A 72,089-nucleotide genomic window follows, 5' to 3' on the forward strand; every position below is an offset into this window, starting at 1 on the left:
ATTTCATGTAAGTTTGTTAAATCCTTATTGAAAGATCCCTGCCCCCTCCGCGCAACGAATTCTGGGGTGCTAGCAGCGGAAGTAGCACTTCTTGTGCAGGGCAGAACCTCTCACTCAGGGCCTCGCCCACGGATAGCCAAACAAGAGACTAATCCCTCAGTTCTTCCAAAACCAGGCCCCCTAGCCAGCGCCTCAAGCAAACTTCAAGATAGTAACACCACTTACACACCCAATATGAAATTGCCTATTTCATAGATTCAGCTCTCTTTAAAACAATCTTTTAATGAAACCATAGTATCACTGATCATAATCCTCCAAAATATCCAGCTTGAATTATAATTTCTAATCATTCCTTAACCAGTATACCTATGGCATCATTGGTACCCAGAACGCTCACCACCTATTCACTTAGGGGCCTTTTCAATAGTTCCTAGCTCATAGTACCCCCAGTAATGATCACATAAGAAAATCCAGATGGACTCTCCATTGAAGATTAGCAAGATCAACCAACAGATCCATATAAAAGAGCCATGGACTCATTCGTTGAGGACCAGCAAGGACAATAAACCAGATCCATGCCTAAGTTCAGAAAACAACTCTAACACCTTGTTCCATTTTCTTCCTCGATACACGCATGGGTATCTTCGGCAACAACCCAGAGCCCGAGCACTGTATGGTGAGCACCCTCTAGGCTCCTTCGCAGGTCACCTAGCACCTCACTCATAGGATGCTTCCATCTATCCACATCTATCCTCATCTATCCTCATCACATCTCATCCATTCACATCTACCCATATCCACATCACATCTCATCCATTCACATCTACCCCGATTCACATCGTATCTTATCCATTCACGTCTCATCACATCATATTCACATCCATTTACATCTCATCATATCATATTCACATCACATCACATCCATTCAGATATCATATTCACATCACATCACATCCATTCAGATATCGTATTCACATCATATCACATCCATTCAGATATCAACACATCACATTCACATCCATTCACATCTCATCGCATCCATTCAGATATCATCACATCACATTCACATCCATTCACATCTCATCGCATCCATTCACATCTCATCACATCCATTCATATCTTATCACACCCATTCACATCCATCACACCCATTCACATCCATCATATTCATTGCATCCACATCACATCATATACATTCCATCCACATCTATCCTTATCACATCACCTTCATTCCATCCATATCACATCACATTCATTCCATCCACATCACATCTCATTCATTCCATCCACATTACATCACATCCACATCTATCCACATCATATCTCATTCATTCCATCCACATTACATCACATCCACATCTATCCATATCTCATCACATCCATTCACATCTCATCACATTCATCCACATCTATACATTCATTCACATTCACATCTATCCACATCCATCCATCCATTCATTCACATGCACATCTATCCACATCCATCCATTCATTCACATGCACATCTATCCACATACATCCATTCATTCACATTCACATCTATCCACATCCATCCATTCATTCACATGCATATCTATCACATCACATCTCATTCTCATCCATTTACATCACATCACATCCTTTTACATATCATCACATCTTATTCACATCTCATCACATTCACATCCACATCTATTTACATCTCATCCACATCTCATCACATTCACATCCACATCAATTTACATCACATCACACTCATCCACATCTCATCACATTCCCATCCGCATTCATTTACATCACATCATATCACATTCCCATCCGCATTCATTTACATCACATCACATCCCATCCACATCTCATCACATCCACATCCCATCCACATCTCATCACATCCACATCCACATCCATTTACATCACATCACATCTCATCCAAATCTCATCACATTCACATCCACATCCATTTACATCACATCACATCTCATCACATCCACTCACATCTTATCACATCGCATTCACATCTTATCACATTGCATTCACATTTAGTACCGTTTTTCTACTTTCGATACCGATGGGACTTTTCTAAGTTTCTGCGAATTGCTTAGCCTAGTTAAAGGTACTTTTTCTCGATGGATATTTTCATATTCTTTCTCAAATTTCTCAAGTGAAATATATTCAATATTCTTCTTTTTTAGAGTAAATGATTCATGGGATTTACAAAAATTAAATCTACCCATATTTTTCAATAAAATTAATAATGCTCAAAATTCCACTTTTGATAAATACTCATAAGTTGAATTATGCCAAAAATTTCTCTTTTACCATTTAATTTCTTGGATCTCAATTATCATGGGGGAATTCCTCTTTTTGCATAAAATAAATTTACCAAAAATTTCTCTTTTACCATTTAATTACTTGGATCTCAAATATCACGGGAATTCCTCTCTTTGTATAAAAATAAATTTACCAAAATTTACTCTTTTCTCATAATCAATTAATTATGCATAATTACAAAAAAAATTATTTATCAGGAATATGATGAAAATCATTCTTTTTGCATACGATGTCCAATCCTAGAATATGGAAGGAAGTCCTCTTTTAGCATTATGCATAAAAATAAGATATGTATTATTTTCTAAAAATTTTACCATAGCTTTGTTGCTATTACTGATAATTCTTAATTTTTTTCTAAACAATAAAAGCTTGTAATGAAAATATGATAGTAGTTCCTCTTAATGCTTAAAATCAAACTATGAGTTTGCATGAATATCCATCTAGGGGGCCTGTGAACTCTTTTCCCTGGTACTCGGGACAAAACCTAACCAAATTCTTAATTGGATCCCATCACTACACTATAGAAGGATCTGGTGTACTAAGGGATGCCGAACTAACCAACTTTCTTGAAGAGGTAGTTCCCCTTGTGGTGCATAACCATAGGTATAGTGGTTTAATAAATAAAATGTTGCTTTGTGATGAAAATACATAATCATTTATATTGTGTGCCAATAATGTGTAGGTTTAGAAGGATTGTTCCTCAAGAAAGGAAGGCTAGGCTACATGTTGTGTTGAAGGTTTTGATGGACTACAGTGTTGTTGAAAAAAAGGTCCATGTATTCTTTCTTCCATGGTAGTCGTTTTCTAGGGCAAGGACTAAGATGTTTAATTTTTAAAATATCAACTAAGGGTCTAGCATCCGATGTGGATCTAGTAAATCATATGAGACAAGGTGGGAATGGAGATTTTTGTAACTCTTGGGTGAAATTTGATCACACCCATCGAGTCATAAATTGGAATACAATGGCATCACATTTATGATTCTAGGTAGATACACACACTTTGGTTAACCTTATCCATAAAGCACTAAAATAGTTCCTACAGTAATGTTGGAACTTTGGTAAGACAATCATAAACATGTTAATGAGCCACAAAAGGCTTCCTACCATTCCAAGCTTCATAAGGGGTAGTTGTCTACAAGGATTTTGCAAGGCATCTATTTACCATATAAGTGTCACACATCACTTTCTCCAACCAAAAAACATGAGGCAAATCTTGGCCTTTCAGCATGCGATAATGTGCCATCTCCATGAGAGATATGTTCTTCTTATCAACCACACCATTATGTTCAGGTGTGTAAGGCACTATGCATTGATGGTTTATGCCTCTTCCATCCATATATGCATGAAAATCCTTTGACATATTCTCCCCCCCGGCGATTTGTACGAAGGGTGCTAACTTTACATGCAAACACATTTTTAGCCATAGAAACAAAGTGTCTAAAGCATGTAAAAACCTCTAACTTGGCCTTCAACACATAGGCGTGTGTGGATTAGTCTCATCAATAGAGGTCACAAAGTAGAGATATTCCTCGATCGATGGTAAGACACATACATCACTATGTATAAGCTATAATTTTTGGATAGTCTTACGGATCCATCTTTTGAGAATGATGCCCATTACATCTTTGCCCAAAATGCACCCCTCACATACATGTAAATGATAGAAGCCTCTAGCTTTGGTAACTTTGACACCATCTCTTATCTTTTAAGGCACAACAAACTACCAAAATGCACCCCTCACATACATGTAAATGATAGTCTTACGGATCCATCTTTTGAGAATGATGCCCATTACATCTTTGCCCAAAATGCACCCCTCACATACATGTAAATGATAGAAGCCTCTAGCTTTGGTAACTTTGACACCATCTCTTATCTTTTAAGGCACAACAAACTACCAAAATTCAAGTGACCAAAGCAAGCATGCCATAGCTCCAAGTTACTCATAGCATGTGTGGCAATTAACTAAACAAGAATTACATGCCAATCTCTCATAATTTTCCAACCTATAAAGCCTATGGCTTAGAGTATCGAATACCACAATGATGTTTCCATCACTTCGATCATGAACTATACACTTGTCTCATCAACGAATCTATAACCACTAGGCTAGCCCGAGCAATGGTAGAGACCAACAACAAGTTCTTTTTAATGCTAGCGTAAACAAGACTTTTGAGGGAGTGATTGTCCCACCATTCGTAATAATGAGCACAACCTTACCAACTCTCACTGGATATGAGGAGTTTTTTGCACATGTGGTTGTGCCTCCTTGAGGAGTAGACTCAAGGGAGCAAAATAAATCACGCTGATGAGAAGTAATGTGCTAGTACCACTATCAAAGTACTAGACATGTTGATGTGTGACTGACGGTGTATACATCATGGGGACAGAAGGATCATAACTACGGTGCACACACTTTGAACCAAAGAATCCATTTGCCCACGATCAAATTAGCCCTTCAATTTCACAATAAGTGAGAGTGTGCCCATATTACAAAGATTCATAAGCATTACAACCACCACATTGTATTTTACATTGTGCTCCCTTATAGCTTTAAATGACGTTACGCGCATGAGGGGAAATATTTAAGGCACCCACATGAAAAAGAAGATGACCCACCACCCTATATTAGATAGTTGTTGGCCATAAGTTCCTCATAGGAACATTGTACATGCTTGAAAGGTACCTAAACTTTCATTTCGAACATTGTACATAACCAAATATTTGGATTTAATGGTTGTTGACACTAAGCATGAAGGTACCTAAACTTTCATTTGGAAGATTGTAAAGCCCATGAGGAGATTCAATGGCTGGGTTTGTGATACTGAACTCAAAGGTACTTAAACCTTAATTTGTTAAATTGTACGTAGCTACTAGCAGCCCATGGTGAGACTGAATGCTTGTTGACACTATCCTCAAAGATACCACAAATTTCATTTGGATGATGACCGTCCATAATCCTATACATATGAAACCCCCCACCAAAGAATGCACGTGCGCGCGTGCAAAGGGGAAACCTCAAAATTATCCCCGGGCTTCTGGTGATGGCAGCTGATTGCACTGTGATGGTCCTTCACTTGCGGCTGATTTCTTGATGAACTCGATGCAGTCAGCTATGAGGTCTGGGGAGCCAGAGCTAGGCCTTGTGGGAGCCACCGCTAGAAGGTGTTGTTGCTTGCTCGTTTCCGGACACGAGCTGCTGCTACTGAGCTTGTGACCGGCCCATGGGAACAGGCGCCCACACTTCCTTCTGATCAATTCTACCTGACGAGCAAGAGACCAAATGCGAGCACTGACTCGCACTCTGTGTCTCATCCGAAATCCGGCTTTCCTAGGCTCTTTCCTGGCGCCCGCCGTCTTCTCTTTGCAGTGCAGAGACAAGGGGCGCTGGTTTTGCATAGCAGACGGATGTTAATAGTCACATGAGCTCTCTAAGAGTTCAAAACGAGCATCAGCCTAGAACACGAAGAAGTGGCTGTGAGACAAGGTGGCATCACTTTACACCAAGCGCGACGGTGTTCTTTTTCAAAAAGTTGGTCGACGTTTTATTGGCCACCATAAAGAAAAGAACGGCCATGAGTCATGGGCTATGACCTCCGATTAGACGTGTCGGTTTAAACGTAGCTTTGAGATCAAAGAAAAAAATGCTTTATTGGCTCATGTATCCATTATACGCAAGGCTTATAAGTCAAGCTCAACACAAGAGGTCTATCAAGGGCAAGGTCCATCAAGGGCCAGCTCCATTGTCTTGAAGATGATTATAAAGCCCAAAGAATTGGGAGGAGTAGGGATTCCCGGTCTAGGCTCACACCCTTGCTATAAGATTCCTTCCCCGTCTGGACAAGAATGCGTGGTGGGCTTCCTATCTCAGGCAGTGGCTCATGAGAAATACATGTAACCTTCTCCCGAGGAGAGAGTGGAAGGCAGTGGTCTTCTCGAAAGAAGGTTCCTTGGTTAAAAGAACAAGGTTCTTCGGCTGGCCTAGTTAATTTATGGCAAAGGGGTATTGAGTGCTTAAGATGAAGCGACAGTCCTAGGAATTAGGGGGATGCTTCGCTTACGAAGTCGCTGTGGTTCAGTAGGGCTACAGCCGTGACTATCGAAGGCCAAAGAGAAAAGAGAGTGAGGAAGCAACGCGCAGCAAAGGGCTTTGTCAAATGGTCCGACCTATAGAACTGCAGTGCACAAAGCCCGTTGAGCAGGGCTGAATTGATTGAGAAGGGTATTGACCATAACTAGGCTAACTGGCTGATCAGCAAAATGGAGGAGTGTTGGGCAAACTGGCCCACTAACAGCTTCCCGAAATAGCAGGAGATGGTGGCACAGTTGGAGCTTGGATAAGCATGGAAGGCCCCTAGCTCTATTGACCTCCAAAAATTGGACTATGGTTCTCTCAAAGGAGAAAGACTCCCCCATTCAATGTAAATGGGATGTTAATTTGCAGAGGCAATGGGCTAAGTGGGTATAGAGGTCTTGGAAAGCAACTCACTCGTTCTCCTTAAATCTTATGCTTTGGAAGGTGTGTACACAAGCCTTACTGTCTAGGGAGAGCCTTGCAAAGTTCAGGATTTTTTCTGATAGATGCCCGAGGTGCAAGAGTGGCAAGGAAACAGTCCCTCATGCTTTATGGGAATGCCCTGCAGGTTAGAGTTTTTTGGGTGAAGGTTTTTTTTTCTTCAAGGACTTTTTGCCCTTAGGGCGGGCTGGAGAACAGCACTTATTGGGCTTTCAAGAAGTATACTTGAACCTATGAGGGGCCCGTGGAACATTGCTCAGGCGATGGTGCTGAAGCAAATATGGGCTACTAGATGCGTTGCAAGAATTGGTGCTTTAGGGATGGCCTTCACGGATTTTGGTATACTTTTTGATTTGGTGCTGCTAGCAATTAAATCCCAGAATTATAACCTAGCATTAGTTGTAATCCTGTCTAGAAACATTGTACGGGTGGTTTGATTCTCCCTTGCCTGTTGGGAGCTGATGTATTTTTCTTTCCTTCTTTTATTAATATATAACTCACATTATTAAAAAAATTTAAAAAACACAAGAGGTCTATCGATGTGTTCACTCTAAAGCTTGTGGTAGGGTAGAAGATGGTGCTCCCAAGAAAATAGAAGAGGACATGGTGGCCACTAAGAGGGTGCTCCGAAGAAAGTAGCCACTAAGAGGATATGATGACCATTAAGAGAGGATGCAGACACTAATTTTGATTTGGACTTGAACCTCTTCTTATCTAGGACCTGATAGAGTTTTACAAGTGTGGCAAACTAAGATTGGTTTGTTATGTGCCAAAACAATGGGTCTTGCATGCCCTTCCCCTCCTCCCCTTTCCCAAATGTTGCTTGAGAATTGCACATTACTTGTTTACTTGTATCAAAAAAAATATGGATTAGTGCTTATGTATATAATTCAAGATCCTCACACAGGTATGTCAATGTGTTGAATTATCTTCAAATCTTGTGGTAGGATATGGTGACCACTCTGCGAGACTGCTCTGAAGAAAGTAGCCACTTGTCACTAATATTTTTTGAAACTTTCACCTCTTATTTTTTAGTACCAGGCAGAGTTTTGCAAGTGTGGAAAATTAAGATTGCTTTGTTTTGGGCCAAAACAATTGATCTTGCATGTACACCTGCCCTCCCTTCCACCCTCCCTTCCACCCTCTCACCCCAACCGTAGGTTTGAGTTTGCATGTATGAAAGACTATTGTATGTATCGCAAATAGTATGAGAGAACTTTTAACTGAAAAAGGGGTACCCTAAAGGCTTTTTATCTATTTCTTAGATCAACTATATGTGCATAGCTACATGCTCACATATATTAAGAAGTTTGTGGTGTGGAAGCTCGTGTATATTAAAAAGGGCATGGTTAAAGAAAAAGTGCAAAAGAAAGTATAAAAATGGGGATCTTTTTTAAGAATCTTGAAGACCACATTTGGTGGGAAATATATGAATAGATCCACCTTTTTCTTTATTTTTCAAAAAGAAAGAATCTTAAAATTTATATTACGCATCCACTTCAACCAAGAACTAATATTCTACTTGAATTAACTCCCCATATCTATCGCATAAAATTTTCCCTTCTATTTCCATCATATATTTGAATTAACTCCCCATATTTACCCATATAGTTTTCCCTTCTATTTCCATCATATATGAGATGGATTTGAGCATTCTATGTCGTAAAGATATGATACCATTTAGAATTTTAAATTTTATTTAATCCATTACTTTGCTATACTCTAAGAGCGTTTTTGTACAGGTTTTTGATAAGGAGTATTTGTTATAAGGAGTTTAGTCATGAAATTTTATATTCCCATGTTCATTATTTATGAATTTCCCTAGACAAGTGAATCCAAGCAATTGAAACTTACTTCATGTGTGCATAGGTGATTCCGTACATGCATGAGAGGATTGTAACCAAGCGATTGTAACTTACTTTATGTGTGCATAGGTGATTCCGTACATGCATGAGAGGATGGGTTGCATTGTCTTGATGTTATGACTTTCATATGGTTATTTCTATTTTTAATCAATTAATTTATTAATTGATTGGCATAGTTGAGACCCTTGGGTTGGAAAACGGAGGCGAGATGGTGATGATCAAGATGATTTTGAGACACTTGCTTTTGGGTGTGTCAACAAAATACTATTTGATTTTGTGACAACATGCACCATTATTCCACTTTGGGCGACATCCACATTTATTATCGATGTTTATATTTATTGGGACATGTGAAATCTCCCTCATGCATATTTGATTTTTTAAGAGATGTACGCATTTATAAGATTCAAGTTTTCACCTATATTTTGCATGGTTTGGCTTGCATGTCTTGCACATCCACCAATAAAGCAAGCAATTTTTATAGAAGTCAACATATTTATAAAAGTGGACACTATTTTGAGCCTCACAAGTTATTTCAACAAATATGATTAACATACACCAAGAGAAAGTGTGGGCTCACTCTTGTGTGGGGGGAAATTAAACCCAATCTTATGTTATATGAATTTTTTATTCTATGCTTTGTGATTATTACTTTGTAGCAGTTATTGTATTGGGTCATTTTCCTCTAATAGTGGTATCAAAGTGAAGTTCAAAGGCCACCCTATATCGAACAATCTCGATCTATTTTGTAAAAGTCAACATATTTGTAAAAGTGGACACTATTTTGAGTCCCACGAGTTATTTCAAGAAATACAATTAAAATACACTAAGAGGAAGCATGGGCTCACTCTTGTGTGAGGGGAAAATTGGACCCAACCTTGTGTTATGTATAATTTCTATTCTATGCTTTGTGAATAATTGATGTGCAATTATTTTATTAGGTCGTTTTCCTCCAACAATATTTTTTCACTTTTGAGTTTCTCTCCTTTTTGGGGGGGAAGTTTGATTCCTATGTTTAGGCCTTTTGCATCTCATAATATCTTATTTCTTTACATTAGGGTTTCTTTTTCTTTCATGCTTTAGCTTATTTTTCTCATAATTTACATTAGGGTTTCTTTTTCTTTCATGCTTTAGCTTATATTTCTCTTTTCAGCATGCATTACAAGGGAATGTTGGGTTACCAGCACATATACCGACACCAGAACATGCCAAATGCCTCGAGCACCGATATGCGCAACGATATATGCACTGATTCATGTTCACCAATAAAGGCATCGGTATAGATACCACTATATGCACAAGTAAATTCATAGAACTAATGCTCATACCGGTGCTCATGTACCAACGCTCGCTCATATCGTTGCACTTTTTGCAAATTTGTTTTTTGGTAAAATGGTGTATCCAGCTGTAGATTGTAGCTAGATACACCATTCTACCTCTTGGTAAGAGTACTTGTCCAACTATCCTCATGGTTGAGAGAAAACTTGCATTTTATATTATGTAAAAGGATAATTACATATTTGCAAGATTACATCGAGCTGTTGATCCAAGGCATGGATAGCAACACTACATATATGCCAAAACATCATGTGTACAAGTCAAAATAACGCGTGGCAACAGAGGTGTGTAGCGATAGCAATGCACTACTAGTCATCGTTTGCCAAGTTAGGGCATATCATCCTACATGCTACTTATCACTATTGGCAACCATGGTCAGACATCATGGTGTAGGTGCCTACTTTGGAGCAAAACCATTTGTAGGGCCTCCTCCAATGGAGGGAATGGATGGTGGATTTTGGGATTAAGAGAATGGTGGATTTTGGGGTTTTTGGGACGAAATTTAAACCCTAATGAAGGTTTTAGTTTTATAATATATCTCATGTGCCTAAAAAATCTCACACTTTTGTAAAAGAGTAAAAACATCTTGCAATAATAAGGTCACAAAAAAATCAAACCCCTTTTGAGTTTATCTTATGGTTTAAGTGATTTGCTGGGTAAATAGGCTAAGTAGAATTTTTCTTTCTTTTGGGACAAGTTTTTTGGGCGTGAAAACTCAAGATACTCACATTCATGAGTTTCACTCTAGTTTGTTTCACCAAACGAACTATTTCATTCCCTACTCTTAAGGTGAATTTATGGTCCACCTAATCATTGTGAAAATCTAGGAATGATTCTTATTGTTATTGGAGCCACTTTTTTGGGTGTGAAAAACTTGACTTTTTTGCGGTAATGTGTCCCCCCTGGTTATTCATGGCCAAATGCTTTTCTAGGCATGAAAAACTCAAGATACTCACATTCATGAGTTTCCACTAGTTTTTCACACCAAATGAACTATTTCATTCCCTACTCTTGAGGTGAATTGATGGTCCACCTTATCATCATGAAGATCTAATCATTGTGGAAATATAGGAATGATTCTTGTTGCTATTGGAGCCACTTTTTGGGCAGCATGAAAAACTTGTTTTTTTGTGACAACATCCCCCCCAATTTTACATGCCAAATGAATTTTTAAATGTCATGCTTTTGAGTGGCCTTGAGTATTCTCTTGACTTTCGAGAACTGCTAAGCATGATTTATAGTTCTTTTTAAGTTACTTTTTTGGGCGTGCAAAACCTGATATAATGATAACATGATTATGAAATTGACACGTGACACATGATTTATAGTTCTTTTTAAGTTACTTTTTTGGGCATGAAAAACCTGATATAATGATAACATGATTATGAAATTGACACGTGACACATGTTTGAAAGCCGCAGGTCCAAGCTAAAAGCCAAAAGTCCTACAAAAGAACACTCTAAAACAAGGGTAGAGGAGAATGTATTAAAATAAGAGAACCAAAAAATAATAATCGCAACATGATTCACATGTGACACACATTTGCAAGCCAAGGTGTAAGACAAAAATCCTACAAAAGAACACTCTACACAAGGGGTAGAGGAGAATGTGTTAAAATAAGAACCAAAAAAATATTCACAACCTCCTAAATCCAAGAAAGCCAATGCTACACAAATAGAAGACATTAGAACTAAACCTTAAGAGAAGGAAAAGAGGCTTTAAAAACGTCTAAGCCCAAGGGAGTTAAAGGAAATAGAATGTATAAGCATTAACTGCAAGGACTCGATGTATGCGACGCTACTATAAGTACTCAAGAAAAAAATTTCCCTCATCACATGAGAAAGAACAATGGGAGCTGGCTAGTGGTCTAAGAAATATCAGATGAAGAAACAAGTTCTAGCACCTCATCTAGTTCCATTGAAAATAAAATCAAAGTACTAAGATTTGACCCACCACCCCAAGATGAGAATAAGTCTCTTGACAAGAGCCTTAGCAAACAAGACTTGGATCACTTGTTGAGGTGTTGTGAATGGGTCACCTGTTGTTGACATTAAACCACATCTTATTAAACCCAAAAGAATTCCCCAAACCCAACAAGAGGAGTACCAATTTCCTTTTCAAGAGGAAGATGCACTAACTACCAAAACTAATCCATCAAACCATGATGAAGATAAATCAAAAGAATAATCTAAAGATTATATTGTCAACTAAGAATGAGATTGAAAGATCTAGAAAGTTTGTGATCAGATATCTCATTTTAGATTTTCACTAGGAGACACAATCTTATCTTATCATGATGTAATCTCCATCTTTTCACCACTCCTATCTAATTATGAGCACATTTGGTGGAACCATGGATAAGTTTTGATTCTTCACACTTGAGATATTGAGTGTTGGGTATTGCGAGGTAGCTTGCACTATAGCATCTCTCGTCAGCCAGCACATTATTCACACATGGGTTATGTGGTGTCAAGAACTACAAATGCAATCCACATTCACTACAACAGAATGAGGGTATAGTAGCGAAAATAGTAGCGCTTTTATAACTAGAAGGGTACGAAGATATCACTCCTATTTTTCTACTAAAAACATTGTTATTTAAGCTGTAGTGGGATCACTACTTAGCAATAAAAAAACACTCCTAATATCGCTGCTGAGCAGCAAAATAATGCTTCTAATAACGCTATAGCATTGCTAAAAACAGCAAAAATAAACCTACAAAAAAAAGATGGGACAAACTAGGGAGTCTCACAGAACTCCCCACTCTACCCCAACTTTAAAAAAAGTTGTCTATCTAGCCTTCATGAGCTTCGTGAAGCTACCGGCATGCATTGGGTGCTCCCGGTGCATGTCAGTAGTTACCAGCATGTGTTAGAAACTACCAACATGCCTAGGTAGCATCCGATATGCATTGGGTGCTCCCGGTAGTTATCAGCATGCATTAGAAGCTACCAGTATGCCTAGGTAGCACCCACCTCTTACATTGGGCGCTCCCAGTGATGCCCGTAGCTACCGGCATACTTAGGTAGCACCCATCATGCATTGGGAGATCCCAGTGCATGTTGGTAGTTAGCGGCATGCCTAGGTAGCACCCGGCATACATTGGACACTCCAGGTACATATCAGTAGCTCCCAAGGCATGTCAATAGTTATTGGGCGCTCCCACCTCTTGCATTGGGCGCTCCCAGTGATGCCCGTTAGCTACCAGCATACTTAGGTAGCACCCATCATGCATTGGGAGATCCCAGTGCATGTTGGTAGTTAGCGGCATGCCTAGGTAGCACCCGGCCTACATTGGACACTCCAGGTACATATCGGTAGCTCCCAAGGCATGTCAATAGTTATTGGCATGCATTGGAAGCTACCAGCATGCCTAGGTAGCAGGCGATATGCATTGGGTTACCAATACATAACTTGTAAGCACATGCGAATACCAAATATGCAATATAACTAGTGAATTAAAGAGAAGATTTATACCTCACCAAGCTTCCCATTTTGTAAATAGCCTCTCTCACCTTCTTGTCTCCACAACCAACTATAGCAATTGGAAGGATACACTATGCATAGAAAAAAATGGAAGTTAGTATATGAGCCTAGCAATTATATACCACAAAGAGAGAAAAAAAATAAGCGAATATTTATATACCTATAATATTTATATACCTATAATATCTTGTGCCGATCATGTGTCTTGAGGCCATATAATTGTACCTCTCCTTTCTTTTTGGTCTTTAATGAATGCATTACTCCTGTTGGTGTACAAAAAGAGGCAATCACACTTTTCACCTTATTATGCTCCTTGGTTAATACCCATACCACCTTTGGTAGGACCAATGTTACCACTCGCACTTTCAATTGGCCATGCACTTTGAAGGCGTCCAATGTTTTGTAAGTCATCCCTTGCACCTTTTGTATCTCTTTTACCAATTAAATGGTCCCAAATATTTTTTGCCACATTCTTGAAGATATGCATGAGATCTAAGAGATGATTGATCTTCATGTCACACCAATATGGAAGTCAAAAGAAGATATAGTGTCTACACATCCCATCGAGTGGTGGATTGAGGGTGCTTCTCCATGCCTCAAACCAATCTCTACTTCTCATCACAAGTGGTGAGACATCATGTGGCACATACTTGGGATGTGAAGGAGGGAGAAATCGATGATTTTTGTCATACACCACCTTCTTAAGTATAGAGGGTCTTTGTGAAACAAGTGATGGTCCACAAACCAGACATGCATGATGTTCGGAGATTACCAAACCTATTTTAAAATTGAGATGATTGAGATGATTGAGAGGTATAGATATAAACATAAAGTTTAAAGGTTAAAGCTTAAAGTTATCCAGTTTAACTACGTACCTGAGCAATCCAAGAACCTGGGATAGTCATGCATCGTCCAAAGCAAAACTCCTTTCACCTCCACCTCATGCCTATTTAATGGCCTTAAAACATCATGTACTTTGATACCTCATGATAATGTCTCTAGCTCGTCAATCAAAGGCTCGAGGTACACATCCATGTTCACTACCTTATACTATATACTGGTACAAGGAGAGCAAGCATGATATGACCTTTCTTGATTGCCACCTATGAAGGGAGGTTGTAATTCACCAATACAATAGGCCAAGTAGACCATGATGTAGACTTGAAGCCAAATGGGTTAACACCATCCATGCCCAAGCCAAGACACTTAGTGTGCATTCCACACACTTTGGGAGCTATTTTTGTGCGTCTTTTTTTCTCTCTCTCTTTGATCGAACATAGTATCAAAGCGCATTCGTGCTCATTACACGCGCGAAAAATCTGCACGCGCAAAAAATTATGCACTCTTCAAAAACTTAAACGATCATAGCTTCCTTATACGATATCGGAATTCGATGATCTAAGAGTCGTTTTCAGGGTTTAAAGGCATTCTGAAGCCACTTTTCATCTCAAGTTTATCAAATTCTGCACCACCAATTTTATGCACAGCAAGCAGATAGCTTTCCAATCAAGTGCACAATTCGAATCTACTTCCTTTTATATTATTATTTTGATTTTGATCATCATAATAAATTTCTATGTGATTATACATGATTAAGAGTATTATTTTGACAAGTTTAAAATCAACAAATTCTATAGATGACTAATTGCTTTATTCATTAATTATAAATTCTATTTCTCTAAGTATTGATATCGAATTGCACAGATGCTTTTCTTTTAGAGATTTTTCTTTTTGGCTTGTTCTCTCTTTCTAATTATGTGTAAAGATTTTCTTTCCTTTCTTTTTTTAATTACTTCATGGCTTTGGTTGCATGTGGCTTTCTTTAACAAGGCTATGGTTGCATGTGGCTTTCTCTGATGAGGCTACGGTTACATGTGTTATCTTTGTACTTTTGGAAGCTCTTGGGAACCATCATGTTCTTTTGTCACATCACAAAGGAAAGCACCACAAAGGCTTTTACATGTTGATGATTATGGGTTTCTTCAATACTCTGAGACAATTCCTTTCTAGTGGCGATCACATGCCGATTATGGGTTTCTTCAACACTATAAGACAATTTCCTTCTAGCAGTCATCCCCCTCTCCACTCTTATGGACTTTTAGTAGTGGCACCCTTGGACTAGCATGGATGTTGTTATGTCTTTTCTATTTTTATCGGCATACTTATTTCGAGCTAGACATTCTAGGGATGCATTCTAACCCTATCTTTATAAATTGTGATTATGATTTAAATATATTATAGTGATTTAAATCTAACCCTATCTTTATAAATTGTGATTATGATTTAAATTGAGAAGTCAAAATTACAAATTACAAAAGGAATGATATTTTGAGTCATCATGATTGACTTTTTATTTAAGTCATTTTTTGCAGATAATCTCAGCATGTATGCCTTACCTCATAACACAAGGGTGGCTCTCATTATTAATTGTGGGATTTCAATTATATCATGTTTTGGCTCACCCTAACCCGCCTTGAAACACATCCAACAAGACATTACCAATGGTGACAGTAATTCCATCATGCCTTCCACCCTCACGAGCATTGTCACACCGCTGCGTTGCACTACATGTACTCGTCCCTCCTCTCACCTCACATCACTCGCACACTCACTAGCATGCATCAGAGAGAAATATTAGCAAGAGCAAGACTTTTTTGCACAATGGGAGAGTATCCTTGTATTATGAGAGATATCCACTTATATGCATGGCCTCATAAGTGTTCACACACACTTAAACTATGGCCGGTCGGGTACTTTAGGCTCATAAGAGGCCTAATGCTATTACAGTGACTACTCTCATAATATATCCATGAAGTATATCACTTGGGACTTCATCCTAGCTTGCTACCACACACTCTTAAAGCGAGAATCACCATAAGTATTATGTCACACCATTATGGGCGACCGTCCAAGTTGTAGATTTGGACACCAATGCTTCATATCATCTTGAATGTATGACCTTTTGGTATATCTACCTTGACTCCTCAATGTAAGATTATGGTAGTAGCTCTCGTTAACCCTAGGAATGGGTTAACATTCCTTGATGGCAATCGTGTCCTCGTGATCGCATGAAAGACCTTTGTGTGTCAGGAGAATTGATAAGCTTTGTTGATGGCTTTTAATGTTGAGTGACGTTCAATGGTCATTATTCCTCTGGAAGGAATGAGAAGGGCCAGTTAGTAAATGAAAAGGTTAGTGGTTTTTTCAAAATTCCTAAAACGGGTAGGTGGATGGGGTTTTTTGGAAATTCCTAACGGGTAGGTGGATGGGGTTTTTTGCGAATGATTGCATTTGTATATTTGTGTGAGCATTTATTTTTTTTTGCTCACTTTGTTTTTGGCAATCATAAGCAAGGTTACATGTGATTTGCATTATTGGGAATGCTAAGAGATGTTAATAATGGAAGAGAAGAGAGGGAAGGATCCAGAGGAACGTAGACATAATCATCAGAAACGAGATGGTGATTCGCAGTTCCTCATTTGATTCATTGAAGTGACATTCATCATTTCAAGAAATTGGCATTTGATGATGTCCCTATGTGTTGGCAGGATTCTTGTCAAATATTGTTGAGTAAGACATGTTCCTGCATGCTTCTTCCCATGTGCTTTTTATGCTTTTATGTATATTTAAGTGCTCTAATGAAGCAAATATATATGAAGTACAAGAATTGAGTCAAATAAACTCTTATTAAGCTGTTGTGCTTTGTTGAAGTAACCACTCATTGGCAAAACTTGAAAGAATTACGTTGACTTGCGAGGCTAAGATATCTTCACTAAAAGGATTAGAGATCATTGTGTTGTGAAGATTTTTGTTTGGAGAGGTTTGCAATTTGAAAGAAAGTTCTAAGTGATGGGTTGTACCATTGACTAGGCATTTGCCCACCATGGCCCCCCCATTCCCAGAGATGTACCTGGAAAGTTGTTGATGGTGAGGCTTTGGTGCAAATGTCATCCAGTGCATGAGTATGGATTGGTACTCATGGAGCAGCTGCTACATGAATTTATCCAAAAGAATAGTAAGCTTGAGATACTTCTCCACTCACATTTTGATACCATTGACATACCTTAATTTTTGTTGTCTTGGTGGATTTTTCTTTTTGGTTGAAGTGGCAGGTTTAGGACCCTCCTTGTTGGGTTTGAGACTCATGTGCATTGTTGATGATAAGGCTAGAGTCTCTTGCTGCGGAGTGGCTTTCGATATGATGAGGCTTTTGAGCATATTGTCGTCTCTTTTAGTGAGGTTTGTTGAATAGGCATTGGTTTTGGGGATTTTCCTTTGAGCTCCTTATTAGAGATAGGTGGTTGCACATGGGAAACTTTTTTAGGAATAGCTATAGATTGCAAGGTTTTGGCATCGAACTTCGTTGGTGTAAGGATGGAGTTAAAGAAGTAGATGCTTTATCAGAGTCGGTCGTTTTAATGCAAATGGTAGGTCATTATGTAGAGGGGCTTTTGTGGAAGAGGCTTGTAACTTTTGCATTCAACATCATAGAAATACATTAGGATTGGATCCTCTTCCGTGCAATATGGTATTGTCAACTCTGTGTCATTAACCATCATGATGACCCTATCACTAACAAAGCACAATGGTGCTTGGGCAACAATAGTCCATGTATTCCCCAAGATCAAATCTTCTTCCAACACATACTCAACCACAAAAAACTTGCAAGTAAGGGGGTTAGTTTCAATATACATAATATGTTCAAAGTACCCCAGACATGGCATGTTCAAGTCTTGTGTAAATGGAATTCTTTCAGGATAAGCTGTGAGTATTGGTTGACCTAATAACAAATCCCATAACTCAAGGGTCATGAGATTGTGTTCTCGAGTTGGATAAAGTTGTGCTTGGATTATGGTGATTTTATTTGAAATTTTCAATCCAACCATAATTCTTAAAATATTCTTAGTAAGGTATGTTGGAAGTTCCAACTCCTCCAAGGTCTCTTCCTCCAATAATAGCAATTGCACAATGCTTGCAGGAGTGTTCAAGGTGACTGTTTGCGTGGATTCATCAATTGAATACAATAAGTCACGTATCCAAGTTCCACAAAGGACGACATCATACTCAAGGGAATCTGTGGTAACATGGAATCTAAATTCTACATCTCCACCGATTGTTTGAGTAACATAGCTAAAGTAACTCAAACTTCAATGTTTTGTCCATTGGATCCTCTTGCAAGACCATTGTCTGTAGGGATGAGTTTAGGTTGTCCCAATGACACCCAAGTGTCTATTATGACTAGATCGAGGGCTAATCAATGCGCATTTGCGCTTAACATTATTGCCTGTAGGAAAATCTAACCATACCATAATAGAATCTTCAAGAGGAACGATGGATGTTTTAGTTTTTGTTTCAGCTTTTCAGATCCCGTTTCAGTTTCATTTTCCTATTCACTTCCATCCTCATTTTAGCTCTCATCTTTTTCAAGAGTCCCTAATGTGTACAATGGTACACTCGGTCCTTTGACAATTTTGATTGAGGTCTATTCGAAAACTTATGAATTCTCACAGTCCTGTCCTATGTAGCTCTTTATGTCTTGGTATAATGCATGTTTGGCCTTTAAAAGTGCAAGTGTTGATGCTATGCTGGCTTCACCATGAGATAAGAGCATTCCTTCAAATGAGGTTTTGAGAGACTGTTTTAATTTTGTAGGGATTCATCGAATTCCTCACGTGCTTTTTCAACCGCATAATTCGTGCAATCTGACTCTAATGACTCTTCCATAGAGAGTACATCTTCCTCTTGAAAGGGAAAGCGATACTCCTCAAGTTCTTGTATTTTAGTTACTTTTTTAGGATTGGCATTATGAGGTTCAATCACAACCGATGATCCTGTATGACACACAACAATGCTAAGCATGCTATCCTGAGCTTATTTTTTGCGTTCTGCATATGTTATATGATCATGATTTTCAATTTGGGGTGGTTGGGCGAGTTCTAGTTTCTTAATTGGTCTATTAAGTGCACTGAGTGACGAATCAAAATTTGTTTCATCTTCACTAAGTGACATACTAGAACTTGTTTCATCTTCTGACTTTCTTTGGATCATCAGGTTTTCATTATGTTTGCCCACCCACAAGATCAAATTCGGGTTTTTGTATCCTATGTCGCACATGTGGGTGTTGTGGTTTGAGTGGTGGCCTTTGAGGTGAATGCTTTTGCATCATGTGTAGCTTTCGACTCTTTTGGGTTTATGTTTTCCATAAGTTCCTTTTCCCTGTCCTCTCTTTCAACCTTGGTTTCGATAGTTTATTGTCCCTTGTTTTTCTTGGGTTTAGAAGGTTTTGTTTTCTCTTTTGGTTTCTGCTTTAAGGCATGTTCTTCTACCCATTTTGAAGTGTTTTCTTTGATATTCTTTTTTAATGTTTCTTGTGCCTTTGCTTGTAAGCATGCAAGCATGTAAGCACATTCAAGGGTACTGTGGACAATTGCCCGTTTTTCACACTTAAGATGTTAAGAGTTGTATTTTGTGAGACAAGTTGCAATGAAGCAACTCGCCTTGGGAAATCTTGAAACATGTGGTCGATGTATGCCACAGTGTTCACAGAGGGGCTGCAAAGTGTCAGTGATTGTGGGCACGCACGGAAGTATTCCAAACTGTGCAATCAGCCACCGTATGTGGTCCACGACAATAGAAACAATGAAGTGTTCAATTAACTGCTTCCTGAGCAGTTTCTACCCTTTGGACTGTTTCTGCTTAGTGCACGGGGGATGGAGGTTTGGAGTTATTTGTATATGAATTGGGACATTGGGTAGTGTCATGACCAAAGGTTTTGCAATATATGCAGTAAAAAACTGGTGCCTTGTACGCACAATGGGGATTAGTATGGTCATAGTAGTGATTGCACTGAACACAAGGCATTTCGCTCATCACTTGGAGAGGCATTAAGGATGTTTGGTTTTGAAGGATCTCATCCTCTCTTAGAGATGTCGACTGAAAGCTGTTAAGCATGGCTGCGTAGAATTCAGGGAATGACAATTCCAAGATCAATCTTTCTTTTGCCATTGCTTCACTTGGTTTAGAAGAGGAACATCTCGTAGCATGATCATCTTCCATCATGTTGTCATCTAAACGTATTGCTTCTTTATAACATTGATCAATCCAAGTTGTAGATTTGGACACCATTACTTCATATCTTGTATGTATGACTTTTTGGTGTATCTACCTTTTGGTTTATCTGCCTTGATGTAAAATAATGGTAGTAGCTCTTGTTAACCCTAGGAATGGGTCAACATATCACTTGTGGCATTTCGATTATATCCCTGGTTATGATTTGAGGTAGACTGGGAAGTTTTTCTCCACATATTTTCTTCTAATGCATGCTCATAAGTACAGACATATACCAAGAGGTCCCAATGCATACCAAGTGCTATCTAAGTATGCTGGTAGCTATCGACATACACTGCGAGCTCCCAATGCATAGCAGGTGTACTACCTAGGCATGAGATCCCAATGCATGCCAGGTGCTACCTAAGTATGCCGGTAGCTATCGGCATGCACCGGGAGCTACCCGCATGCCAATAACTTCCAATGCATTATGCGGATAATTACCAGCATGCACCAAGAGCTACTCGCATGCACCAAAAGGTACCAGCATGCACCAAGAGCACCCAATGCATGTCGGGTGCTACCTAGGCATGCCGGTAGCTTCTAATACATGCCGGTATTTACCAACATGCATCGAGAGCACCCAATGTTTGCCGGGTGCTACATAGGCATGCCGATAATGATTGACATACACCAGGAGCCATGCATCGGGAGAACCTTCTCAAAGTGCCACAGACTTTCAAGATGCTGGATAGGATTTGCCCCATCCATTGGTGTGCAAGTGTCGACTCATCATGTATGAATATGGTGTGCTCTTCTTCCTACACGTGCTAGATGATGATTACGATAAAGATACTGATGATGAGGTCAAGAAAGAAGTAGTTGAGGTGGCAAAAGATGAAGATGAACTTGTCTATCTATAGGAAGAAATTGATGAGGCCAAGGAGGAAAAGGAGAGCCAAAGTTTTGACATTGACCGGCTCAGGTGGTAAAACTTTGCCAGTTTCTCAAGACAAGTGCAATGTGTCTATCATCGAGGAAGTGGACGCTGTCCCCACTCCAGCTCTTCCATCGATTCCTATAGAAGGCTACCATTATGTTTTGGTATCTAATCTTTAAGAACTTTTTAATCTTAGTGAAAACTATTGTCTTAGGATCATTGCCCAAAATTTTGAACAGGAGGCAGATTTTGTTTCTGATGAAGAGGATGATAAATATATATCCCTTGACCTCCAGCGATGATCAATTTCATTCGACCTCGGATTCATTATCAATGATATTTCAAGATGTAGATGCTAGCTATGAGGAAGTGGGTCTCTCCATAGAAGAATAATTTCAAGAGATTCAAGAGAGACTCAACATGTCAAACGTGGGAAGGAATTTAGAGCCTGCAAAGTCCTCCAGGGAAAAAGACATGGAAACTAGCATCAACCTCTGGCACGATAATCGACTTACTAGTGATGAAAATCAGAAGGTGAGTGTTCATTATCCCTATCCCTAGCACATAATTTTCTTGTGTATCCTTTCAAGGTGACTCTAAACTCTCTGAAGTCCTTTTTTGTTGCAGTTGTTTGTCTTTGAGGAAAATTGTTTCCATCGTGATAAAGGTAAATGTACTGATGGGTTTGGAAAAAGGACTTTACACTCACCGAGTATATAAAGTGGTTCAAGTATCCACATGTTGTTATTTTCCACAATAAGTTCTCCAAAGGCAACGTAGTTTTCCTTTGGTTGCAATCAAGACCTTATCAAGATATCTTGCGGGCTATCCAGTTAGGTGGAATAGTGATAGAGTAATGTATTGGAGAAGCAAACATCTTTGCGAATCTTTGGCCAAGGACCAGCCGCCCATGAACTGAGAAGTTCGTACTACTTGTTATATGCAACATATGCACTATCGGGGCTGGTGTCAAGGATCTCAAGGTGCTAATGGATTATGGAAAGCACAAGTTGCTTAGAAATGGAAGGCAAAGGTTTGATCCAAGGAAACAACTTGAGGGCAATGCAGATGATCAACCTTCTTCAAAAAGGATTAAGCTTGACAATGATGATGCTACAAAGGAATGTGATAGTCTTTAAACTTTTGAAAGTAAATGTCAATCCTTTACATTGTAATACATTCTCAATATAGTTTTCCATCTTTTTGGCAACTGTTGTTAACCTTTTTGCAATTGTAATATTGTCTTCTTGTCTTGGATGTTTCATTGGTATATTCATAAATCTTTACACTTGCCTCAAATTTTGGTGTTACGTTAGTGAACCAAAACGTTTTGGAAAGGAAGTCTAAATAGAAACTGCAATTTGTATTCAAAGAGGTGAAATTACAATCATTCCACTATCTCAAGGAGGATATGTGGCTCTTTATAATCATGGAATCTCTAACAACTTTTGTTTCTAGGAGATTTCTAGTTCCAACCTTTCTACCATCTAGGGGGATCATTACACATCATTTTAATCTCTTATTTAAGGAAACTCATTGGCCAATGGCTCTCTACTTTTATACTCGTTGGGTCTTCAGTCGGTTGCCTGAAGGTAACATGCGATGTTGTATGTTTGTGCTTCACGTCTGTGTTATGGTTATGAGGATGTTGTGCTCCTTGTAAGGGTGGACACCTCTATAACTATGGGTCTGGCTTTGTTGTCTCGATGTGCTTCATTCTATGTGTTTCTATGCTGGTTGTCTTGCTTGTTGCTGCCTTGTTTTTTGTTTGTTGTTGAGATGCTAGTTGCCATGTTGCTTTGGGTATGCATGTTGCTTTCTGTATAGTTTGCTGGGCTGCCAGGTGCCATCTTGCTTTCTATATATTAGTAGGGTTTTGTGTTTCTATGTGTGTTGCTTTGTGCCTATGTGTATCTATTTATGTGTGCTAGTATGTCTACTCCTAAGCATGCTCTAGGCATCCTCTAGCTAGTATTACAAATGCTACAGCCTCTTGTGAGGATGTTGCTAGACTTCTATAGCATGCTCTAGGCATCCTCTAGCTAGTATTACAATTACTACAGCCTCTTGTGAGGATGATGCTAGACTTCTATAGATCCAATAGTTACGTTGTATGCTTTTCCATGTTTTGTTACTCTGCCCAATGGAGAGCAGCTTTGTACAAGGCTAGATCATTAGCATCCATCCCAAGTGTTAAGAACACTTCGCAGATAAAAATCCTCTAGGTCTCTATTACCATTGGTATGGGCAATGGTGATATAGATCTTGTTTATTGGGAAACTGTTGGAGAAATTCATCCATGTCGAGTGCATCAGTGAGATTTTTGCATTGGAAAAGGGTGGTATATTGAGTCATGTTCATTTTCAAAGTTGTTTGGGTCACGGGTTCCTCCTTGTTGCTAAGTATTGGCAAACTCATCATCAAGAAGTACATGGGTTGGGATGTGTCCAAACTTACCGGGTGGCATTGTCATGTGTGAGGGTCTTAGGAAAGTTCACTTGCACGCTTATGAAGGTAGGCTATTATATGAAGGATTTTTATAAACCCGACTTTAGATTCTTTTGAAATAATGTCATTCCCGAAGAAATCACAAAGGGGGGCGTGAGCAATAAGCATTTAATAGACAAGGTTGTTTAAAAAACAAAGTTTCTTTATTGCTTATTACCAACTTGTTTAATCGGGCATATGTATACATGGACAATTACATACCAAATAAACTTGGTGTGACCCTTGAGTTATCCTGGTTAGGCTTGTTTCATACTGGAAAGTACTACCTTGCCATGAATTAGATTATCACAAAGATAGGCAATAGCATGGACAAGAGAAGGGTTGTAGCAATATGGAAAGGCATGAAAATGTTGCATGTTACTCAATGCATAGATGTTGATGAAATCTTCTTTTTCAAAAATGCTCCTTTTAGGTACTTCAAGGGTACTGGTGATCTTGGTAAATAACAAAGAACTGGAATGCTATGGTGATAGTCTCAAAGAAGAAAGAGAAGAAAAAGAAAACGATGTGCTCAGTAGTAAAGGTAACCCAATATCCTTAGATAGTGATGATGAAGAAGATTCCTTCCCCAACTGCACTGATAAATTTTCTTCTATCTGCAAGAAGGAAATCCACCTACTAGCGGAGCTTATTATCGAGTCTCGTGATTTTGTACCTTTCTCGTCTAGCTGAAAAGATAAGAAGGTGATTTTTATGTAATGTGTTGTATTCCATTATCGTACGTCGCTTTTTGGGCTTTGGTGTAAGAACATATGTACATAATATATAAGGTTTCCCATCTTCATCTCCAAAAACTACGTATTTTAATTTCTGTTGAATTTAATTTTCTTTCATCTTTGCTAAAACTAATGTTGTAAAGTTTAATCTCAAAAGTTGTTATAATTTAAATCATTCCTAAAGATTTTAATGTCCTATTTACGTAAACCTTACCAATAAAACCTTTGCCTTTAATTGGAACCTTACACTGTGTGAATAGGAGTTTGTCAACTCTTGAATCTCAATAAGGCCATGTGATTTAGAATCTATTCGTTCACCTTCTTCCATACTCTTTTTCAACATTTTTCCAACTTACAAATCACCATACACATAATAACCTTTGAACAATAAAAAACACAATCGAGCAAAGGTTTATTCTCCCTCTCAAGCACACTGTGCCATCACCATGATTTTAACAATCACGAGAAAAAAAATCTCAAAGACATGACCTCGAGGGGTATACCACATGAGTTCTAATGAAGGAGTTTTTTAATTCAAAATTTTAAGATAAATTTACAGAAATACATTTGTAGAATGGGTTTTTTTAATGGATCTTTTTAAAAAAACCTGTAAGTCCATAAAGAAAAAGGAGTCATTTTATTCATGAAAAATTCACAGGTAAGGGGTTTTTTAAATACCCCTTGAATGCACATGATACATAGGGTTTCTTAGTAGTGCACCCCCGAGGACATGACAAATGTGTAGTGTTGCATTTGAAATGACACATCTTGGGCTGTTACACTATTTTTTGGAGGTTAAGATCTAACAAAAGCTAGGCAGCATTTTTATCTGTCAACAAAAGTATGTATAAAAGAACTTACGGCATTTGGAATGAGGAATGACGCCCAATGGATTTTGGCTTAAAGCTCTTTATTAGACATTCAAATCCTTACGGATGAGACCTTTACACAAGAGGCCGATTGGGAGTATAATATTCTTGTATAATACATTCAAATCCTTACGGATGAGACCTTTACACAAGAGGCCAATTGGGAGTATAATATTCTTGTATAATACATTAGTTTTATTATTACTGTTTTGAGCCCACAAAGAACCATTAGAAAGCATGTATAAGGGTTTTAAACTACAATACCATCGATTTGACTCCATAGATTGATTAAAGATTTCGTACAAAAGGCCATTGATTTTCCTCCTCATTGCTAATACTAAAGGCCATCAACAAATTGCTGGTATCATGGTGGATCAAATGTGACTAGAAACATCATGATGAAAGCATGATTAGTACTAAGCAATGTTGATTAACTTAATCACAAAATGATTAGCATAAGCAAGTCATGATGATGAGAATGAGAGAGTATTATTCCATTATATGAGTGCCTCATTATATAGGATGAGTATAAGAGATAAAAGATTGATTAAGTACAATATTAGGTGTGGAATCATCACCTAGTATCTCTCCATGATTCTAGCATTCAAAAGTAAACTCTAAGACCTAAATATAAGGAGAGGCATCTCTATCTACCCTTGATTCTCCATGAGTTCTTTTCACCTATATTTGGTAGATTCTCTTCCCCCTTTACTGTTGGATAACTATCGTTTGTGACCTTTGAACCAAATGCCCTTAACTCCATGATATTTTGGTGTTTATTTTTTCAACACCCTCCCTCAACAAAATATCCATGACTATAAATGATGACAATGCTAATCCTAGTAACAACTTACAATGCTGATTATGATGGCCATGATGGTGCCCATAGGTCTTACCTCAATTAGGTTTACAATGTCAGTTATCATGGTTGATGCTACAAATCTAGTTATGTTTACAAGTTTAGGATAGAGAGTAGACTTCTAGGTGGGCTGGTTCTGCCTCAGTGGGTGAGACCTCTTCTTTCTCCTTAGCATTTTCATCATATTCTGCTTCACCTGTAGGTAGGCCTTTTGGGCCTTGTTTTTCTATGAAAACAGTCTTTTTCTTCGTGGTTGGGTTTGCCACAAAAGTTACAAGACTTCCTTGAGAAATCCCTCTTCATTTTTACTTAGTGAAAGTCTTGAATCCAGCTTTCTTGAATGAACCACTTTTGTTGTAGAAAGCTCCCTCTTGGATACCATGTCACTGCTTGAGTTTCTATTCTTCCTCTAAGAGTGTTGCTTCTATCTCCACAAGCTTTAGAGAAGGAAATGTTGATGAGGGTGGTTACTATGTTTTCATAGTCTTCTTGTCGAAGACTCTTTAAGAGCATTGCAATACATACATCCTCATCCATTTTGATTTTGATATCATCTAGTTGAGTAAGCTTGCTTTTCATGTAGTTTAGGTGTGTAGGCTTAGAATCTCTAGAGTTTATTTTTAATTCAAAATACTTGATTAGTAAGCTGATTTTGAAACTCTTAGCTTATGTGCCAAAGAGATTTTTTATCTCTTCCCAAGCCTCAAATGAAGTTTCCTTACTATAACTAAGTGATGGATGAATTGGTCATACAATCCCAAGGCAATAATGTGGCGAGATCCTTCTCGTCTTTGATGATCCACAGTGCTTGAGCATCCCTAATGATAGGTTTCTTCTGCTTGCCATTTGTTGCTACACTCCACAAGCTCTTCTTCATTAAGATGAATTTGATTTGAGTGTGCTATGTGTGAAAGTTCAACCCATCGAACTTGAAATCCACGTGTGCCCATGATTTATGAATGAGATGGAGTGGTCTTACCACTTAATCATTATAATAGGCTAATGGCATTGGCTAAACCCTTTACAAATTGTTTTGATTAGTGCTACATAACGATTAATCAATGAATGCCAAACACACTCCCAAAAGCATAAAAACAGAGAATAGACTAATTTGGAGTGGGCATTTAGAGCACCAAATCAAAGGGCTTTTGCAATGCGAGGTGATAGAGAGTTGTAGCAGATCCCCAATGATATGAATGAACCCTCAATGGTACTGAGATTAGTGTCTACTCATCACCAAATAGTGAAGATAATCTATTACATTATGAGAGCAGAGAACAAAGAACACACTTCGAGTGTGATTGAAGTAGATCTCACCAAGATTAGGCCAAAGCACTTTTGAGTGTATCTACTAGAGATTTAGCATTATAAAGACATCATTAAGCATAATAAACAATCCTTAATCTTAGATTTACCAAAGTAGGTAGTAGAGAGTTCCTAGGTTGAGATCTTCTACATGACAACGTTTTCTTCAAAAACTAAGTTGATAGGCTTGTAGAGGAAAGGAATCGTTTCAATCTGAAGCAAAGTCTCCAAGATCTGATTTTTCCCTAAAATAGGTCAATTGCTATCGACAGGTGTAGGCAACAGGCTACGCACTGTTTGTGTTGATTTATATGATCTACAGTTGCGCCTTCAAGTTGGGAAGTGGCTCCAAGTAGCGGCTAAGGCAATGGAGTGGTGTGAAGTGAGCAATCAACCTACCACTAGGCAATGGTTGTGGAGGAGAAGAACAAAATGCATAAAAGATCACTAAATGTTTATTAAGCATAGTGACTAAGGGATATCGTAAGCATAGTGACTAAGGGATATCGTAAAACTAGGGTGATAGATCTATACCAATTGTTCGCATCATGGTGTATCAAATGTGATTAGAGACATCATGATGAAAGCATGATTAGCACTAAGCAATGTTAATTAACTTAATCAAGCATAGTGACTAAGGGATATCGTAAAACTAGGGTGTGATAGATCTACACCAATTGTTCGCATCATGGTGTATCAAATGTGATTAGAGACATCATGATGAAAGCATGATTAGCAGTAAGTAATGTTAATTAACTTAATCACAAACATTAGCATAAGCAAGGCATAATGATAAGAATGAGAGAGTGAGTGTTACATAGGCTGAGTGATTAGGTACAAGATTAGGTGTGGAATCATCACCTAGTATCTCTCCATGATTGTAGTACAAAAAGGAACTCCAAGTCCTAAATGTAAGGAGAGGCATCTCTAGCTACCCTTGATTCTTCATGAGTTCTTTTCACCTATATTTCATAGATTCTCTTCTCCCTTAACTACTGGATAACTATGGTTTTTGACCTTTGAACCAAATGCCCTTAGCCCCATGATATTTTGGTGTTTATTTCAACAACAATTAAAAACTACTATTCTACTTAAGCCAAGAAATCGAAAACCATTAGGTTTACAATGTCAGTTATCATGGTTGATGCTACAAATCTAGTTATGTTTACAAGTTTAGGATAGAGAGTAGACTTCTAGGTGGGCTAGTTCTGCCTCAGTGGGTGAGACCTCTTCTTTCTCCTTAGCATTTTCATCATATTCTGCTTCACCTATAGGTAGGCCTTTTGGGCCTTGTTTTTCTATGAAAACAGTCTTTTTCTTCGTGGTTGGGTTTGCCACAAAAGTTACAAGACTTCCTTGAGAAATCCCTCTTCATTTTTACTTAGTGAAAGTCTTGAATCCAGCTTTCTTGAATGAACCACTTTTGTTGTAGAAAGCTCCCTCTTGGATACCATGTCACTGCTTGAGTTTCTATTCTTCCTCTAAGAGTGTTGCTTCTATCTCCACAAGCTTTAGAGAAGGAAATGTTGATGAGGGTGGTTACTATGTTTTCATAGTCTTCTTGTCGAAGACTCTTTAAGAGCATTGCAATACATACATCCTCATCCATTTTGATTTTGATATCATCTAGTTGAGTAAGCTTGCTTTTCATGTAGTTTAGGTGTGTAGGCTTAGAATCTCTAGAGTTTATTTTTAATTCAAAATACTTGATTAGCAAGCTGATTTTGAAACTCTTAGCTTATGTGCCAAAGAGATTTTTTATCTCTTCCCAAGCCTCAAATGAAGTTTCCTTACTATAACTAAGTGATGGATGAATTGGTCATACAATCCCAAGGCAATAATGTGGCGAGAGCCTTCTCGTCTTTGATGATCCACAGTGCTTGAGCATCCCTAATGATAGGTTTCTTCTGCTTGCCATTTGTTGCTACACTCCACAAGCTCTTCTTCATTAAGATGAATTTGATTTGAGTGTGCTATGTGTGAAAGTTCAACCCATCGAACTTGAAATCCACGTGTGCCCATGATTTATGAATGAGATGGAGTGGTCTTACCACTTAATCATTATAATAGGCTAATGGCATTGGCTAAACCCTTTACAAATTATTTTGATTAGTGCTACATAACGATTAATCAATGAATGCCAAACACACTCCCAAAAGCATAAAAACAGAGAATAGACTAATTTGGAGTGGGCATTTAGAGCACCAAATCAAAGGGCTTTTGCAATGCGAGGTGATAGAGAGTTGTAGCAGATCCCCAATGATATGAATGAACCCTCAATGGTACTGAGATTAGTGTCTACTCATCACCAAATAGTGAAGATAATCTATTACATTATGAGAGCAGAGAACAAAGAACACACTTCGAGTGTGATTGAAGTAGATCTCACCAAGATTAGGCCAAAGCACTTTTGAGTGTATCTACTAGAGATTTAGCATTATAAAGACATCATTAAGCATAATAAACAATCCTTAATCTTAGATTTACCAAAGTAGGTAGTAGAGAGTTCCTAGGTTGAGATCTTCTACATGACAACGTTTTCTTCAAAAACTAAGTTGACAGGCTTGTAGAGGAAAGGAATCGTGTCAATCTGAAGCAAAGTCTCCAAGATCTGATTTTTCCCTAAAATAGGTCAATTGCTATCGACAGGTGTAGGCAACAGGCTACGCACTGTTTGTGTTGATTTATATGATCTACAGTTGCGCCTTCAAGTTGGGAAGTGGCTCCAAGTAGCGGCTAAGGCAATGGAGTGGTGTGAAGTGAGCAATCAACCTACCACTAGGCAATGGTTGTGGAGGAGAAGAACAAAATGCATAAAAGATCACTAAATGTTTATTAAGCATAGTGACTAAGGGATATCGTAAGCATAGTGACTAAGGGATATCGTAAAACTAGGGTGATAGATCTATACCAATTGTTCGCATCATGGTGTATCAAATGTGATTAGAGACATCATGATGAAAGCATGATTAGCACTAAGCAATGTTAATTAACTTAATCAAGCATAGTGACTAAGGGATATCGTAAAACTAGGGTGTGATAGATCTACACCAATTGTTCGCATCATGGTGTATTAAATGTGATTAGAGACATCATGATGAAAGCATGATTAGCAGTAAGTAATGTTAATTAACTTAATCACAAACATTAGCATAAGCAAGGCATAATGATAAGAATGAGAGAGTGAGTGTTACATAGGCTGAGTGATTAGGTACAAGATTAGGTGTGGAATCATCACCTAGTATCTCTCCATGATTGTAGTACAAAAAGGAACTCCAAGTCCTAAATGTAAGGAGAGGCATCTCTAGCTACCCTTGATTCTTCATGAGTTCTTTTCACCTATATTTCATAGATTCTCTTCTCCCTTAACTACTGGATAACTATGGTTTTTGACCTTTGAACCAAATGCCCTTAGCCCCATGATATTTTGGTGTTTATTTCAACAACAATTAAAAACTACTATTCTACTTAAGCCAAGAAATCGAAAACCATTAGGTTTACAATGTCAGTTATCATGGTTGATGCTACAAATCTAGTTATGTTTACAAGTTTAGGATAGAGAGTAGACTTCTAGGTGGGCTGGTTCTGCCTCAGTGGGTGAGACCTCTTCTTTCTCCTTAGCATTTTCATCATATTCTGCTTCACCTGTAGGTAGGCCTTTTGGGCCTTGTTTTTCTATGAAAACAGTCTTTTTCTTCGTGGTTGGGTTTGCCACAAAAGTTACAAGACTTCCTTGAGAAATCCCTCTTCATTTTTACTTAGTGAAAGTCTTGAATCCAGCTTTCTTGAATGAACCACTTTTGTTGTAGAAAGCTCCCTCTTGGATACCATGTCACTGCTTGAGTTTCTATTCTTCCTCTAAGAGTGTTGCTTCTATCTCCACAAGCTTTAGAGAAGGAAATGTTGATGAGGGTGGTTACTATGTTTTCATAGTCTTCTTGTCGAAGACTCTTTAAGAGCATTGCAATACATACATCCTCATCCATTTTGATTTTGATATCATCTAGTTGAGTAAGCTTGCTTTTCATGTAGTTTAGGTGTGTAGGCTTAGAATCTCTAGAGTTTATTTTTAATTCAAAATACTTGATTAGCAAGCTGATTTTGAAACTCTTAGCTTATGTGCCAAAGAGATTTTTTATCTCTTCCCAAGCCTCAAATGAAGTTTCCTTACTATAACTAAGTGATGGATGAATTGGTCATACAATCCCAAGGCAATAATGTGGCGAGAGCCTTCTCGTCTTTGATGATCCACAGTGCTTGAGCATCCCTAATGATAGGTTTCTTCTGCTTGCCATTTGTTGCTACACTCCACAAGCTCTTCTTCATTAAGATGAATTTGATTTGAGTGTGCTATGTGTGAAAGTTCAACCCATCGAACTTGAAATCCACGTGTGCCCATGATTTATGAATGAGATGGAGTGGTCTTACCACTTAATCATTATAATAGGCTAATGGCATTGGCTAAACCCTTTACAAATTGTTTTGATTAGTGCTACATAACGATTAATCAATGAATGCCAAACACACTCCCAAAAGCATAAAAACAAAGAATAGACTAATTTGGAGTGGGCATTTAGAGCACCAAATCAAAGGGCTTTTGCAATGCGAGGTGATAGAGAGTTGTAGCAGATCCCGAATGAACCCTCAATGGTACTGAGATTAGTGTCTACTCATCACCAAATAGTGAAGATAATCTATTACATTATGAGAGCAGAGAACAAAGAACACACTTCGAGTGTGATTGAAGTAGATCTCACCAAGATTAGGCCAAAGCACTTTTGAGTGTATCTACTAGAGATTTAGCATTATAAAGACATCATTAAGCATAATAAACAATCCTTAATCTTAGATTTACCAAAGTAGGTAGTAGAGAGTTCCTAGGTTGAGATCTTCTACATGACAACGTTTTCTTCAAAAACTAAGTTGATAGGCTTGTAGAGGGAAGGAATCGTGTCAATTTGAAGCAAAGTCTCCAAGATCTGATTTTTCCCTAAAATAGGTCAATTGCTATCGACAGGTGTAGGCAACAGGCTACGCACTGTTTGTGTTGATTTATATGATCTACAGTTGCGCCTTCAAGTTGGGAAGTGGCTCCAAGTAGCGGCTAAGGCAATGGAGTGGTGTGAAGTGAGCAATCAACCTACCACTAGGCAATGGTTGTGGAGGAGAAGAACAAAATGCATAAAAGATCACTAAATGTTTATTAAGCATAGTGACTAAGGGATATCGTAAGCATAGTGACTAAGGGATATCGTAAAACTAGGGTGATAGATCTATACCAATTGTTCGCATCATGGTGTATCAAATGTGATTAGAGACATCATGATGAAAGCATGATTAGCACTAAGCAATGTTAATTAACTTAATCAAGCATAGTGACTAAGGGATATCGTAAAACTAGGGTGTGATAGATCTACACCAATTGTTCGCATCATGGTGTATCAAATGTGATTAGAGACATCATGATGAAAGCATGATTAGCACTAAGTAATGTTAATAACTTAATCACAAACATTAGCATAAGCAAGGCATAATGATAAGAATGAGAGAGTGAGTGTTACATAGGCTGAGTGATTAGGTACAAGATTAGGTGTGGAATCATCACCTAGTATCTCTCCATGATTGTAGTACAAAAAGGAACTCCAAGTCCTAAATGTAAGGAGAGGCATCTCTAGCTACCCTTGATTCTTCATGAGTTCTTTTCACCTATATTTCATAGATTCTCTTCTCCCTTAACTACTAGATAACTATGGTTTTTGACCTTTGAAAAAATGCCCTTAGCCCCATGATATTTTTGTGTGTATTTCAACAACAATTAAAAACTACTATTCTACTTAAGCCAAGAAATCGGAAACCATGGTACAAAACCCTTGTTTAACATCATCCCTAGCACGAAAACATAGCTTACACGCAAGGGTGATAATGTCAAAGTATCTGCACACTATTTGCCACAATTTAAAGAATTCGCAATGGTGGATATATCTTCTAAAATGTAGTCTTTTTCAATAATGTTCATTGCAATATCAAATTTGTCATGTTGAATCCTTAAAATCAGATTGACTACCTTCTATGATGTTTGTATTGCAATTGATTAATATAATAAGTTCATGTAAATATCATAAACCAACTAACTTGTTACCCATGATGCAAGCATGATAGTGTGCGCACCGTAATTCCACTTGCGCTATTCACACAATGTAAAGTTTACAACTAGGCTATAAAATAGAGACAACATATCAATCATGTAAGAAAATTTCAATGCAAGCCTTTGATGAAACAACATACAACGACACTTTTTTTTAATAAAGATGTCTTCACCAAAACAAAACAATAGTAATTTTAACATCAACTTGTAAGTCAATATTACGTAGCCAAAAATAGTCACCCTATTTATGTAAACTCAAGTTAAAGGGGACATAAGTAAGTCATTCAAATTTATTTTACCTTTGGACCTTTAATTTCACATTTCACTATGTAAACCTCAAGTTAAAAGTTGGATTGGGTGAGAGAGTATTGGAAACTCACACACACACACAACATTTACACTCGACTAGGCAAGCACACCACTTGCTGAAGGGAAGGGGGCCAGGCCAGGCTTCATTTTTGACGGGCATCGTGCACGCTTTTGGGTGTTTTGGATATTAAAAACTTTATTTAAAAAAATCGCTGTAAACCGTCAAAAAAAATACACGTAAATTACGAGACACTTGCGGTTTCCGTCAAATTTGACGGACAAGGGTGCCCATCAATGGAGGGGGCAAGTGTAAAGTCCGTCAAGAGGCAATCCTGGAGGGAGGAAGTATTAAGTCCCTCGAAAGAGCGGATGAGGTGTGAAGCCGGGACAGTAAAAGAATCTAGAAAAGTAGAATGCTTTTCTGAAAGATTGAAATTTGATACCAATATATATTTATATTTACTGCCCGGCGGCCAACATGCAGGTTCAAAACGTACGAAAACGTGTCCCAAACAAAGAGTATCAGGAGTTACGTGCAGGAGCAACCAGGCGGAGGTTTAAAAATAATGTGTGCACAGTTTCGGGAATCATCTGGCAGGAGTAAATGTCCAAAAGTAACGAGCCGCAGAGTAACTTCACCATGGGTAGATGTGGACACAACCTTAATAATAATAATGCTGCTTGAAAATAAATGCAAATCATCACCCCGCCCCCCTCCTTCGAAAGCCTCGAAATTCGACTTCTGTAAGTTCTAACTTGGCAGACAGACAGAAAGCTACTCAATATAATTTACTTGGGTCAGGGCTGAAATTGGAAGGCCTGGCGATTTGAAGACCATAACCTGGCTTGACCTTCAAAAATCAACTAAATATGTTTTGACCTTAAAAATCAACTAAATCTATGCGTTTTCGTTTTTTTTTTTTCAAAATAGTGACCTTTTGTGACCCTATTTTTCTGAGAGGCCTTATCTAAAGGTTGGAAGGGCTTTTTTATCTAGAAGGTTTGAAGCGTCAAATTTAGCACTTGTTGAGGGTGGCCCTTCTTTGGAAGATTAATATAGCCCAAAAATTTCAGTATTAGAGTAACTAGGCTTTAGTAAACCACTCTAACGCTGAAACTTGTGCATTATTAAAACTATAAAATATTGAGATTAAGCATTACCATCTCTATATATTATCTTAAGGAAGAGTTTTACAAAGCTGCAACGTGGCAATAATTTGGAAGTTCGAGAAAGGGAAGAGGAGGTTTGGCCTCATGACTAAGTGACACATCAGGAATCAGTAGGGATCTATGGTTGGAAAGAGGCGTCGCGATCGGAATTTGATCAACACCTTTAGATTCCCAAGTGAACTGTGGCTCGAGGGTAAACTAGGGGTGACATCACGAGGCGAACTAGGGGTGAAATAGGGTGAACTAGGCAGACCTTTTCCGACAAGAAAGTGAACTAAGGAAACATTTTTCGGTAAGAAAGTGAACTAGGGACCAAAATATCAAGATTTAAATTTAAAAACACTCTCCATAACCTGCTGGAAAGTATAGCATAGTGGTTAGATGTTGAAAGCTTGAGCTGATGGTTCCAAGTTCGAATCCTCTTTTAAATTGAGCTCAACCCCTCCAAAATTTTCTAAGTCCCAAAAATACCCATGGTATACCCTGAGTTCACCCCTGGTTCATCCCCCTCTTGATTCATAATGTGTCATTTAGTCTCGTGGGAGGTTTGGGTAGAATTTCATTTTGAAAGCCTCAAAAAATGTGCTAAGCACGGGTTTCCAACTAGTGTTTCTTATGGAAGGGCCACACAAGCAGCATGCATGACGATTAAAGACTAAACATACTACTGGGCCACTTGTAGCATTCTGATAATTCGGTCCAACGCGGGGACGAGTCACGAGACCATTCTTAGCCACCTGATGATATATACCTGCACCGTCATGAGGTACTTGCTGCTGAAACACTTCGTGGAATAGCCATATCATTATTGCATTCCCAATAGCCTACATACTCTAATCCGGGAACAATCCAGGTAATCCAGCCTTTTCATAAACTCAAGCATGCCGTGCTTGAGTTTATATATATAAGGATGAAATACAAAAGAGAGAGAGCCGCCTGATGAAGGCTAGCACAGCAGCTGACGCTTAGCAGCATCAGAAAATCCAAACCAAAATGGCCCCCTAGAACCAGACCCACCTATCGTTTGTTGGAAGGCTGGTGATTGTCAAGCATTTTCTTCTAGCATACGATGTGTTTGTCGCCACCTACTGTGTATTCAGCAAAGAAATGCTGCATTAAAAGCTCCCCACTTCTCCGAGGTCTGGCGTGTGGGTGGCAAGGGATTCTAACTACACTACAATGGACTTGGCAACTCCCACTAGTTAGTGATGGTGTGCCCTAGGAGAAAGCAATTGGTGGTCTCATTGCAATAAGAACAAGGAAAGCTGCAAGCATTCATGCACCTACACCAAGCCCATAAGCTTCACAAGGCAGGTCTCAGCATTTTGCAATGGCACGATTGGGAGGATATTGCCAGGCAATATGAACTCTCATCCCAGCACTCAATGTGTTGCAGGAAGCAGCACACCCATTGGCCCAGATCACTCTAGCTAAGACTGGCTAATTGGCTTTCCAACTGGAGTACCGCCTCACGAAAGCCCCTATTGAACATGAAAACTTCAGATGTCCCAACCTGCTTCACTGATTGGAACCACCAGCTGGCTGCCCGGTGGAAGTCTTAGTATCCTTCAAGGGCATGGAATAGACTCACTATGGAGCTCTAGAAAGCGCCCCATGTTTCAGGATTAATGTTTTTCTTTGTAAGGTTGTACATCACAAACTCCCCACTCGGGACCGGTTAGCCTTCAAGCCTGACATCTCTGTCTTTTGCTCCCTCTATCATTCACAAAGGAACATGTCTTTCATCTCTTCTACTCATGCCCACTAGAGCGGGCTGCATCAAATGGCTCCGTGATAAGGAAACTCAGTATCCACTCATATGGAAAAATGCCTTGCTTGGTGCTTATCATGTGCAAAGAGTGTATCTACCATGTGCAACACGCACACAAGACTAGCTGGGAAACTTAAAGCTAGGCAGACTGATTAGCGAGCTGGGCTAGGGATAGACTGACGAGCGGGCACCCAAGTATGAACGGACGGGCGCCCAAGTGTAGATGCCGAGTGACCAGCCAAGAGCCTATAAAAGGGTGGCCGAGGCTAGTCAATTGTTTATAGAGTCTCGCGAGTCTTTGCAAGAGCTCTACGGTCAGGAGCCTAGATCTAGTGCAGACATGCACTTGCTTCATGCAGTCGAGGCCGACAGCAATCTCGAGGCCCGTGAGGGTAACTCCGTGACGGTATGGAATGTCACAAGGTAGAGACTGGCGGGTGCGTCTTGCTAGTTAGCTCAGCTCGTGGCTCGGTGCGGATAGCCAAGACTTGTGGGTTTTGCCCACGTCTGTCATGGTTGGGTGGTGAGTCAGGCCTGCACCCCCTTCACGTTGTTTGGCTTTGTTTTTCGATTCGTGTTTCAAGAGCGCTCTACGAGGAGATCCATGAGGATTTAACAGCGCTAAGAAGCTGAATCCTCTAGCCGTGGACGTGCTACGCCTTGCTTGGCACTATGAAGCTGAATCCTCCGGCCGTGGATGTGCTACAATATTTTGAACACACTATGGATGACCCAGAATCAGCTACCACTGCCCTGCATGGGACCATTGAGTTGGACATACTTACCCACCCCTTTAGTATAAAACCAACATTTAGTTGACTTAATAAGTCGTCCTAATTTTGATTGATTGGAAAAAAAAACGTATTAATCAAGCACTGTCCCGACCCTTAGTGCATAAGAAATAATAGTGGAGGGCCCTCTCTAATGCACCGAAGAAGCACTGTTGAGGAAGTGTATTGAGGCAGTAAAAGGGCAAATTTGACGAGTTGTCAAATATGAATTGGCTGAAATGTATTGTAGTTGCTCCTCTTTCGGCACATCATGGCCTGTAACTAATGAATTTGCACCATTTTCAAATTTGTAGATTTATCACCCCCATGTTACACCACTAAGTACTGCAAGAAAATACACTCGCAGCCTTTCCATGCTACCTGCACAGATCTGAGTACAGGAACACACCCCATGCTCGTAGCATGTGGTATACATTATTGTGGAAACTCTCCGGGTTTACAACTATAAATCTCCTTTCATAAGACACTACACGAGCACATGGACTGGTGATGGTATCGTTCCAGGTTTGCCCTTGATTGAAGCTCATGCTTCTGTGAACAGTACATTTTAGCATACCCAAGGACACTCTTAGGATTTTGGTCAAAACATACAGTGCAGTAAACTCTCTTTCGAATTGTGCTGTTTTAACAGAGAAGTTTTCATAGCCCAAGTTTATATGTTTTAGATGCTCCAAGCAGCATTTCTGAGACAACAATTTCAGAAGAACATATTGGCATGTCATCGGGGGGTCATGACAATCAGGGCCTGGAGAGAATACACAGGATCCTCAGTGTGAATGCTCCCTGGATTCTCAACCTCTCTAAAACAACTAACTGGAATTTTGCCATCGCCTGGATTCGCTAGTTTCCTATTCTAAAGCTCACACAGGAGAGCAATCGAACGATGGAAAAAAGTTACGTGAAAGACTGAGTGGGATGAGGATCGTCTTGCCAGAATGAACTTTATATAAAATGCAAGCCCAGATTGCACAACAGCGTGGAAGGGAAGGGAAGGGAAGGGAAGGCAAGGACATATGCACCTTCATAAACACCGGACCCTCATGAAGGCCCCGTATCTAAAGGAACTGAGTGGCGCGAAGGCAAGGGAATGTGCACCTTCATAAACACCCAACCCTCCTGAAGGCCCAGTATCTAAAGGAGCTGAGTGGCCAGAAGACATACTACAACTGTTATGACTAACAAGAAATAGAGGTAGGGAAGCACAACCTATTGAGAAAGACATGTTTTCAATATCCTACACACAGCATTTTTTATGTTATAACCAACAAGAAAGGGGAACCACAACCTATTGAGAAAGGCAATGTCCAGCCTGGAATGGCTACACTTGGGCACAACTACTGCATTCTAGCTTCTGAGAAAACATTTGTGTACAGTATAGACTTCCTAATCACACACACAATTAAGATCTCCCCAATACAGATACATCCCCCATGCATCACATATGATTCAGCACGAGCATAAATGACTATCTTCAGAGTTACAGGCAGGTGAAATGACTCCATTAATGTAAGTGAAGTTAATATATGCATTAAATAGTCTCATCTTCCAGTGGTCCTCCCCGGTGAATCATGCACACCTCTCTCTCTCTCTCTCTCTCTCTTCTATTAATTTACACATCGGACAACTAAGTAAGAAATCCATGGTTCAGGTCCCACTTCCCAACACTTCAATGCTGTCTCACCAATGATGTTAAAAGTATCATCACATCTCTTTCCCTCTCCCTCTCTCAATCTTTCAGAGGAGATGAAGTTCAATTGGTTAGGTCAATATCAAAGGCTGGCTATTTGATACTTTGGTTCGACCCGCGGCAGTAATGTAGGGGTCATCGTTTTGGACACCAGATTTGGGATACGGGAGAGACTGCAGGTTATATCGTGATGCTTTCACGCATGATGCCATAGTATTAGCCGAATTCAGTTCATCCCCTCACGTTACAGATGTGACACGCACAAATGTGGACATACTTAACTCCCCTATTTTAGCAAGAATTAGGAGCCTCTTTAGGCATTGCCCAGACTGGTTATGGGATTCTTGGTGTTTTGCTGTCCAAAGACCTGGCTGACAGCAGTCAGGTAGATGTAGGGGCAGTTTTATGAGCCTATAAATAGCAAGGGTTAGTTCATTGTGTATTCATCTGATCCCTCATAGGCATGCCCCACCTTTTGGAGGCCACGATTGGCTAGGATCTATGAACATCTTGATACCTATATACAGAAAACATGTTTCAGCAACATCTCTCTCTTCTCTCTATTCATCTGTGTGTTTTTGCACAGTTCTTAATATAGGCAGCTCTTCCGCATGTTACATTGGTATCAGAGCTTGTTGGAAGTCCTAGAAGTGCAGTATTGGTGCAGATGTGGAAAGCGTACAATACAAAGGTGGCTGTCTCTGGTCTAGACCAGAAAACACAGCCAAATGGCTCTTCAACATCATGTAACTTGGTGGTGCCAGAAATTAGAATGAGGACAGCGAGCCCCCACATGGGTGTCATGGGGTATGAAGGGTATGAAGCCTTGCAACCATGGTACAAGGATGAAAGAAGGAACAAGGGGATACATGTTTCAAAGAAAGTATCTATCTCTCAGCCCTAGAAAAGGTACAGGGCTTTAGTCCAAGGAGGGGACAAGAAGAACAGGTGCACACAAAATAGAGCATTGGAGATTGGAGCAATCCAAGGTTGCAGCAGAAGGCTCTCAAGACAAGATCCAAGTGGTCAACTGTGTCAAGTTTTGGAAGAAGGATGCCAAGGATGAAGTCTAGATGGAGTAAAGGGATGATGTCAATCATCCAAGATCAGTTGGATTCCCGTCATCAAGCTTCGCAGGAGGGGATGTCACATGCACAAATGTGGACATACTTGAACCCCCCCCCCCCCTTTCCCTTTTTCTGACTGGCCTTAGGGCCCAAGATCCTCGGGTGGTTACCATTTTTCACTGCCCATGGGCACTTTATATCTCCCTATAAGCGATGCAGCCGAGGAAGCACCTTGTGGAGTTTTGAGCCCAAGACCTCTTGGTCCTAGGCAAACAACTTCACCACTTGGGCTATCAGCCCATTGGCTTAACTCTCCCCTGTTTTAGCTAGGATTAGGAGACTTTTTAAGCATCGTTGTTTATGGGTTTTTTGGTGTTTTGTTGCCCAAGGACCTGGCCGATAGTAGTCGGGTAGATGTAGGGGTAGTTTTATGAGCCTATAAATAGCAAGGGTCAGTTCATTGTGTACCTCATAGGTGGGACAGGGCATAGCAATAGATGTTACCTTTTCAGGCCATGATTGACTAGGATCTATGTACATCTTGATCTTTGCATTTTTGCCCAGTTCTTAATACAAGCAGTTCTTTCACATGTTACAATAGACACCATCACTTACATACATGTCTATACACTACACAAAGATCGCCTTTCATGGCTAGCTTGGAGTCTTCTAGATAGTTGGCACACGAGGGTCATAGCAATTGCTGGTATGCATGGATCATTAGTTGCGTTAAGTCACATAGACAGCCATGGACGTGGATAACCTCATCATTAGTCCCGGATTCAGCAACATTTTAGGGGAGATTTAGGGGCAGATTCAGAGCTGATTTTGCAGCCCAATAGGCTCCTGAAGTACCCAAGACATATACCCATGTATGGGACAGCTTTTGGGCACAGTTTATACACAAAAGATAACTTTTTGGACAGTTTTGTAGGCTCAAAAGGCAAAACCTCAATTTCGAACTAGATGCAATAGAACCCATTGTAACTTAAACTCTTAAGAGTCTTAAGAGTTCATTTTGAGTTATTTTTTTTCAGTTTTATGCCTCTTTGGCATCGATACCCAGAGTGGAATGTAAATGGATATACCTGATCTGTCCCATAGGTCGGATTCGGCCTCCCGTGGACGTTAATATAACTTTCTTTCTTTCTTTCTTTCTTTCTCATTTGTACATATCATCTAATCCTTCTTTGGGATCAGGTCATAGGCAGTCAGTAGAAGGTCTACCGACTGGATTACGACTTTTCCTCTTCTCCCTATAAATAGCCAAGCTCTCATTTGTACATATCATCTAGTCCCCCTTTGGGATCAGGTAGGTCATAGGGAATGTCTAAAGTCAAACTTTTGGTCAGGCCAAAGGCCTCAAAAGTTGTATAGTACATTGAACACGCAGCTTATCTCTCTCACTTCTCTCTTTGTCTTATCATCATTAAAGTTTGCATCATTGTTTTTAATCAAGCTTAGGACTGAGAATCAAGTAGGCAAGGCTTCCACACATGCAACATTGGTATTAGAGCATTCAGGCTTAGCCCCCTAAGCTATCCTAGGAAGGTGCATAGAATCCATAGCAAAATACAGCAAAGGTAGCATTATGAGTGGTGGTCTGCAACAAGCGTGTCACAAAGGAGGACACCAGTGTACTCTCAGATCAGTTCCCGAGGCAAAGCAACAGGCATGATCATTCTCGGCATGAGACCATAGCTGTGTTAAGGAAAAGGGATTGCAAACATGGCAAGAAAGTGGAATAGATGCACAGTTCTTCAACCAAACTTGGAGTGGAATCCGAGATGTGGCAAGGTGTTCAGGCAATCAAAGTCAAAGTCAATAGTAGTCCACGTAGGAAGGATGACAAGTTTCCAACCAGTGATCAAGTTTGGCACGTGGGGATGTCACATGCACAACCGTGCACTTGTAACCTCATCATTAATCCCAGATTCAGCAACATTTTACAGGAGATTCAGGGGCAGATTTAGAGCCAATGTTGCAACCCAATAGGCTTCCCGAAGTGCCCAAGACATACACCCATCTCTATGGGACACCTTTTGGGCACAATTTGGACACAAAAGATGAGTTTTGGGAGATTTGTGGAATCAAAAGGCACAACCAACTGGATTATGAATTTTCCTCTTCTCCCTATGAATAGCCAAGCTCTCATTTGTACATGTCATCTAATCCCCCTTTGGGATCAAGTCATAGGCACTCAGTAGAAGGTCTAAAATCAACCTTCAAGTCAGGCCAAAGGCCTCGGAGGTTGTGCAGAAATCGTATCTTTTTGTACCATATAATACATTGAACACACAGCTCATCTCTCTCTATTCTCTCTCTGTCTAATTGTTAGAAATAAGCCCTAATTTGTGCCCACACCTTAGCCTAAATCAGCACATATTGTTTGGTATGATGCCTAGGTGCAAAAGCATGAAGGATACATGCACATACTTACAATTATGAGGTGTAAAAGTAGCCCAAAAGGTCAAAAACGTGGACAGAAGCTGTGAGTTGATTCCTCACTCACAAACCTCATCAATGATGTCAGTCACAACCTACTCTAGCTCTTATATAAAGCCCATGTACCATCTCTTTTGAGACGAGTAACTATAATGCAAGAGTAGTGCTATTTTGCTTCTCTTTCTCGATCTCTCACTTTCTCATTTTAAGTTTTCATTAATCATGAATGGCACTCTAGCCAAACCACCATGATTCGAACACTAATCATCATTGAAGTTTGCATAATTGTTCTTTATCAGGCTTAGGGCTGAGGATCAAGTAAGCAAGGCTTCCACGCATGTAACAGCCTTTTGAGTACAACTTTGACACACCCCTTTGATAGAATGTGCAGCAGAAGAAGAGAAAGTGGAAACACAAGAGAGAGAGTGAGAGAGAGAGATGGAGAGGAAACACAGGTGAGAACTTGCTCTCAATATCATCACCAAAAGGAATACATGTCCCGAGCAAGAGGGGAGAACCTCGTAAGTGAGGGACTGCAGCTAGACAAGCTAGGCAAGCTGCTAAGCAGTGAAATATGAGGGAGGCATGCCGGCTATATATACTCCTACATGTAGGCAGCCGACTGGAGCAAAAGATCACCATGACTGGGAAAATTACCCAGGACAATAAATGGGGAATAAATATCGGTAAAATATGAGTGAGGGGTGACCAACCCCTCTGACTAACATGGTCAGCCCTAGAGGCTAAAATAGGACACCAAATAGGAAGCCAGCAAGTAGGAGATGATGTCTAGCACCCTTGTCTCTTCAGAGAGGCAGGTTCGATCCTTTGTCACAGCTGATGCATTACATACACCTGACACCAGACATGTCTCATACTATGACTACTAGAACTAAACAGACGTTTGAGGCATTCGATCCTTTGTCACAGCTGATGCATTACATACACCTGACTCTAGAGATGTCTCATACTATGACTACTAGAGCTAAACAGACGTTTGCGGCAGCAATCTAAGAGGCTGGAAACCGCACAGACATTCCCACCTGACACCACAAATAGCTCATGACAGGGGCCCCAGGACCCCACCGAGTGAGGCCCCCATATGGATAACAACCAAATACTTCTTGCTCGTCCATTGGCTGAGCTGCACTAGTTCCATGGACTGAGCCTCTTGCATGACTTTTTCCTGCAGGAGGACATGAAACTATCCATTTCTTCCAGGTCAAAGAACATGCAATCCAGATATCAGGATCATAACTATCAAGTTTCCATCATTCTTTCACGTTTATGGCCAATGGAATACTTCACGCACTTCTACCCATAAGCTTGATCACAGTGAAACCTGTCCTAGGAGGCTCTTTGCTCGATCAATTCTTCGTAGGAAACTGATGTTAAAATGTCCACTCTGGCATTGTACATATTAATGCTGGATTCACAAGCAGCAGTTGGAACCGCCCCCCACCCCCACCCCCTCTGCCCAGATGCTACAGAGCTTGCCTAAGAGATGCAGAGAGACATCCCCTGCGGCTTAAACACACACGTCCAACTCGCATGAATGGTTGTATGGGTGTAGTTCGCTATTCTCCGGGTTTCAGCTGCTGGATCCAAAGCACAATATGGTGACTATGTCTTCGCTACCATATCCTGGGGCTCCCAGTGTATCGAGTGGTAAGGTGAGCAATGGCTTCCCAGACAAGCTTTACTGTTGTGAAGCCTCCTAGAGGTGAGGCTTTAAGTTGGAAGGATATGCACCCCTTCGGATAGATTGCTTCGATAGCACTTCGGTGATCAAACCTGCTACACATGGATGAGGACCATGGCTGAATTTGAAGGCATGCCCTAACCAAAATATCATGTAAATGACATAAGGTCCTTCTAAAGAGGAAAGGGAATGTTGTGCCAGATTTATTCCTGTGGTCATTCAAAAACCAGGCCATATGCTTATCCAAGGGACTGGATTATGGTATTCCAAGAAGAGGTTAGGGCACTAGGGCATACTCAACGCACATAAAGCAATAAAAGCCCACCATCCCACACATTAGTTAAGTCATCGCTACATTGTCCAGGTGTTCCAACCTTGTGATCTTGCTGTCAAGCTGGACGCTCTAGATTAGGGATGGTGACTTTCATGGACATCAAAGATTATGCCTCGATTGCATGGCCAAGTCACTAACACCTCTAGAAGGTGTTCACTCCAATCAGCTGAGCATCTCACTTTTGGGGCTTGTCTCAAGGCTTGGCCACTACCTTCAAAAGTAGCCAATGTTTGGTATATCCTACTTGAGTGTGTGCGTGTATGTAGACTTACAGCCCCTATCTGGAAAAAAAAACGCACAAGGGTAATTGCTTCCTTATGCATAATTCCTTCAATGGAATGCACCATAAGGGGTGGTTGTCCTATGGAACCATCCACTTAACATAATACATTAGTGTCTCTTGAGCCGTTGCAAGTTTAAGATAGAAATTCATTAGCAAGAGACATTTGAGAAAGTTCACTTGGATACCATGACAGAATCTTTAAGCATGGTATGTTTGCACGTTTGAAAGTCATGATTTTGAAACTCTTGTTTATATGGGCAAAAGGTTCCAAAAGCATAGCATTTGAAATTTTGCATCTCTTTTGTTTTTTAAGCAAAATGTCTCATTTTACCAGGTTGAAAAAAAAGCTATACAGCCAACTATATACACTTCCGAAGGTCTGAGGTTCAGTCGGATGGTATGGAGCAGTGAATGACCTTGGGAGGGCCATTCCCATCCGTCACAAACAGATCGGAATCGACCACATGAGCAGGTGAAACCGGCAGGAGTCGAGCACGTGAGCAGGTAGAATCGTTCTTTGGTGATATGGGATGTAGGGATCGGATCATACATCAGTAACTAGTAAAAATTCTGCAATCATAATTAACAAACCAAAGAGAATCGACTTAGAATTATAAGGAAATCAAACACAGCAGAGGGCACCGAGCTACAGATCCACATAAGCACGGAGTCGGATGGTATGGAGCACGGAATGCATTCCTATCCGTCACAGACAGATGGGAATCGACCACATCAGCAGGTGGAACCGGTGGGAGTCAAGCGCGTGAGCTGATGGAATTGTTCTTTGGTGGTATGTGATGTAGGGATTGCACATCAGTATCTTGTAAAAATTATGCAATCATAACTAACAAACCAAAGAGAATCGACTTAGAACTTTAAGGAAATCAAACACACCAGTGGGCACCGAGCTATGGCTTTGACTTTGCACACGCGATTATAAAAGCCAAAGTTATACACATCTAGTTCGCATAATTGACAGGTATTCACTAACAGCTTAATACCATCAGGCATGTTAAAAGGGCTTAATAGAGAAAGTTTCAATGATCTCACACATGATTATATAAGCCAAGGTATAGTTGACAGGTATTCACTAACAGATTATACCATCGGGCATGTAGATCAGACTTTAAAAGGGTTTAATGGAGAAAGTTCCAATTATCTACACAAGTAATGACTGCCCTGATCATATTTTTTACACAAGACTGTCTAAAAAATCTTGAATAGGAATTTTTTTGTGGAAACACTTTGTAGATTTTCGGGTAAAAACAACAGGAACAGACCAGCCGACCAACCAGCAGACTCGAACTTTTATATGCACAATATATGGAGGATGCATACTTAGAGGGGCACAAGTGGCGGTGTAAGGGTGACAATTTCAACATCACGGTTCGATCTTGTAACAAGAGTTTTATAAATACGCAAGCTATCGCCTAATATCAATGAAAGTATAGAAATGCATGGTTTAAGAGTACACAGAAGATACCTTTAAGGAAGGGGGGAGGGGTCTAGTCAGAAGATCCAACACTTAAGAGAAGAGTCAATCGAAGTGGCTGTTGGGTCTCCATCCCAATATTTCATAGGAATCGTCCATGATTCAGCGCGGAAAGAAGACCTGCCACTAGCCAATTGTAACAAAAAATGTAGCAGAAAATTGGCACAATATATTGCCACAAGCCCCACCTCCTAGCTAGCTTACACCTTGTAAGACCCCTTCCGTTAGTAGCCGCTTAAACCACTGCACTTTGATCCAAGCTGATCAATCTGTTTTAAAGCTGATCAATCTGCTCTTTTTGTCGTATCCGTCATAGTGTATTTTTTTCCCAGATTGCAGTCAATGTTCGGGCAGCCTGCCTTTGCTTTTCTCTGTTCTTTTTTCTTTCTTTCTGGAACTACAAAAATCGCTGCGGTATGGAGGGAAGGGATGATTAATTAGCTGCTCGTGATTTTCTCTATTCAGTAAGGGGGAGGCCGGGCGCCGGCTGCCCAGCTGGCGTACACATCAGGGGGGAGTTGACAGTCGGTGAGGAGGTTGGGCGGCACGTTATAGAGGGCCATGTTGGAAGGGCTGCTGAGGCCGATGGGCGGCGCATGGATGGAAGGACCCGTGGAGTGTGAAACGGCTGAAGCAGCGGGAGGGGCTTGCTGGATGGGCAGCGGCTCTTCTTCGTCAAGAGGCAAGCGCTCATAGGAGGCGTTGAGAAAGGAGGCGGCCATGACAACGACCGGACCAGCCGCTACAAGGGCGCCAACTACGCTGCCGCCCACCACCTGCCCTTGGCCTCCTGCCAGATAGATGGTCAAGCCTGTCGCCCCCGGCGGAGCCGGCGGTGGCAGAAAAGCTCCCGACAGCGAAAGAATCTCGAAGCGACCGTGTAATGTAACCGTGGCCCCCGGAGCAGCTGGCTGCCGGAGCGTAACGTTCGTCACCGTGCCACTCCCGCTCAGCACGCAGATGCCCCGCTGCCGCCGTCTAGCAAAACTAGCCACCGTCTCGCCCACATCGCATCCGTTGGCGATCTCCAGCACGTGTGCCCTCAGCGCATTCGCGCTGTCCCGCGTGATGATGATGGGCGGCTTGGGCTTGTTTTTAGACCCGGGGGGCCTCCCCCTGGGTCTCCTCGGGGCGCCACTGCCCGTGTCTCCCCCCTCCGGCCCCGTGGTGCTGCTCTCTCTCGGTCGCTTTTTGTTGCTGTTATTGCTCCGCCCTACCAGGCCACTGTTGCCACTATTCTCGTCTTCAGACGTTTGCAAGTCTCTCTGCGGATTAACAGGGGCTCCACCTTGGTGGCCTCCTAAATGAGATCCTCCTGATTCAATGATCCCGGCCATGGAGACATGCCCTTAGAAAAATTATCAAAGGGCTTTTAGTAGATCAGAATAGAACGCATGAGCAAACTGTGCCGGCGAACAACCCTTCTTTTGCTAAGAGATTCATATCAGCTTGCTTTGTGTGAGGTTTCTGATGAGAGTTTGGAGGATGTGATGGACGAGAAGAAGTATTGCAGGATATAGAATCAGACAGATAGAGAGCGAGCCCGCCCCAGAGAGAGGAAACGAATAGGAGTGTGGTAGGAGGGGGAATTAGATCAGGGGTAGATTGGAAGCAGGGGGGAGAAAGGAGGTTAAGCAAAAACAGTGTGGTGGTGGTGCTGTTGTGGAAGAAGACGAAAGACGAAGATCGCCGAAGCAGCAGAATAGAGACGAACAAGGCTACAAGCAATTGACGGTCGCTTCAAAACAAAACAGCGGAAAGATACCCTGCACCGCGCAGGACCGCGGACCTGCACAGATCTTGCCAGGTGTGAGCCACGTTGACAGATGGGACGTACGAAAATGAAGTCGAAAGAGCACGGGATCATTTTTATCCCAGCGCAGCAGCCACACAAGCACACAGGTCTGTACCTACATTGAGTTCACCCACATTCAGCCCGTTGCACTGTAGTCCCTAGCCCGGCCTTCGCGGGAGGTTCTACGTAGGGACGGGGTTTCGTTTCCTCGTTCACGTGGGACCCTCTGCCGCGCATGGGCTGATGGGACCTCCTCCTGTCTGGTCTCTCCTCGTCTGCGTATCGTAAGCTCAGAGTCCAGTGTCCAGACTCCACCCACTCTTAACCACTGCGTCCTCCCAAATTAAACCCCCACTTAAGTTTTTAACCCCCTGCCTTAATCACGTGCCTTGTACCTAAAGTCAAAAGATTATCGTCGCTTTCGCAGTCTTTTCGGTCGGCCATCCTGCGACATGGCGTAAATATCGGTTAATCATCCGCTATTACATTTGAACATCTTTAAAAAAAGCCCCTCATCTCGCCAAATTTGGCAACACTAACAACGAGGTGAATAGGTGCAGGCCCAGGGTGTTCTCTTACCTTGCTTTACTTAATGATATCTCCAGACCCGCGCGGGAAAAGCTCCAACGCAAGGTGGCTTCTTTGATGATGACCTTAAGGTCTGGCTTTATGCTGTAAGGATGGAGGAGCTAAGGGTCGAGGAAGAGGTGTACCGACAATCGGCACAAACCATTTGTTTAATAGAGTTAGAAGCTAGAAGCCAATGCTTTCTAGTCGTGTTGAATGGATGCGCTCCAGCCATGTGTGGGGATCGCAGGAAGAAAGGCATGAAATATGTTGATATGTAATGTGGGCCTTGGCTCATGGGTGAGGCGAGCAGGCATGAAATATGTTGATATGTAATGTGGGCCTTGGCTCATGGGTGAGGCGAGCAATCGGGGATATACGAGGAGGCCAGAAAAGGTGGAGATGGAAATTGCAAGTTGATTGTACGAGTGACCTTGGAAAGTTCGATGAGCTAAAGCTCTACGAAGAGCGCGCAAGTAGCCATTTCAAAGCTTGCAACCTACAGTAACCACTACTTGGTTACGCAACATTAAGGCAAAAGTACTTATAAGGGTTATGCTTCTAACAAGAGAATAAATTCATTGGGTTAAGAAACTAAATGGTAACCTATCCATAAGCTAAGAGCTTGGTCGCGTGGAACCATCCACTGGTTACCCAACCGGTCAGGGTGGGCACGGCAAAAAACCCGGCTACCTAAATTGCGAGTGGTCGCGTGGATCACGTTTTTTGTTTTGAATTATTATTTTTTAAATCCTGAATAAAAAACAGAGGAGAGACTTGAGAGCCTGAAACACAGAGCGCCCGTAACCTGCTTCTCCCCCTTGCGTGCTGCAGATCACCAACGATCACATCCTCAAACAAGTGGCACGTTGAGCTATTGTAGGGCAGGTAGCTTCCTTCAACCCTTCCCCCTACGCCATACTGGAGATAGCAGATAGCACATTGTGGTGCATTCGCAAAAGGTCAAGGAGTACAGGTCTCTTTCTCTTCAGCACAAAGCATGTCTCTTTCTCTGAGGTCTCTTTCTTGGCCATACTGGATGAGCTTATGCAGTCTAGAGTAAATTCCCTGATTGCAGGTTATGCCCAACACAGATAGCAGATTGTGGTGCATTCACAAAAGGTCAAGGAGTGCTGAGCAGGCCGATTATGTTGGATGTGGTCTTTTGGAATGCACTAATCGCAGGACATGGCAACAATTGGCATGCTCTAGTGGATATGTTGCTTGCAAAAATGATGCAAATGGATATGTTAATTTGTAAATGTGGTGTGCATGGCTTGAGGTCCTCAGGTCATCTTCAGGGATAGGTATCTACAGCTCTGTTAACAACACCATAGCTTCTTTTGGCTGCCTTTTAATCTAGAAAGGGCCAATGATTTCACTGCTGCTGCTCTGCAGGCTTATTGCATTAAAAGAAGTAGTTCAAAAAAGGTTTATTGCATTAAAAAGGGTAATTAGTTTATACATCAAAACATTGCTGATATTAGAGCGAGGGTAGATATTACAACGAGGATAAATATTATAGCCAGGATATGCTTTGACTTAAGTTTACGCATTCCACAAAAAACATAGGCCATGACTTGCAATTTAAAAGCCGCGCTTTTCCATTATGCACTGAAAGATGATGCTGCATACATGGCAAAGCACTTAAATGCTTCAGCAATTTGCTTCAAGGCTTTGTTAGACTCCTCTTCCAATGCCAAGCGCTTTTCTATTGAGTGCCACTGCCTCCTCAAACTCGGCCTTTGTGAGCTCAATAACCTCGTCTTCATGTTTTGCCCTTCGCACATCGATGCTATCCATGAATGAAATGAGTTGCTTTGTTGTACCCTCAAGTTCTTTTTTCAACACCGGCATTTATCTCCTCGCTTGCGTTTCTTGCCAGATGAGTACTCCTCATCCATGAAGGGATCGTCACCCTTGTTGCTTGAACCACCAACCTTATTCGGTGAAGTGGAATCCCCTACTGTTATGGCTCACCCTAACCCTCCTTGAAACACATCCAAAAAGAGCTTACCTGGTGAACCGCAACTATCATGAGGATCTTTCCAATGGCCAAGCTCGTAACCCTTGAGGTCTCCAAGCTCTTGAGAAGCAATTCCACCGTGTCTCCTGCGAGCATTGTTACACCGCCGCGTTGCACTACGGGTCCTCGTCCCTCCTCTCACCTCACTTCACTCACACACACTCACTAGCATGCATTAGGGAGAGAGATTAGCAAGATCAAGACTCAATTGCACAATGGGAGAGTATCTTGTATTATGAGAGAAATTCACTTATATACATGGCCATAAGTGTTCACACTCACTTAAACTATGGCCGGCCGGGCACTTTAGGCTCATAAGAGGCCTAATGCTGTTATAATGACTACTCTCATAATATATCCATGAAGTACATCACTTAGGACTTCACCCTAACTTGCTACCACACGCTCTTGAAGTGAGAATCGCCATAAATACTCCATCACACCATTACGGGTGCCCATCCAAGTTGTAGCTTTGGACACTATTGCTTCATATCTTAAATATGACCCTTTGGTGTATCTATCGTGACTCCTTGATGTAAGATAATGGCGGTAGCTCTTGTTAATCCTAGAATTGGATTAACACCTACATATAAAAAATAACAATGATTTGAAATTGCTAACAATTAAGCATTGAAAGAAATCAGATAATCCACAATTTACCTAAAAACCCTCTCTTTTCCGACACGGTCAAGCATGGTTGTGTATAGATCTTCAGCAAAGTTTCGAGGGAGCTTCATTTCTTCTCGTTGGTTAGGAGTCATGTTCTAATAACTGTCACAACCGGAAGGGATATGCCGTTCATAGTCATGCACCTTCTTTCAAGAATGATGCTGAAATACGATCCCAACGAAAGAGACATTGATCGGGAGAACGAAACAGTCCTTGCTGAACACAATTTTGATATGAACTCCCACCGCTCATATCCCGTCTTAAGGATGACATTCAAACTACCATCTTTCATATCTTCAAATAACTTGGCACAAGCATCCAATAGAGTGGCAGTTTCTTTCATTGTCCAGTTTCCTGATCGAAAGAACATCTTTGTTGGAATTGGCTTTCCAGCATCGCTGAAGCTTTCCCTTCTACCTCCTGTACAGAGATGCTCGGAGGTAGAGACTGGGAAATGGATTGTGGGATTGGTGGAGGTGTGTTAATAAGAGGGGGTATAGTTTGAGATGAACTTGCTAAAACTTTCTTTCCTTTTCGAGCTTTCAGCTTACTCTTACCCTCTGTGGTTTGGGGTAGATTGGTAATGCTTGCCAAAGGGCTTCGAGTAGATGCAGCAAAGCCATGACAAAGCGAAAACGTGTGGGGGGGGTGGGGTTACATCAGTTTGAGACAAACCATGTTTACCCCCTTGTTCCATAGATTGGCAATGTGATAAAAACTAAGAATCCAAGGTTTGGGAATATTAGGTGAAAGGCAGTCTTTCTTCCTCACACCACTCCATGTTGAGATATGGAGTGAGATTTTCCATTTGGTAGCACCTGCGAGTAAAAATTATATGAATCTTGAGAGTAAATGAGAGCTTGTTTCAAGAACCTTGAAAAAGAAATATCTTAGAACGTGAAATAATGGATTGTGGTGTGTGTCATATGCATTCTGAGATATAATATCACACACCATAGTCCGCAGTTCTTAAGAAATAACCTCCTTTTTCTCCAAATCTAATGTGCAACTACTTCCTACTACTACACAGAATACAAGGTAAATGTCTTTTTCTTCATGCAAGTTTATTTATGTTGGGCTTGTAGTTTTATTTCACCCTATCCCGGCCCAATATCTTGCACTGCAGTCCATTATTTCCGGTTCTGAGATACATTATCACACACACCACAATCCACAGTTCTTAAGAAAGGAGCTGAAAACAACACTTATAGTCTTCAACATATATTCTTCATGTCCTTGATAGATGAAGGCTATAACTCAACGAAGCAAAAGAGTGATGCAGGGCTCATGGCGTGGAGGAGGGCGTTGAGAGAAAAAAAGACGAAGGGCGTGGAGTTAAAAAGAGAGAGAGAGAGGATGGCATATTTCTTCTACGCTCAGCACATGTAGAGAGAGAGAGAGAGAGAGAGAGAGAGAGAGAGAGAGAGAGAGAGAGAGAGAGAGAGAGAGAGAGAGAGAGAGAGATTCATCAACAACACTAACCAGCCCCCCGCAGCAACAAAAGCACCGCCCCCCACAACTACACTACCCCTAGCTTCCCAACCGGTCCCCACCATAACAAAATCATTGGCACCACGCATAAGGGCCAAGAATGCGCAAGACCACCAACCCTGACACTAACAACCCTCACGATTAAATGACCGAGAAACCGGCGCAATGACCACAAGACACCCTTGAGAGCCAAGCACCCCACCAAAGCCACCAGTGACCCCGCAAGATCTTCGGCAAACTTGCAATCCTAAAAGCTGGTAAAGCAAGCAAGCACACATCGGCAAGCTTAAAGCAATGAAGCAACCAGCAAGAAGAAGAAATGGGTTGTAAATGAAGGATTCAACCTATGGTAATCCTTAGGATGTGCTAGAAATTAAGCCAAGAGCCCCCTTGAGAGTTTCAGCTTTGTATTAAATCCTGGTTGAAATTTGAGAACCTTGATTTTTACGAGAAATCGTCCTGCCCTATTACTCTCACTATTTTGCCCTTGCCATATTATTCACCCACGTGCCACTCTGTGGCCATGTGTAAGAAGGGATATTTAAAGAGTGAAAGACAAGCTTTATTCCCATTTCAAATTCAAATTTTAGTGTAAAGAGGGGGGCAATTCTGTAGGGAGGTCACTTATATGATGAAAACGTATATCTCTTTCTCTCTATCATCATTGTCTAAAAATAGAACATGCCATCATAATCTGTAAGAAGCATCTATTACAGGATATAAAAAGTGAGCACACCTCACCACACGACTTAGCAAAAACCATTTCTATTTTTTAAAAATATTTTTTTCTTAACAAAAATTCCATATACATGCACACATACACATATACACGTGTACCCACATAGACGTGTATATACGCACACACTCTCGCGCTTGTACACACACACACACACTCACTTGCACACACTCATGCACACTCACATACACATACACACATAAACACATGTAAGCATACATGCACATAGTCGTACACTTGTGTATGCACATGCACACACATGTGTGCGCATGCACGCACGCCTAAGCATGTACACAGTCACACACACACATGTGTGCACACAAAATCGACACACACCCAATCACCCACATGCGCATGTGTACACACACCCACGTCAGTGCACATGATGCACATACACACACTTGCTAGTATGTGCACACACTTGCATACACATGCACAACACAAATACACGTACGTGCACACGAGTGTACACACACATGCATGTGTACGTGTACACATGCATGCACAAGTGCATGTGTACGCATATACATGCATGCATACATCCACACACACGCACATAGTTACGCATACACACTCTCTTGCGTACATCTACACACACACACTCTCGTGCCTACATCCACACACATCCTCTTGCATATGTGTACACAAAGATACATACATGCGTATATACATAGGCACATGCACATACAAGCACACATACTTGCACATGCACATACATAATCGACACACACACAATTAAACACACTTGCACATGCACATAGACTGGACTCATACATGCATAGGCATGCACACACACACACATACATGTGCATGCACACACTCGAGTGTACAAACACACACACGTGTACGTATGTATGCACACACATGCATATATAAGTGTTCTTACATGTGCACACATGTACACACACATGTATGTGCATACACACATGCACGTAGATGCACACCCACCCTCTGTTGCGCACATGCACACAAAGATATATGCATGTATACACATCAGCATGCACACACAAACACACACACACGGGGCAACACACACACTGACACGCATGTGTACACAAAGTAGACATACATAGTCACACACACACAGTCTGAGCATGAGGGTAGCATGAGCCACCTTCATAAGGCTTTACTACTTGATGATGCACTCACATAGATACCTGCGCACACACTGTTGACACAAAAGTGTTGAGAGATGTAATCGCGGTGTTGTATGTGTGGTGTGAGAAAGCACCTTAGAGGTGCAAGATATTGTGGTAAGATAAGAATGTCACATGTGATATTGTATGGTGTGTGAGTGTTGACTAAAAGAGTAGAAAAGGGAGTGCCACATGGATGATGATGTGTAAAGTGGGAAAAGGCTAGAAGGCCTATATCATTATATGGTTCATTGTTGTGAATGCAATAGAGATCGTGTGTTGAGTGTGTACTCTCTCTCTCTCTCTCTCTCATGGAGTTTTCAGTGTGGTATAACCCACCTTAATCTTATGCTTAATCTTGTGTCTAACACCATGATCAATCCCATATTAAGATTGTTAACATGGTATCAGAGCTTGGCTAGGCTCTTGGTCATGGTGAATATTTATGTATAGTTTTGTTGGTTATGAGGTTATTTAATTAAGCATTATTTTTATTTTATTTTGAAAAACATTAGCACACTCATTGTCATTAGTACTGCATTTGGAGAGAGATTATGCTCCTGGGGATTTGGAGATTATGGTGCTGCCTACGGAAGCTAAAAAAGGAGATTTCAGCAACAAGTATGAAGGCTATGGTTGTTGAGATATCGAGCTCATCTAGTGAGGCGGTGGACACTGATGACCCGCCTAGGGGATAAGCCCCACACTTACACCACTAGCATGGTTGGTGAGATCATGGGTGATATGCGACCAGTGGGATGACAGGCTGTGTGACAGCCATTCTAGAGATTGGCATAGTTATAGCGCCAGCTCATTTAGTTGGGTTCACACTATAGAGAACCCTAGTATGTATTTGGTTGAGTACCTTTTCATAAGTGTGTACTCTTATCTTTGTATATGGAGTGTTGAGTGTTGTGTGAAGAAGAAGAAGATTTGCAGCCTCTCACCTTGTGTGCTCTCTTTAAAGAGTTTTGTGAGTGTGTGTGTGCTTGCAAGAGCTCAAGCTCTCTTCTCCCCTACATCTTTTCATGGTACCAGAGCTTGGTTCATGCTAAGGGCTGAGCTGCAAGCAAGAGAAGTACAAGAAGCGGTACGAGGGTAAGAGCTTCAACTACTTTTCTCTATTTGTGTTGGCGACTACACCCTTGTCGGGAGCTCTACGGGAGGCACCGGCAAACGATCTCTGATTGAGGAGCTTTCTTCGCGGGAGTAAAGCTATAGGAAAACTATAGCTTATCGGACAAAATTTTTGGGCCACAAGCGCGTCTCGGGCACGTCAGGACCTCCGTTTTTGAGAAAGCAAACGATTTCGAGCATTGCGGCGAGTAAGTCATCGATTCTTTGCAGAACTCTATTTTAAGAACTGCACGAAGACAGATTGGCTGTGCAGGCACTGTGTGTGCTACAAGGAGGTCAACAGTTGCCATTGGGTGTATGTATGCACATTGAGGTCATTGGTTGTGACATTTGAGTGTACTACAGTACCGCTACAAAACATACAGCAGTTTGTGCAGGACAAACCAGAGTGCTGTTTCTAGTAAATTTGTGTGTCTGGCAAGATGTCAAATGATGGCATAAACCAGATTGTTGCTGAGAAGCTTGATAAGAACAACTTCCATGCTTGGAGGTTCAGCTGACAAATTTCCTGATGGGAAAGGGCTACTGGGACTATATAGAAGGTGAGCATGAAGAGGCACCGGAGATACCGGACATCAATCCGACTGATGCAGATGTGAAAGAGTTCAAGGATTGGAACCAAGGAGCTAGAAAAGTTATGTATTGGCTCTCTATCAGTATACAGGACACCATGATTGGGCACATACAGGATGCCAAGTCCCCCAAGGAGGCGTGGGACACCTTGGTAAAATTCTATGAAACAAGTACCAAGGCACGAAAGATACAGTTGAAGAATGAACTTCATACTGTGGAGAAAAAGAGTATGTCTGTGAATGACTATGCATTGAAGATAAAGGGTATTGTGGAATCCCTTGCATCTATTGGCATTTCAATAGATGATGATGATAAGGTGGAAGTCTGTCTACGTGGTCTCAGGCCACAATACAAGGCGTTCAAGATGTCTATTCAGACTCGAGAAAACATTCCCAATTTTACAGACTTGGTTTCTATGTTGATTATAGAATAGAAGAGCTTGGGTGAAGACCAACATCTTCACAAAACAAAAACAATTCAGAGCAGCAGGCCTTCTACACAAGTTCAAGAAGAGGACGAGGTAGAGGAGGCCGTGGACGCGGTCAAGGAGGTGGCCGAACAGGTAATCAGAATTATGGCCAGCAGAGCAGCAACAACAACAATCCCAGAATTCACAACAACAACAACAACACGCAGGTGGAAGAGGCCAATTCGGAGGCAGGGGGAGTCAAAGAGGTCGTGGAAATTGGTAAAGGCAGTATAATGATACACGTGGATGCTTTTATTGTGGTAAGCCTGGACATGTGCAGGCAAATTGTTATAAGAAGCAAGCTGACATGCAAAATGGAAAATTGCAGCAAAACAACTATGCATCCTCGAGCAGAAACAATGAGGATAATGAAAGGTTGTTTGTTATGCAGCATGTTGTTATGCCATGTCTGAAAATGTTGAAGCAGCACGTAAAGATGATGTATGGTACGTTGATTCAGGTGCTTTGAACCACATGACAAGTCATGGGGAGTGGTTCAAGGAGATGAAGAACCTTAAAAGACCATGTTTTGTGGAAACAAGGGATGACACTGCTCATCCAATTGCCCATGTTGGAGATGTGCCATTGTCTATGCAGGATGGCAAAGTGAAGTACCTTGCAGATGTACTTCATGTTTCTAACATAACAAAGAATCTGGTTTCAGTTGGTCAGATGATTGAGCAGGGTTTGCAGGTTCGGTTCAACCCTGATGGTTGTTATGTTGAAGACTTTAAAGACAAGTGCAGGTTGGTTGCAAAAGGCAACCGAGTGGACAGAACGTTGAATGTAAACATGCCTGAAGTGAGTGCTCCGATGTTTGCAAATGGTTCATGAATTGTTGCAGACACAGACATTTGGCATAAAAGAATTGGACATGTGAATGTGCAGAGAATGAAGTCTATGCAGACTAAAGGAATTATGACAGGGCTGCCAAAGTTTAAAGTTGAAGGTATGCAGAAAATATGTGAAGCATGCCAATTTGGAAAGCAAACAAAGCATGTATTTCCACCTAACACATATGTGAGCAAAAATGTAGTAGATGTTGTGCATTTAGATGTATGGGGTCGTATGAAGACCATGTCTATGGGAGGCTGCAGGTATTATGTGACATTTATTGATGACCACACAAGGAAAGTGTGGGTATACTTCATGAAGGAGAAGGGTGAGGTGTTCACTCTCTTTCAGAATTTCAGAGTTATGGTTGAAAAGCAAACAGGGAAATATGTAAAGTGCCTGAGGTCAGATGGAGGGGGAGAATACTTCTCCATTGAGTTCTCTGAATTTTTGAAGAAAAATGGTATTTGGAGACAGTTTACATGATGCAGATACACTCCGCAGCAAAATGGAGTTGCTGAGCGAAAAAACAAGAACATTGTGAGATTGCACGAGCATTGATGGAAGAGAAGAATATGCCGCATAGCTATTGGGCTGAGGCTATTTTTACAGCAGTTTACATCATGAACAGGACTCCAACTGTAGCCATACATGATGTAACTCCAGAGGAGAGGTTTACTGGCAGAAAACCTGATTTGTCTCATCTAAAAGTTTTTGGATGCATTGCATATGTGCATGTGCCAGATGAGCTGAGAACTAAGCTGGATCCAAAAGCTGAAAAATGTGTGTTTATTGGATATTCCCTTGAGCAAAAGGGATACAGGTGTTATAACCCTGCTACACGTGAGTTGAGGGTAAGCAGGGATGTTGTTTTTTATGAGATGAGCAGCTGGTATGCTACTGAAAAAGAAGCTGTTGGGGGGGCTGATGTGAGTTGAAATGTGGTTGCACAAAATGCAAGTCAGCAATCACAGTCTTTGAGTGGACCAGGAGAGTCCTCATCGAGTGGTTTAGTTGATAGACCATGGAGTGGCAAGCTGCATCATAATACCAGTCCTGCAAATGTGAGTGGAAATGTGGTTGCACAGAATGCAAGTCAGCAATCACAGTCTTTGAGTGGACCAGGAGAGTCCTCTCATCGAGTGGTTCAGTTGATAGACCATGGAGTGGCAGACTGTGTCATAATACCAGTCCTGCAAATGCGATTAGTACATCACATAAAGGCAAAGAGAAAGTGGTTGAGCCCCTTAGTATGCCTGACATTTCAGCATGGCATTCTCATGTTGATGGAGAGTCTAGTGGCTCAAAGATGAGCCTTAATGAGGAGCTTGGGATACCAGCTATGAGAACACCTCGTGTAAAGAAGGCTATGGAAGCCATGAATGCAAAGCTGCGAAGATCTGGGAGAGTGAAGAATCCTGTGCAGAGGTTTACCTATGATGGTAATGTGGCACATCACTATGCTCACATGGCAAAGGTTGTGTAGGTTGTAGAGCCCACATGCATTGATGAGGCTGTTAGAAATGTGTGTTGGGAGAAAGCTATGGATGAGGAGATGGATGCACTATATGGAAATGAGACATGGGATTTAGTGCAATTGCTTGAAGGCAAGAAAGCCATTGGATGCAAGTGGGTGTACAAAGTAAAACATAACAGTGATGGAAGCATAAGAAGGTACAAGGCTAGATTGGTAGCCAAAGGATATGCGCACACATATGGCATTGATTATGAGGAAACTTTCAGCCCAGTTGCCAAGATGGTAACAGTGAGAGTTGTGATAGCAGTGGCTGCGTGAAAGAAATGGTCTTTACATCAGATGGATGTAAAGAATGCATTCTTGCATGGGGGATTTGCAGGAAGAGGTGTATATGTTGCAGCCACCTGTTTATGAGGATGTGAGTCACCCCGAGCATGTTTGTAGGTTGAAGAAAGCCTTGTATGGCTTAAAACAGGCACCAAGAGCATGGTCTGACAAGATTTCTGAATATCTTGTCACTATTGACTTTCATGCAGCCAAGGTAGATTTCTCGTTGTCATCTATGTAGATGACTTGATCATTACGGGGGACCATGATGCAGAGATCTTTGATGTAAAGATCTTGCTTAGACAGAAGTTTGAGATGAAGGATCTGGGGGGAGCTCAGATATTTCTTAGGCATTAAGGTGATTAGGTCACCACATGATGGTATTGGATTGCTGCAGAGACAGTATGGCTTGGACATGTTGTCCATGTATGGTATGACAGGCTGTAAGCCTATCTCAGTGCCATTGGATCAGAATGGCAAGTTGAGTGTAGATTCAGGAGAGATTTTGGAGGATCCTACTATGTATAGGCGCATAGTAGGAAGGTTGATCTACATGACGATCACCAGGAGGCCAGATTTGAGCTATGCTGTTGGGTTGGTGAGTCAGTTTATGCAGGTTCCTTGGAAGCCGCATTTGGATGCATTGAGACGCATACTGAGGTATGTGAGGTCCACTTTACATTGTGGACTATTTTATGAAACTGGGACAGAGATATGTGTACATGGGTACACAGATGCTGATTAGGCTGGTAGTATCTCAGATAGAAGATCTACTAGTGGCTTCATGTTTTCTTTGGGGAGTGCTGCTGTGTCTTGGAGTAGCACGAAGCAACCTACGGTTACTCTATCTAGTACAGAGGCCGAGTACAGAGGTGCTGCTATGGCAGCATGTGAGGTAGCTTGGTTGAGAAAGCTACTTGCAGATTTGGGTCTATCAGTGGATAGACAAGTTGTCATTTTCTGTGAAAACATTAGCAGTATACAATTAGTCACCAGGAACCCAGTTTTTCATGCTCGCATGAAGCATATAGAGGTCCACTACCATTTTGTCAGAGAGAAGGTCTTGGTAGGAGACCTTGACCTTGTTTATGTCAGCACACAGGATCAGGTAGCTGACATCTTCACCAAAGCATTGGGTACAGAGAAGCTCCGCAGATTCAGGGCTTCGCTTGGTGTACATGAGATGGAGTTGAGCTCGAGGGGGAGTGTTGAGATATCGAGCTCATCTACTAGTGAGGTGGTGGACACTGATGACCCGCTTGGGGGATAGGCCCCACACTTACACCACTGGCATGGTTGGTGAGATCATGGGTGATATGCGGCCAGTGGGATGACAGGCAGTGTGACAGCCATTATAGAGACTAGCATAGTTATAGCGCCAGCTCATTTAGTTGGGTTCACACTATAGAGAACCCTAGTATGTATTTGGTTGAGTACTATTTCATAAGTGTGTACTCTTATCTTTGTATATGGAGTGTTGAGTGTTGTGTGAAGAAGAAGAAGATTTTCAGCCTCTCATCTTGTGTGCTCTCTTTTAGGGTTTTGTGAGTGTGTGTGCTTGCAAGAGCTCAAGCTCTCCTCCCCATGAAATTTTGGAAAAGTGTTTCTATTTTGGGATGTGTGAATCCCTGGGTACCTTGCAATTTGGCAAGGATGTGAGGTTCATGCTTGTTCATGTGAAAACAAGCAATTGTGGGGGGACTGGTTAGAGCCCAAGTCGACGAGCTGATTGTGCTCACTGATTTGCTCATGAAAGATGAGTTGGTTGTGCATGATATTGGAGCATTCATTTTTCTGGTTATGCACATATGGTTTTGTTTGAGAGAACATGTGAAGAAGCATTCTTGGAATATGTTGCATGTCAAGAGGAGGAACATGCAAGTTGGAGAGTGCTTCAATGGGAAGCACTATGCTGTTGAAAAATGTTGGTTGCTGTTTTTTGATGCTCATAAAGGGGCGAGCATATGGTGAATGCTTCATGGAAGGAAGCATAATAATAGTGCACAATTGGAGCTTGACAAGCAAGCTTGAGAAGAGGAGTGTTCCTCTCCTCTACCAGTATAAGAAGAAGCCATAGATGGCTTGGTGGCCATGGATTTGGTGAGACATCCGTGTATTTGCATACCTCAAAGAGAGGAAATTGCAGCAAAGAGAAAGGCTCTTGTGTGAAGCCTTGTCCATGAAAAAACAAAAGAGGATGCAATCGGAAAGAGCATGCAAGTAAGAGGAGCAGCTACCAGTAATAACAAAGGAAGCAATGGCATCATCAACCCTGTAAATAGTTGCAACAGCTAGAAAATTAGAAGCTTGCAGGCACGAGAGAAAGCTCAGGTGCAGAGGGGCAGAGGCGGCATTATTACTGAGTTGCAAACAAGTTTGAGCATGCTGTGGAGGTGGCACACAAAGCTTCTCAACTAAGGCATGAGCTCTTGTGGAGGTGGCCACCCAACCTAGAGCAGAGGCCAAGCAATTGGCAAAAACAGAGGAAACCAAGGCTTCCACCCTAGCATGGCCTACATAGAGCAAGCAAAGCAATTGAAGCTTAGCTATGGTGAATCTGAGTAGTAGTAGAAAGCTCAAAGAAGAGCTGGCTGTGGCGGTGGTTGCAGAGAGAGCTGCTGCTGCCCAACCAGTAGTCATCAGAAAAAGAGATTGGAGCAACGCAAGATGCAACACTTCCACTAAAGCAAGTAGCGTAAAGCATAAAAGACAAATAGTGTGAGGCAGAGGCAAGTGACATAGACACTTGGCATAGCAGATAAGTAGGCCTCTGTAGGTGAAGGAAGAGAGAAAATCTTCAAAGTGACATGAAAGCACGCTTTTGGCAGTGATCTAAAGAAGCGACTTATTGGCGACAGTGAGAGACTAGCCACAATGATGATCAACACCATAGGTAGCTTGTTGGTTCCAGTTTTCCAAGGTAATGATCCCTCCAGTGCACAAGCACTGATGCGTAGACGCATGCAATAACCCAACAATGCAGCAATGAGAACGGATTTCTATATTATTTTATTGTGGTGTGAGTGAAAATCGCCATTTTAAAGATAAGGTCTAACTTTTTTAAATGGTGTAAAGAGCCTTAGCTAAAGGCAAGTTTATACACAGGAGGCTTCTCATTTTTGAATGGTGTAAAGAGCCTTAGCTAAAGGCAGGTTTATATGCATGAGGCTTTTGATTTTTGAAGCCATGTGTTTTGACTATGGTGACGAGTTCCCTGCCCTTGTGTTGGCATGAAATGGTTGCAATTTTTATTTCCACCCATGTACAACCGTGCCCGAGCCTGTGTGCTAAAAAACGAGATGTATATTCACCCATTGGTATGAGGGTTGCCCTGCCCGAGCTCACCGAGAAGCTCAAAATGGTTGTCGTGAGATGATGTGTGCATGAGGGATGCACGTGCAAGGTGCATACGAATGGGTTGGTTCCCACCCAAACTTCTATGTTCAAATTGGACTCCGTGGTTTCGTTGTGAGCGAGTCGGCTCAAAATGGACTCGGTGTCTAAGATGGTAGACACGCGCACATACGTTCGATTGGCTTACACTCCAATTTCGCATTGAGGGGGAGTGTTGAGAGACACGTTGCATTTGGCAATGCTACATTGGTGTTATGGGTGATGGATCAATTGTGGAACACCTCGATTAAGAGGGGGTATTGAGAGATTTAATCGCAGTGTTGTGTGTGTGTGTTGTGGGAAAGCACCCTAGAGGTGCAAAGATATTGTGGTAAGATAAGAATGCCATATGTGATATTGTATGGTGTGTGAGTGTTGACTAAAAGAGTGAAAAAGGGAGTGCCACATGGATGATGATGTGTAAAGTAGGATAAGGCTAGAAGGCCTATATCATTGTATGGTTCATTGTGAATGCAATAGAGATCTTGTGTTGAGTGTGCAATCTCTCTCTCTCTCTCTCTCTCTCTCTCTCTCTCTCATAGAGTTTTTAGTGTGTATAACCCACCTTAATCCTATGCTTAATCTTGTGTCTAACACCATGATCAATCCCATATTAGGATTGTTAACAAAAAGTACACACACTCGCACGTACGTGCACACTCACAAAGTTGGCATGCACATAGTTGGCACACACATGCACACGTATACACACATACACATCCACACATGTATACATAACACACACGTATGCGCCTGCTCATCCACCCTCTCTCTCACACACCTATGCTCGCACTACTGCAGGTATAGACCCTTGCGCTTAGACAATGCACATGTGTGTGTGTTTTATGTGTGTACACACACGTGGTGCGTGTGTGTGTGCGTGAGAGAGAGAGAGAGAGAGAGAGAGAGAGAGAGAAGCGCATGTGTGTGTGTGTGTGTGTGTGTGAGAGAGAGAGAGAGAGAGAGAGAGAGAGAGATGTGTGAACCCATACAAATGTACACGTAAATATTTCATCTCAACAAAACATATGCACATCTCACACTATGACACATATAGTCACTCATATTGTAATATAAGCTCACAAGTTGGTACATAGGGCAATTGAAATATTATTTCAAGGTGCTTGCTGAGTTTTGGTTCTATGCACGGGCCCATGACTTTCATGCTCTCTCCTGCCACATGCTCTCTCTTTTGAAGGTGGCACAGTTGCTCGAACAACAATGCAAGAAAGTAATCCCATATCTACCACGTGGCAGGTCTGAGAGCTCTTCTCTAGCCGTATGCCACATGGCAGGTCTGAGAGTTCTTCTCTAGCCATATGCCACATGGCAGCAATGTAATACCAAGAGGTAAGTGTGCAGGCCGTAGCAGTTCGCGGGTCAAGTACTAGTATATATTTCATGATAATCCTGGCAATTAGTGTAATTTTAAGTGTGGTTACTTTGGAGAATTGTTTTTATTTTTTGATTGGGTGAAAGAAATATATATTTTCGAGGACAATGGCCTTGGAGATTAAATTTGAATTTTGAAAGGAAGTTTGAAAAGACCAGTTATTAGGTGGAGAGTGGCGAGCCGAGAGTGGTCATGCCTGGATCCAGGCCAGTAGCCAGTGCACGCTGGCCATCACTTCCTCCAGAAATTTTAAAACTGCCCACCACTCCCGATGCAAAAATCGCAGTAGAGAGAAGTATTGACTAGCCTATCCTTCAGGAACCGTTCCCTTATACCTCGTGGGGTTGCACAGTCCCGTCCTGACAGCACTGACAAGACGTACACCCTTCCCTCTTTTCTGCCAGATTCTTTTGTTATGTTTAACTTTTTTTTTTGAAAGCATCATCATGATTCATCCCATGACTGCGCCTTTGCTGTGCTTAGTGTGCTAGTCCCTCCTCCTTCGATATCTTCCAGAGTCTCACGTACTTGTGTTGTAGCCCCATAATGTGAAATATCAAAGTTCAACTTGGTAAAGTTGGTGCAATGGTGTGCTCGAGAGTGTGGATGGTGTTACAACTTACAACTAAACGTCTCCTCTCTTTCTATTCTCTCTCCAGTAGTGTGTAATAAAAGAAGACCTTCCAAGTTCCCACTACGTTTGTAGTGTGTAATAAAAGAGGATCCTACCACTAAGTTTCTGCCACCTAGAAGTGGAACAGATTGGCTAGTGGGAGGGCTCTTATTTAAAGGCCATGATCCACCCCAGTTCAAGTCCTTAGTTCAAGTCCTTACCCTTGTGCCATCGTGTTACCTCTCTTCCCCCCCAAGGGACTTGCTCAAAGCAGCAAACTCAAGCCCATGAACGAGGCAGATCTCTTGCTAGTCTTGCAGGTTGGAGGGTTATGGTATTTGTGAATGTTGACAGGTCAAGGAGGGGAAAGTGCACAGCGAAACATCTTCCATGGTGCTCGCTGCTGCTGCTACTACTACTACTACTACAGTACAGTGGAGTCTAGAGAGAGAAGCTCAAAGTGGCAGACTCGTCAACAGCGGGCGCTCACTGCTCAGGGTGTGTAGGACAGCAGCAGGTCACGCTGCATGTTGAAGTGCAGGCTTGAGTTTTTGACGGTGGGTTTTGCACGTTTTCACCAATCGTGAACGTTTCTTACCGGTGTGTATGCATTCAAATTCAACGTTTAAAAGATACAGTAAAGTAGCTGATTTCTATGGGGAAAAGCTATAGAAAATCCGAATTTGGACGGGCTGCTGGTTCGGGGAGAACACACAAAATACAAACCGCGTCAAACAATGCGGCCTGACCACCACCACTAGTAACAGTCTCCGATTTTTTTATTTATAAAGCTCGTGCGACGTGGGCGGCCGGCCGTCACTTGAGGTTGTCCGCCCGAGTCCGGACAGCAGCCGCTGCACGACACAACGGCTCACCCACCTACCAAGCACGGGCGCCATAGCCATAGCAATAGCCATCAGGGAGGCCATCCCGGCCGCGTGACGCCATCCATGGGCACATTAAGCGGCCGGCCTCCGTCTTTATTGCCCTCTCTTTCAAAGTTGCATCTGTCCAACGTTGTGTCGCACGTGGGCTTCCATTAACTTGCTTTCTTCCTCGAAACGTGACCAACTACGGACCTATAGAGGCTAGATCTCCTTTTTGAATAGTATTTTATGTTTTCCCGTATACGAGTTGGAGATAACTCACACCACACCACCCACAACACAAATCACCGACTTCAAGCTGTCAAATTTGATTCCCATGTGATCTCATAATGTGAGTAGGTTGCTCCCATTCGTCGCCATGCCATATATCGCCTAAAAGTCCCGAGTGCTCTCTGTCATTCAAAACAAGGCGGACATACAAGAAAGAAATAAACACAAGTTTCACATTACACTCGTGTAAATTTACACGAAGTTTCATTTTCTACATCAAACGAGTTGCCTTCTCCTACCAGTTTGAGAAGGATCTTCTGGGCTCAGAAGTTTACAAGGCATTTCGCTTCTTTGTGCTGATCATAAGAAACCTTTGCCTTACTAGCTATTGGAGAGGTAGATTTACTATGCTAAGATTTGCTTTGACATGGTCAATCCACCACAAACTTATGGAATTCTAACCATTTTCACAAACAATTAGTGTTTGGGAAAGCTATTGAGAGGAAGATTTACCATGCTAAGATTTGTTTTGACTTGGTCAATCCACCATAAACTTCTAGAAGTCTAACCATATTCACAAAAAAAAAATAGTGTTTGGGAAAGTTGTGCCTCAGCTTAACCTCCAGCAGATTGAAAAATCAAATTGCCCTCGAGATCTTGTGAAATCGAAATTGCAGCGCTTAAAATGTGATAATAGTGTTCAATTTTAAAAAAGAATGGTTATTTTCTTCTAATTTTCGGTTACATGAAAAATAATGATGAAATGTATGTGTTTCCCAAATGCTTCAAACAATAGAAGAATGCCTACAAAACAATGATATTGTAATGATGTTGTTGAAATGTTAGAAAATGATATGTGACTTCATCTTATCCACTCCCACATTTTAAACCTTATCTAATATTCTCTCTCAACCTAGATTGAAGACATTTCTTATATTATCTTGAGAAAACCAGCCCACATATAGTTGGAATTTGGACAATAAATATACTTCTTGTGAGAATCTAATATATACATTAGAGTAAGAAAGACATTAACATCCAAGACTCAATCATTTCTCTTCACATTCAAGAAATTATATTCATATACAATCTTGGTTTGAGTTGTGATTTCACTTTCTTGCCAATGATTGTGCTCCACAAGAAGGATAGATCCCTCCTTTTAAAGCATATCTTCAATCACATTATTAAGGAGCCATATCTTATGCACACTTTCACAAATCAACTAGCACTTACAAGGATTTCAATGTTCTTAATAAGTTTGTCACTAAGGCATGTATTTAAGTGAAGACAGTAACATGCAAGATAGTACGTCAATTGACATTTGAAAAAGTGAACAAATCCATAAGTTTTATCCAAAAAGGGTTGGTTGTATAACCTCTAAATCTATAGAAAGGGTATATTTCGAATGCCAATTTCTATAAAAAAGGAGGCTTTGAGTTACCATGGAAATCCATCATTTCTCTCTCTCTCTCTCTCTCTCACACACACACACACACACACACACACACATGCACACAATCATGTAATCTATATTGTGAACTAAGACCCTAATTTATGACACATCAAAGCCCCTATTCCTCGTGATATAATAGTCTTACTACCGATTTAAAACACCTTCAACACTAATACTGAATTTTGTGATTGAGGAAAATTATGTCCACATGTTCTAACTTAGAGCATAAAACATTTCAATTCTAATCATGAAGCTTTTGTTAGCACCTAAAAAATGGATGTTGTAGTGTGATACTTGCCTCCAAAGTTTTAGAGCTCACATCTTTTACTTTGTGTATTACCCAAAATTGTTGAAATGAGTGATGCTAGAGTGCCAAGTCACCTAGCCAATTTATCCCACACGAGCTATCATAGCTTTGTTGTACTTTCCTCATATAAAGGGAGGACATTTGAAGTATTGGAATACAAGCACAACATCTTAAGTCTTTTTATATGAGTACAAGTTTCCATCTTGTAACCTAACTGAACTTGAGTCTAAACTTAATTAGCACACACTCATCACCATGAGTATTGTTCATTTTTATCCACCTTAGATTAGTGTTGTCATTAGTGTAGGATTAGGATCTAATTAGATAGTTGATTGTTTAGGAGAGCTCGATCCATGATTTCAACATGGTATCAGAGCTTAGGTCTAGCTCTCCTAGCTTAGTTTTAACTCATATTAGTCTAACCTTTTTATTAATCACTTAATTAGCTACTAATCTCATCTTATTCCTTCTTCCTCTTTGTGGCCCAAATTTCAAATCCTTAGCATTTCTTGTCCTCTCAACCATTAGCCAAGATCTTTTAGGATAATCTTTCTCAACCCTAGGCTAATACACAACTAAGAGGAATTAGCAAATCTCCTCCTCTACAAGTAGAAAACGACGCATATCTGCAAACTGGTCTTTTGCGCCATTCCGTCTCTACACTTTGAATTGAAGCAAATGCTCTTAGCTAAGCGTATAGCATAGTATAAGCATTCCACATCTTGAATATTGTGAGCATTGATGCAGTATACGATGCGGGAGAGTCCAAAAACCAGTCGCTACATAACTACGTAAATCCACCGTTGTTCGTGGTTTTTGAGCTCACATTGGCTTAGTCATGTCTTTGCTCCTAGCCAAGGAAAATAAGCTTTGCTAAAAATCGCCTTTAATGGTAGCTTCTGAAGCCTCCAAAAATTGGGCTGCTAATCACCATGATTAAGCACCATCATTAGTGTTGTATTACCAGAAATTGAGCTGAATCAAAGGCAAAATTAAAAAATTAGAGTGCTATTCCATCGTGGGAAACTTTTGTTGCATCAAAATTCATCTCAACCACTTGCATTGCTCAAATTTAAGTGAATTTTCATCGCATTGGGTTTATCTCTAGTTTGCAAATCACTTGTAAAAGGGTAAGACACTACCTGAGCACTAAAATTAAGGCTCAAGGTAAGACCCCCTTCCAATCATGGAGCATGTAGAAGTCGTCTCAAGATTTAATGGTAATGGCTTTTTTACATGGCAAAGCAAGACCATGTACTTGCTTATGCGTAAGGAGCTTTGGCACCTTATTGAGGATGAAGAAGTGGAGGTTGAGCCACTTCAAAACAACAAAGCATTGGGTCTCATAACTCAAAATCTTGGTGATGATGTGATTAGTCACATTGCTGGCATCAAGGATGCCAAGTTGGCATGGCAGGAACTTAACAAGATTTTTGGCACCGACTCAAAGAGCTCAAAGATCAACCTTCTCATGCAGTTCTACAAGCTTGACAAGAAGGAGGCCGAGACTATGGCACAACATATCAGTAAATTCAAAGGTATCAAAAAACAACTTAGTGCATTAAAGAAAGTCATTGAGAAAGATGAATTTATTGCTGTATTGCTAAAAAGTGTTGACAAAGAACCTTATGAATCAATTGTTGCTACACTTAAAAATGTGCCCAACACTAAACTTCAAGATGTAGAATCATCTCTACTTGAACAAGAATCCAAATTCAAAGATAAAGAATCATGCAAATCACATTCAAGTGAGCAAGCACTGTATACAAAGGGTGGGAGATTTCAAAGGACAAATCAATCAAGATCTCAACTTCCAAGATGATATCACTGTGGAAAACTTGGTTATACCAAGAATGAATGTCACAATAAAGATAAACCAAAGCTTGTTTGTGGCTATTGTGGAAAAACTGGTCACCTAGAAGAAGATTGCTATCAAAAAAAGATGCAGGCAAACTACATCGAGGCCAAAGCTGTCCCAGCTGAAGACATGCTCTTCTAGAGAAAGAACCATTGTACTTTTCACACCTCTCGTCTCTACAAAAAGTGTGATGTAATTAGCCTCTGAGGCCATATGATGCACTCAAGTTGAAATTCATAGCCAAAGTAGCTATAATGCCAAAGTACCATAAAGGCCAAAGCAGCCTAGCACAAGGGGAGAGAGAGGAAGGGTGAAAGCCTAAAAATTGTACCCAATCTAGCATCAAGGGGGGGTGTTGAAATGAGTGATGCTAGAGTGTCAAGTCACCTAGCCAATTTATCCCACATGAAATATCATAGCTTTGTTGTACTTTCCTCATATAAGCATTGGAATACAAGCAGAACATCTCAAGTCTTTTTATGAGTACAAGTTTTCATCTTGTAACCTAGCTGAACTTGAGTCTAAACTTAATTAGCACACACTCATTACCATGAGTATTGTTCATTTTTATCCATCTTAGATTAGTGTTATCATTAGTGTAAGATTAGATTAGGATTAGGATCTAATTAGATAGTTGATTGTTTAGGAGAGCTTGATCCACGATTTCAACAAAAATTGCCCTTTAAAAAGATTCTCTCTACAAAATAATCCTTTCAAACAATTGGTTTAATCAGATTGTCCTTTGAAGTAAGACTTGGGAGATGGCATGAAAGGCTCGGCTTAACTATGTGTTAGCAAATAAATGCCAAGTCTATCATCCCTTGACTTGTCCTCATCGTACTTGTCGTGGTCTGAGGAGACTTCAACATCATCTTAGAACTTCATCTTCAGGCTTGTGGCTCATGAAAAAAGCATAGTCCTCTTGTGCCTCATTGTTGGAGAGTTCTTGTGGGTATGCTACATGAATCGTTTGAATGGTGGGGTCTCTAGTTGCGAGGGAATACTTGAGGTATATGTAGACTAATTAATATAGGCCCTTTAGGCTGTATTGGTTGTTGGGTATGTGGCACAGTTAGTAGGTATGTGTTGTTGGGTATGTGTGATAGTTGGTGGTATGTTAGTAGGTATGTGTTGTTGGGTATGTGTGATAGTTGGTGGTAGGTTGACTTCACTCCTTGCCAAATGAGGGTCTTCATGGATAATGACAAGGCAGAGTGGTTCAATCAGATCTTAGTTAATAAGGTAGTTGAGGGCAGGGGCTGTTGCAAGTTAGAGGAAGTGGTCTTCCTTTGGTAGAAAGTGTAAAATGATGAACACGTGCCACCACATGTTGAGGTTGGACATAACCGATGGAGTAGAAGGGTGGTGTCAACCAAGAAGGTCTAAGAAGGAGATGGATTAGTCATGGGTGTTGAGGGTTGATTTCCATGAGCAAGGATGGTGGTGGAGAAGATGGGGGTAGGGATTGGTTTTAAAAAAAAGATGTTAAATTGAAGTAGGTAGAGGAAAAGTGTATGACCTTACAAGTCTTTAAGGCACTTTTATTTGCCTCATGCAATATTAGGTCCACCAAAAGATCACATCACATCTTAAGCACATGTCACAGCTGATGTGGAGATCACACCATGTCTAATTTGTGCCATGTCTAGTTTATGCCATGTTTGATTTTGTCTGATTTTGGCCCACATCATTGTACTCACATCCCCAACTCGAGAGCTGTTTAGGCCTAGTTTGTTTTGTTGAAAGATGTAATCGTGGTGTTGTGTGTATGTGGGAAAGCA

The 72,089-nt window shown here is 41.0% G+C and overlaps 1 pseudogene across 1 annotated transcript; it reads right to left on the minus strand.

Annotated features, from left to right (window-relative positions):
- Window positions 1-46,495: 46,495 nt before the first annotated feature.
- LOC147626715 (AT-hook motif nuclear-localized protein 16 pseudogene) lies at window positions 46,496-48,693 on the minus strand (annotated as a pseudogene). Its single transcript, XR_015268625.1, has one exon. The product of XR_015268625.1 is annotated as an AT-hook motif nuclear-localized protein 16 pseudogene (transcript).
- Window positions 48,694-72,089: the final 23,396 nt, after the last annotated feature.

The sequence above is a fragment of the Cibotium barometz genome, chromosome 22, assembly GCF_041138505.1.
Source record: "Cibotium barometz isolate CiBa-2024 chromosome 22, ASM4113850v1, whole genome shotgun sequence".
NCBI lineage: Eukaryota > Viridiplantae > Streptophyta > Polypodiopsida > Cyatheales > Cibotiaceae > Cibotium > Cibotium barometz.